At 32.0% G+C, this 71,085-nt stretch overlaps 5 protein-coding genes, 1 long non-coding RNA gene and 1 other non-coding gene across 9 annotated transcripts; 5 read left to right on the top strand and 2 right to left on the bottom strand.

The window, feature by feature from the left end:
* Nucleotides 1–6,217: 6,217 nt before the first annotated feature.
* Nucleotides 6,218–13,487, top strand: LOC107859658. Of its 3 annotated transcripts, none has more exons than XM_016704735.2 (9): nt 6,218–6,375; nt 6,808–6,930; nt 7,642–8,202; nt 8,377–9,771; nt 9,852–10,176; nt 10,273–10,534; nt 10,621–10,837; nt 11,849–12,216; nt 12,927–13,487. In XM_016704735.2, the coding sequence occupies exons 2-8, from the start codon at nt 6,811–6,813 to the stop codon at nt 12,191–12,193; spliced, it is 3,225 nt and encodes a 1,074-aa protein (XP_016560221.1). In that variant the 5' UTR covers nt 6,218–6,375; nt 6,808–6,810; the 3' UTR covers nt 12,194–12,216; nt 12,927–13,487. The 3 variants fall into 3 exon arrangements, with proteins under 3 accessions (XP_016560221.1, XP_016560220.1, XP_016560219.1); XM_016704734.2 differs by lacking the exon at nt 12,927–13,487 and adding an exon at nt 12,532–12,862; XM_016704733.2 differs by lacking the exon at nt 12,927–13,487 and having other exon boundaries at nt 11,849–12,862.
* A 151-nt stretch (nt 13,488–13,638) lies between these two features.
* LOC107859657 (beta-catenin-like protein 1) lies at nt 13,639–18,772 on the bottom strand. Its single transcript, XM_047407110.1, has 8 exons — nt 17,190–18,772; nt 16,396–16,477; nt 15,257–15,353; nt 15,012–15,075; nt 14,867–14,923; nt 14,712–14,749; nt 14,547–14,628; nt 13,639–13,974 (listed from the first exon to the last, which is right to left on the bottom strand). Exons 1-8 carry the CDS (start codon nt 18,288–18,290, stop codon nt 13,885–13,887), a joined length of 1,611 nt encoding a protein of 536 aa, XP_047263066.1. The 5' UTR covers nt 18,291–18,772; the 3' UTR covers nt 13,639–13,884.
* Nucleotides 18,773–30,937: 12,165 nt separating this feature from the next.
* Nucleotides 30,938–31,019, bottom strand: TRNAS-AGA. Its single transcript has one exon. It is a non-coding gene; the product is annotated as a tRNA-Ser (tRNA).
* Nucleotides 31,020–31,089: 70 nt separating this feature from the next.
* LOC107859656 (protein DJ-1 homolog D) lies at nt 31,090–36,890 on the top strand. Its single transcript, XM_016704731.2, has 5 exons — nt 31,090–31,266; nt 31,388–31,504; nt 32,516–32,956; nt 35,871–36,233; nt 36,544–36,890. Exons 1-5 carry the CDS (start codon nt 31,210–31,212, stop codon nt 36,730–36,732), a joined length of 1,167 nt encoding a protein of 388 aa, XP_016560217.1. The 5' UTR covers nt 31,090–31,209; the 3' UTR covers nt 36,733–36,890.
* On the top strand, nt 32,963–34,125 carry LOC124896038. Its single transcript, XR_007052420.1, has 2 exons — nt 32,963–33,650; nt 33,694–34,125. It is a non-coding gene; the product is annotated as an uncharacterized LOC124896038 (long non-coding RNA).
* Nucleotides 36,891–48,091: 11,201 nt separating the features above from the next.
* LOC107859655 (probable polyamine oxidase 4) lies at nt 48,092–52,938 on the top strand. Its single transcript, XM_016704730.2, has 10 exons — nt 48,092–48,649; nt 49,473–49,588; nt 49,679–49,767; nt 49,873–49,986; nt 50,368–50,455; nt 50,547–50,632; nt 50,732–50,834; nt 51,090–51,187; nt 51,494–51,923; nt 52,428–52,938. Exons 1-10 carry the CDS (start codon nt 48,604–48,606, stop codon nt 52,743–52,745), a joined length of 1,488 nt encoding a protein of 495 aa, XP_016560216.1. The 5' UTR covers nt 48,092–48,603; the 3' UTR covers nt 52,746–52,938.
* A 3,282-nt stretch (nt 52,939–56,220) lies between these two features.
* On the top strand, nt 56,221–62,675 carry LOC107859654 (ras-related protein RHN1). The gene is made up of 7 exons (XM_016704729.2): nt 56,221–56,410; nt 56,501–56,578; nt 56,663–56,830; nt 58,020–58,068; nt 58,317–58,390; nt 59,597–59,690; nt 62,260–62,675. The coding sequence occupies exons 1-7, from the start codon at nt 56,372–56,374 to the stop codon at nt 62,358–62,360; spliced, it is 603 nt and encodes a 200-aa protein (XP_016560215.1). The 5' UTR covers nt 56,221–56,371; the 3' UTR covers nt 62,361–62,675.
* The last annotated feature ends 8,410 nt before the right edge of the window (nt 62,676–71,085 follow it).

The raw sequence follows: 71,085 nt of genomic DNA, 5'->3' as shown, positions 1-71,085 counted from the left end.
CATAAAAGCCCCACTTTTTCTATTTCTTTCACCATTACCACAAGTTTTTTCAATGAATTTTTTTCTTCATCAATTGCAAAATTAACTTGAATTAGCTTGAGCAAATCCATCAATGAACTAAATACAAGTACATGATCACAAAAACACATCAATACACAAAATCTCAGATCCAAATTCTTTCACATTAACCAAAATCCAAAATTTCAAAACTCCAAAATTTTCAATTTCTTACTCAAAAATGTCTACAAAAATGACATAAACAGTTCGAAATTCGAAAATGGCGTAGATGATATTCGCATGACATGAAATTCTTGATCAAGAATCAAACTTGTTCATCAATCTTGAACCCTTTATGATTGTCGAAAAATAAAATTTTAGATTAATTAGGACTTGATAGGAAGGGAATTACGAAGAAACGGGGTGGGGGTATGGAGAAGATGAAGAAATAGTGTTGAGGGTGGGGTGGGGGTGCGCGTGGGGAAGGGGAGTGATGAAGAAGATGAAAATGTCTTCTATGAAGACATTTTCCTTTTAATGTTATATATATATATTTAGAGAGAGAGAGAGAGATGTATGTATGTATTATAATAATAATAATAATAATTAAAAAAAAAAGCAATAAAGTGGTCTTTTAAAAGAAAAAATCACTCGCTTTTTTTTGGCCACGTCAGCTATAGGGGGAATTTAATTCATTTGAAAGTTGTTAAGGGGGGGTAAATAAACGGAAGTTAAGTTTAAGTGCTAAAGTAAGTTGTGACGACAAGTTCAGGGAGGAAAAGATATCTTTTCTCAACTTAAATAGACTACATGAAAAATAGTACCAGGGGTCGTTTGGTTTGGAAACAAGTTATGCTGGGATTAGTTATGTTGTGATAAGTTATAATAGGATTAGTTGTCTTGAGATTAGTTATGCTAGTATTATTTTTTAGTAATTGTTTGGTTGGTGGTACTAAAAATAATATGCATTGCATTCTTTTTAAGAATAGATAGTTTGTTTATAAAAATACCTTTAACCTTATTTAACTTAATTATTTTCCTTCATATTAAACCGTACAAGAGAAATTGAAATTATTTCTTTTTTAATTTTAGTAGTTTTCTTTTCCTAAAAATACATGTTTAAAAATTTGTGTTGATATTTATTAAACATGTATGAAGTTTTAATATTTCATGTTAAATTATTTATTTTGTCCTAAATTCTATAAAATGTTGATAATGTCACTTTTTGTTGAAAACATTCATCATCAAAAAACGTGAAAAGGAATTATTCTCATTTTCCATTGTTAGTATCATTAATATTTGGAGAGGTAAATTATATTTTTTTAAAAAAAATAAAATTTCAAACAGTTTTAGCTATATATAAAAATAATTTTTTATTTAATAATCAAGCATGAACTAAGATAGAAAGGGAATGTCAAAATTCTTTAATTACTTGTTCATAATAAATTTGTTAGGAGAAATAAAGATTTGAAGTAAGATTACAATCCTTGGATTAATTTTGAATTTTATTATATAAATAGTTTTTATGATATCACTGCCATTTTTACATGACTCATCACTTTTATTGCATTTAAGAAACTCATATAATTGTTCAAATTAACCAAAATGAATTAAAATTTATAGAGTAATTAAAATTTAAATTAGAAATAAAATTGACAAAAAAAAATTAATGTGAAGATTATCAAAATTTCACATTTCTCTCTTACATAGTAGTAAAGTAACGGAATATATATATATATACATATGAAAAGTGATAATTGGAGGTTGATTTTGTCATTTATGGATTATGATTTTATCCCAAGTTAAATAATGTTGAGATTATTTATACCACCCAAAAGGTGGGATAACTTATCCCGGTACTATTTGTTAGTCTCGAGATAAGTTATCCCAAACTTGACTACAAAACAAAGCACCAAAAAATTTATCCCAGAATTATCTATCTATATCTAATAATAGAGGCAAAAATATCACATGTTAACACCATAAAAAATATTTTTTATTAAAAATTAAATATTAAAATGATAATTTTAAAACCAATGACCATCACCTCTACGTAAATTGCACATTAAAAAAAGAAAAAAAAATATAAACTGCAACGTAAAGATAAATTCTTCTTTTTTATAGCAACTGCTCCTAAATTTTACCGCAAATAAATGACCTTTTTTACTCTTTTTTTTTTTATAGCAACTACTCCTAAAGTTCAACTACAAGTCAATTTCTCTTTCAAAATCTTCTTATCTGTATACATCTATATGACCAGTTATGAATTCATTTAGTTGCTTATCCAATAGAAAATAAACTGTCCATTCTTTTTCTTCCTTCTTCCATTGCTAATCTCTTATTCTTTCCGTCTTATTCTTTTCCTCACTATGTACTCATCAAGATAAATATCTTCTATCACACCTATTTTAAAATTAATTTTATGATTGATATTTTAGTCACAAAAAAACTATACTATATCATTAAAAGTTTGTCCGATGATTAGATGAAGAAAAAAAAAGATCAATGATGAGATGAAGAGAAAATAGGAGACTTTCAAATTAATGTGATAGTCAATAATTTTATCCTTAACTGAGTACATAGGGGACTAATATATTGTCAGATTGTTTTGATTTTATTTATTTTTACACATCAAATGGTTCCACTTTTTATTGTAAGATTTTGTTTGGAGCCCTTTTTTATTTGGTTCGGTTCTCAAAGTTCATCAGAAAAAATAAATTTCAACTTCAAAAGATAGGTTGTTTTGTAGTGTAATATTAATTGTATTAGTATTGATATTTTTGTTTCATTAATGACTACATTGCAAAATGTTTGATGTGATATTTACTTTAAATACTATAGACAATAATGTATAGTGTTTAATATTTGAGAAAAGACATTTTTTTTTCCCTTAAACCTGTCCTCCAAACTCAACTTAAACTTAACTTTCGTTTATTTACTCCCTTAATATCTTTAAAGTATATTTGTTTGACCCCTAAAGCTGACGTGGCTTTTTTTAAAAAAGGGGGCGCTTTTATTTATTAAAAAAAATAATTTTAGTAATCTTATATTTAAAATATAATTAAAAAATTAAAAATTAAAATTAAAATAAAAAATGGACACTTTTTTCTTCTTTCTTCTTCAAATCATCAACAACAACACTCAAACCTCCATTAACAACCTCAAATTTTTTTCACTTTCCTCCATTAACACCATCACCCAAGAACAACACTTTCCTTTATTTTTTTCACTTTCCTCCATTAACACCACCACCTAAGAACAATACTTTCCTTTAATTTTTTTTCACTTTCCTCCATTAACACCACCACTCAAGAACAATACTTTCCTTTAATTTTTTTTCACTTTCCTCCATTAACACCACCACCCAAAAACAACACTTTCCTTTAATTTTTTTTCACTTTCCTCCATTAACACCACCCAAGAACAAACAGGAAAACACTATTGAATAATTTTCTCCATTGAACACCATCTCAACCTTCAATCCAACTCCCTTAAAATTTAGATAAAAATTAAATTAAATTGATGATTTTATTTTTGAATCACTTATTATCAATGAGATTTCTTTTAATTTTTACTTTTGAATTTTTTTATTAATAAGATAATTTGAAAAAAATAATTTTAACTTGATGAAAATATTTTTGTGTTTGAATAAGAAAGGAGAGGGTGGGGGCAGGGCAGGAAGAGAGAAAGAACGGGGGAGGGGGGCTGGAAGGGTGGGCTGAAAGGGGAGAAAGAATGGGGGAAGGGGGGGGGTGAATTTTTTATTTAATACATACATATATATATATGTATATATAATTTAATATATATATATAATATATGTAAATATATATTTTTTGCTTTTTAAAACAAAAATACATAAAAATAGTACGTGTGCAGGATTTTTTTTTTTAAATCTTAATTTCTTACGTGGCAATGACCTAGCACTGACATGATGCGTGTGTAACTCACTCTTCGTTGTGAGAGTGGTATTCAGTTTTGAGTGGTGAAATAAATACACTTTAATGATGTTAAGGGGTAAACAAACAAAAATTAAGTTTAAGTGCTAAAGTGAGTTTGGAGAACAAGTTCAGAAGGAAAAGATATATTTTATCCTAATATTTCATATCACATTAAATAAACAATATAACTATATATTTTGATATGTACATTTGACTCTCTAACTCTTTCAGAATTTATATTACATAAACTATAAATATTCTAATTTTAAAACGAATTAACTAAAATATTGAATTCAAAGTTGACAAAAGATTGGACATATTTTTTCTAAAAAAAATGAGTGAATATCATTTTAATCTTACTTTAATTTCTGTTCTTGAATTAAAGTAGATCGAATTAATTTTTTTTTTTAAAAAGATACATCTAAAAAAAATTCTTTTCGTAATTGTAGGAGTTCTCAACTTTTTATCTATGACTTTCCACTTATCTTAATTGCAGAAGTTTTTAAATTAAAAATTACTTTTTATAACTGCTTATGATAATGTTTGCTAAAATTTAAAATAAAAAACTTATAAATTAAAAACACAGATTCACAAATCAATTTTAAGGCTATTTTTGTGAAATTTTATTTTCACATAATACTCCTAAGAGACAGTTGCAATTACAAATTATACTATGCCAAAATATAAAACTTAAGAAGTTCTCAAATTTAAAATACAGTTTAAAAACATAAATTAATTTTAGGTAAAAAATTTCTTTGGGTAAAATCATATTTCTATAAAATACTACTAGGTTGACAATTGTCAACACCAAAAAACTACAATTTTTTTTTAAAAATAATTCAACTATTAAAAAAAAGATAATTAAAATGAAAAAATATATACTAATCTGCACATTAGCTATCCTTATATATATTGCACATTAAAAAATAAAAAATAAAAAATAAAAAGAAAATAAAAATCTTCAGAACATGAATATTAACTTCCACGCCCATTTTGAAATGAAAATAAATTTCGCAAAAAGAGTTTCGCTTTATATACTATCTTTAGTTTTATGAATAGGAGCATATACATTTATTTATGCTTTTAAATAATATTGAAAATTTTACTAATTTTATCTTGATTCAATAAGTGGATAATAATTTATGATCTGTATTTATAATAAGACGGACAATTAAAATGAATCGGAAGGAATATAAAAGTGCATACAAAGCTTATTTGGCTTAAAAATACTTTAAATAAGTCAATTTAAATTTTCTCAGAATCTCACATTCTCAATTTCAACGACACCAACCATTAACTCGGCAATATATATAGCCACTATTTGTTATCTTGATTTTCTTAATGATTGAATTGATTTAGCTTCAACTTCATAGATGATGTATTGTTGATTTATATAGGTGTGAGTTTTACATATTCAAAAAGTAGTGATTTCATGAAGTCAATTAAGTTCCTAAGTCGCAAGGACGTTTGCAATTTTATGTAGGTGCAAATGGAAGTAAATAAAATTAGTGCAAGAGACTTCAATTGTAAAATTTAATTCATGGGATGAGACTAAAAATAATTTTATATATAAATCTTTACACCAACGAAGTAAAATAGATTGATATTTTAATGATGTAATGTTTAATAGCTTTTATAATCTGTGGGATTTTAATGTCTATAAGAAACATATACAACTTAAAGAGTTCAAATTGCATGTCCAAATAAAATTGTAACTTCATCTCAAATAATTTCATATCGTGATTTGAAATTGTTATTTCATATCGTATAGTCAAACGGACCCTAAACGCCGAACGACAATAGTGTTGATTGACATTGTAGATAAAGATGGTGAACATACAAAAATTGAAGAAAATTTCTTTCATAAATTTGATAACATAGTCTTAGAAATAGAGAACAAGATCATTGTGAAGGGGGAGATGTGAAAGTTTAAGAGAAAGAATTGAAATGAATAAACCTACAATATCTATTAGGATAACTATATGATTTAATATGAAATCTTCGAAAAAAATATATGCAACTTGGAGTACTCATATCTTCTAATTCAATAATTTATATGATTTTGTTTTTCTTATTGTGTATAAAATGGTTTGAACTTCACAAGTGACAAAATAATTAAAAAAAATTGTAGTATGATCCAAAATACTAATTTATGATTTATTTTCTCTAAAATACCCGCGCAATACGGATATTAATTTGTTTTAATACCCCACACCAAACGAACCTAGTACCATCAAATTATCAAACCAACAAGACAGACATAGTTTGGCGACAAAATCGCAATTGTGGTAAAAGTTAAGGACTAATTTTCACTTAATATAATTTGTGCCTTTGTCACTTTACTGTTAAAGCGCTGCTGACTGTCCTTTCTTCCAAGAAAAACAAGAAGAATCACTGCCTATTATTTGGAAGCAGCAGTTATCCTTCCTGCTTTACAGTTAACTACTTCGTCCCTCCCTCTGCGTGTCTGAATTTTTCTATTTGCTAAAACAAGGAACATTGCTAGTTTGTTTCATATATTGTGAATTTGTGATCATTAAAATGGGGTCTTGCAAGAAAAAGGAGAAAAAAAAAATGAAATGGGGTCTTGGCGTCTTGCAAGAAAAGGAAAAAAATGAAATGGGTTTTTGTTTAATATGTTAGAAATGGTTCGCATATGCGTAGAATGTTTTTCTAGTTTGATTAATCAGTTGTGATCGTGAAATGGGGTCTTGCAACTTGCTAGAATGAAATGAAATGGGGTCTTGCAAGAAAAGGGAGAAAATGAAATGGGTTTTTGAGTTAATATGATGTAGAAGTGCTTGTGTATGCTTACACTGTTTTTGCTAGTTTGATTTATCTGTAGTGATCATGAAATGGGGTTTTGCAGAATATGACAGAAATGGAAACTGATGACGATGGTGAAGCCATTCTTGTTGAAAAGAGCCTTATAGATATTATCTTTTCTTGGTCTTTTAAGGATGTCCTTAACAAAGACCTTTACAAGGACAAGGTTTGTTTTACTGATGTTTTGCCCTTGTCTGATTTTATCACTGTTTGGTTTTATGTTGTAGTTATTAATTCCATCCCTTGAATGTTTCATTTGGTGGCAGTTGTTACAAGGTTTTTTACTTTTTACTTAGTATTTTCCAGATTTCAAGTCAGTAGGTGTGGATTACCATTGCATCCACTATGCTTTGTGGTAGTGAATCTATTTATGTATCTTGTATGTATTTATGGAAATCCCCAGTTTGTGGGACTACACTGGGTATGTTTCTGTTGTATGTATTTATGCAACATGATACTTGTTGTAATTTGGTTGTTTGTTAGACCGGATAGGTGTCTCGTTTAGACAATTTCTTTTTATTTTTTCACAAGCTGGGTTGTGCATTTTTGATGATCGACTTCAATGCATAGGGCAGCTATGGGAATAGGCATATGAAATGTGGATTATCAACATTTTTGGTACTTATGGTACTTCTTAGTCATGAATGTGGACAACGGGCTACATTAAACTTTTGTATCAATATGTGATTGAGGTAGCACTGCTAATATAACTGATGTTTTTAATTTTGCACATTGAATGTAGACGATGAAGATTTCATAATTTTTATGTCAAGGCAAAAGCAAAATTGTGCATTAGCTTCCCTGATGTTTGAGCATATTTGTTTTGGATGTCTATCTTAAGTATATTCTAGTCGAATGATATTGAGTTATCCTATAGGTGGAGAACATCCCTTTGACATTTCAGTCCATCGCGTTGTACATGAAGTCGTTCATCTTCCCTCTTATAGAGGAAACACATGCTGATTTGTCTTCTAGCTTTGATAAAGTGGCAAGTGCATCTATTTGCAAAATATCTTCTATTGAGGAGGTGGAGGGTAAAAAGCCATCTGATAAATGGTTATACGTTATTGAGGTGGAAAAGAAAGATAGCAGTGGTGATGGTAGATCATATGAACCTGAGACGGGGGATCTCTTTGCTATTACAGATGTAAGACCAACATGTGTCGATGATCTGAACAGACCCACGATGTCCTATGTAATTGCTCTTGTTCAACGAGTGACATATGAGAAAGATTATATCAAGATCAAGGTCTTCTCATCGAGACCCTTCTTGATGGACCAGGGCATCAGGGAAAGACATATGAAGGACTCTTTGTTCTTGGTCTCTCTTATAAATACGACAACAAATGCACGCATTTGGAATTCATTGAGATTGGGGCTGGAAAAGCAAAACTCAAAAGTTATTCAGAAAACACTGGAACCTGATTTTTATGTGACTGTAAGCTTCATGCTTTTCTCATTTGTAATTCTGTTCAAACAGTCTTACCAAAATGATACCATGAATTTTGACGTTACCATTAGATGACCTTCCATCACCAAATTTTTCAAGTCATTAATTTTTCATTCTGTATATCATAACATGAAATATTTGACTTCTTCTATTGCTTTTCAGGGTAAGGAAAAGTGTAAGCTATGTTTGCAAGGGGAAGTGTATAGAGTTTGCAGATCAAAAATCCTTGCATCTAATTGGTTAATCAATCTTAATGATTCCCAACAAGAAGCAGTTCTGAACTGTCTCGCAACAAAGTATTGCCATCACGAGAACACGGCTAAGCTAATCTGGGGTCCTCCTGGAACGGGGAAAACGAAGACTGTTAGTGCACTGTTGTTTCTACTTCTGAGCCTCAATTGTAGAACAGTAACTTGTGCTCCAACTAATATTGCAGTCCTAGAAGTTTCTCGACGAGCTTTGAAGCTTGTGCTGGAATCACGTGAATTTTTGACTTATGGTCTTGGAGATTTAGTTTTGTTTGGAAACAGAAAACGAATGGATATTGATAACCAAGATGAGCTATTTCATATTTTTCTTGATTATCGTGCTAAAGTTCTAGCAAGGTGCTTTACTCCTGCCTCCGGCTGGAAATACTCATTGCAGTATCTGATATCACTACTTGAAGACACTGAACTATTGTACCAGCTCTATTCCATAAATGGTCAAGAGGAAGATGCTGATGCCGAACTTTATCAAAAATATGATAATAATGCTAATTATGATAGCGATTCAGGGAATGAACTTCTTCGCAAAGAAAGCCTGAAAAATAAGGAGGACAAATCACAGAGATTTTATGCTCAAGGCGTCAAAGACGAGTGGAAGAAGAGACTTGGGCAAGTAATCGCCAAAACAATAAAATTGAATGATGAAAGTCATCTTGGCAGAGGGTTTCGTCGGAACAAGAAACATTCAAAGTCTGTTCCGAGAAAGGGTAGTAATGATTCTCATCAAACTAAAACAAGGTTAAATTTTGAGGACTTTGTAATAAGCAGATTAAATTGCAAACTGGAGGCTTTTACTTTCTATGTTATTAACTTTGTCATGCACTTGCCAACTTCACTCCTGTCTGTGATGGTGGCAAGAGACATGATCAAAGCTGTAAACTTGCTTCATTCACTTAGTAGTTTATTGCAAAGTGTTACCTTTAATGGTAGAAGTTTAAAAGAAATCTTTGTTAGAAACAAAGAAGTAGAGAGACGAGTGACTGGCAGCTCTTCTGATGTTGAATTGGTTAAGCAAGAGTGCCTTAAGATACTCAAATCCCTTCCTAAAAGCTTTTTCGAACCTGAAGATGAGTCTTCAATTAAAAAACAAATTTTGAAAAATGCCTGCCTGCTTTTCTGTACTGCTTCAAGCTCCTTCAAATTGCATGAGACAGATGCTGAATTGCTGGTTATTGATGAAGCTGCTCAGCTTAAAGAATGCGAGTCAACTATCCCCTTACAGATTCCTGGTCTCCTTCATGCCATACTCATAGGGGACGAGTGGCAACTGCCTGCCATGGTTAAAAGCAAGGTTGGCATGTGCTACTTTAAATGGTACCTAAATTTAAAAATTCTTCATAGTTAGAAAGTAAGATGTCCTTTTCTAATTAGGTTTGCGAGGAAGCTAAGTTTGGGCGGAGCTTGTTTGAGAGGCTGGCACTTCTGCGATTCAAGAAATACCTTCTTAATCTTCAGTATAGGATGCAGCCGTCAATAAGCTCATTTCCGAACAGGGAATTCTACCAGAAACAGATTATAGATGCTCCAAATGTCAGAAGTACAGGATATCAGAAGCATTTCCTTCAAGGTGAAATTTATGGTTCTTATTCTTTTATCAATGTAGCATGTGGAAATGAGGAAGTTATTGATGGGCATAGCATCAAAAACATGGTAGAGGTAGCGGTGGTTTGTGAGGTAGTTGCCAACCTCTTCAAAGGTACACTAAGATTGATTTTGATGGCATTATCAAGTGAAGATGCACATTATATCATTTCCTAAATTACCGATTTTCTGATTTTATTTCCTGTTACAGGATTCATTTACTCAGGAGAAAAGGTAAGTATTGGTATTATATCACCCTATAATGCTCAAATTGCTGCAATTAAAGAGAACCTTGGAACTAAGTATAGCACTGATGATGAGAGTGACTTCTCTGTGGATGTCCGATCTGTCGATGGTTTTCAAGGAGGTGAGAAGGATGTAATAATAATCTCAGCTGTACGCTCCAATGCGAACAGATCAATTGGTTTCCTTTCGAACAGTCAAAGGGTTAATGTAACACTAACTAGAGCAAGGTATTGTTGTTTTTCAAGATTCTGTCTTAACACTCCACTCTCTAGGGGATTGTCTGCGGTTCTGTAAAAAAGCTTGCTTCTTGCAGGCACTGCCTCTGGATATTTGGCAATGAACCAACATTAAAAAGCAGTGGTTCTGTTTGGAAGACACTTGTACATGATGCCAGGGTTAGGGGCTGCTTCCATGATGCCCAGAATGACAAGGACTTGGTGAAAGCTATGGCAGCTGCTTTGGTAGATATTGACATCCTTGACATTAAAATACGCCTTTATTCAGTACTTTTTCAAGGAACGAGGTGGAAGGTATGCTCTTTGAGTTTCTAAAGCAAATTCTCCTAAATCAACTGGCAATGCCTTTCTACTTATTCTAGATCCATCAACTGGCAATGCCTTTCTACTTATTCTAGATCCATTCAAAAAATGTATTTTTACTCATTGTCTTTGGATATGTTAAAACAAGATTTTATAGGGAAGTTCCAACTACTAGGCTGGACACAAAATTTAAGATGTTATTGATTTTCTGTTTCATAAGAGTAGAAGATAATATTATTAAGTAATGTTTGAAATTTGATAGAGAAATATCTCAATGGAAGTTAGTTTTATAGAAAAATATTCAAATCAATTTTAGACTTTGATTAAACAAAAATAGAATTACATTTTTAAAATTTTGTGGAAACTGTATAAAATAAGTTATCACTGGAATAGCATCCAACATTTTTGGATGTAAATTATCACTTGATTATTGGAACTTATACAAAGAATGCAATATAAATTGTGGTGGAGGAAGTAAGCCTTTTACTTTTTGTAGATTCTTTTAACAAACTGTCACTCCTTGGGGACTAGAGCTAAGGTCATAGATAAAGACCAGTGTAAGCAATTGCTTTCTCTACATAAAGAAGAAGAACTAAGTACTTACAGGGAGTCAAGTTTAAATTTATTTTTGTTTGTTATAGCATGAGCATCAACGGTTTTGTGGCATTACTAGAGTTCCTTCCATCCTAATTATGAAGATGCCATTTGATTAGACCAGAGAATGAGCCGGGGGTGGGGGGCTAGAGGAGATTATGCGAAGGTTGGTTGTCAGTGTGAAAGTGAAATAGATTCTTCAAGAACTTTCCTAAAAGTTAAATTGATACATGGCTGTGCTTATGTAAGTTGTGAATACTTGGAGCCAAGATGTTTCATTTTGAGGAAATGAGTCTAGTAATTAGGACAAACAAAGAGGGAGAGGGGAGTTGTTTGATCTCTGTCAGTTGTTCTGTCTCCCTGTTGTGTTGCAGGACTAAATTGAAGATTCGTCTGTTTCATTTACAGGTAAGTGTTGATGATAACTTTTGGAAAGCAATGGAGAAAATTAAAAGCATAGAAATCCGTAAGAAAGCAATTTCCGTATTGATGAAGCTTTCTAGTGATTCGCAATGGCCTCGCACTGAACATATTACCGTCTTAATTGGGGTGTCTAATCAACTCTTTGAGCTCTGTCCTGTCAATGGGATACTTCATATTGTTCTGACTTTTGAGACTATTATGGAAACCTCAAGCCATGTAGATGTCATGAGGGTTTGGGATATTTGGCCACTGACAGAGATACCAAACCTGGATCCAATGTTCATCTTGTGCAAGCAGCTTGATGCTTTTCATTTGAAGGATGAGTTGTAGCCATCTGCTGAAAGTCACATCAGGTAGGTTTATCATGAAGAGTGCATGTCTTCGCGTGTGTTCATGAGACTCCAAATTCCCTCTGAGCCCAAATCTATGTTAATGTACATACAGTTATGTTTATGATGAAATATATAAAATCTTTCGACTCTGGAACACACAATTGCTGAATGACAACACAAGAAAAGTTTAAGAAAGTAGTTATTGAGGAAGTTCATGTAACATCAGATACTCAATCCTAGCATCTGACCGCTCTAAGCATATTGAATCCAGAAATCCAAATTGATTTTTTGATTGCCTTAAAGCGGAATTATCTGCTTAATAACCTTTCTATGCAGGTAGCAAACTTGTGGTTAGAGCATCTGATGGCTTGAAGTGGTTGAAGTGTGCATACATGATATATACAAGATTGATTACAAGGGCATTTTTTGTAGAGATGTGGAAATGATACAACTTTTTGAGACTTGGTCTTCTTGATGTGCATAGATAGGACTAGTTACGTGTAGGTATAGTATGGGGAAACTTCCCTTAATGTGCATAGATAAGATTAGTTTCATGCAATTTTAGAATGGGGAAAGGGGAAATCTTTGATGAGGGGATAGAATATTATGTAGTATACTCAGTTTGCAGCTATCCTATTAATGAAGTTAACCAAACTTTTGGTTTGCAGTTGTCATTAGCCAAAGTTCTCACAATTTGTACTCACTTAAATTTCCCTTTTCTGCCAAAATAGGTCGAGCTTTTTGGCTGTTGAAGCAAAGTTGTTTAGAAGAAACGAAGCACATGAGATTCAAATCCAAACATTTAGGCAATGGGTGACATTACTCGGAGACAGCCCTGCTTCAATAACTTTTCTTTTGAGCTGAGGGTCTATCATCCTAACCCCAGAGTGTTAGGGGTAAGGCCTGCATACACCCTACCATCCCTAGACCCTGCATGTAGGATTACATTGGGGCATGTTGTTGGTGGCGGTGTTAGTTGGAACTAATAAGTGCAGCCCAATTATAGGGCTAGCACAACTTTATTTACCAAAATCTGTAAATAGACCTATTCAACTAAATATAGTCCTCTCGTATTTGATAAATTGCTAAACAAGCACTCAAGTGCAGAGAGCCCTACCTAGTAAATTTTGGCTTCAAGTTTTAAAACTGGTATCTCGGTCATACATTTTATTTGAAAACATCAACCCATAGTTCTGAAGCTTCACTCACATATGCTTTTTTTCAACTGCAATCTTTGTGGTTCACATGAATGATGTACGAGTTAGTAAAATTAGCAACACTTCATGATGGGAAATGAGCATTTTGTTAATAGCTCATTCACCACAAAGCATAGCTCATTCACCTCGAACAAACAGTTAACTAAAAATGAAGGCGTTTTTCTAAAGAGAATAGCATGACCATTAGCAGCAACAGGTTTGGGATGATGAAAGCTCACATATCATATGGACCTTGCACTGGGTAAAACTACTGATTGAAGTAATGCCAATTACAGTGAGTTGCATTCAATACAAACAAATTTTCAGTCAAAAATGTTAACCCTTGGTAACAGGTGGTAGCTCTGAGCTCTTACACATTACATCAATGAATATAGCCACATGACCAAATGTAGACAACTCAGGATACCATCTTAATACACATTTCAAATAGCCAGAATTGACATACAGCCTGTGTTTTTTAACCACATTGTGGTCAAAGGGCCGAAATGAACCTTTGAATTTTTGATTGTCCCCTCTCCTTCTCTTCTGGCCCTTCCAGATCCCCTATGTTGTCATGATATTCCTGCACCGCAAGTATAAACTTCAAATATCATAATAGACTTAAATCGAGTATTCTTTAGAATAAGGGAAGTCTAGGCGAGACGATGGCAAAGTGAACTACGTTATAGGAAAGAAAAAAGCTTCACATAAAACTAGTTTGAATTTCATTAAATAGATCAACACACTATTCATGAAGACGGACAAGGAAAGTTATCAAGGATTTCTTCCTTCTAGACCTATCTTCAGAAATTACCACACCACAAGACCAAAGTTATATTCCAATATCGAAGCATGACAAGGGTTCAACTTAATCCTAAGTGAAAGATAAAAAGACCGATGTGAATAATATGTTGCTAAAAATTGAATTTTGCACTAATTGGCTACGAGTCCTAGAGGGGTTGGTTCTAAAAAGTTAAACCTTTTCTCCAAATGTATCCAAGAATTTTCATTTTTTCTGGAGAAGTAGAAGAATCCAGGATAAGTTGGTGTATAATATAACTATAACTTGAAAGCAAACACAAGCACATTAAAAAGAGGGAATAGCGCTGTAGAAAAAGAAAGTCACGAACAGAAAAGAAAGTCACGAACAGACACCTGGAGTATATCTTTTACATCTTGCTTAGTCAGTTTTTGTTGCTTTAGCAAAAGGTCGATCCTTGCTCTGATTCGAGGATGTCTGCATTAAAAAGAACAATTATGCAGGAGGAACTCGGATATATCCAAACTAATGAGAAAAGTATGCCAGGTTCCTGAACTTACTCAGAGGTCCAAAGATGACCCAGAATAACAGCTATCAACTGCAGGATCAGGAAGAAAAAGAGATGACAATAAGAATGCCAGAGATCTGAAGTGGCAATGTGCTTGTAGAAGAAATGATAAGTTAAAAAGGAAAAAAAGGGCAACAGATCATTGACCTGAAGAGTGTAAAGACCAGCTTCTAACTTCCTATTGTACTTCTCGTCTTCATCCATCTACAAACATGTTAAACATAATGGCAATATAAATAAAATGCTTTAGTGACAGACATAATGATGAGCAGAGTCTAAGAAGTAAACAGACCTCCAAATCATCAAGTTCAAGCCGGTCAAACCGTTCAGCCTCAAGTTTTACTCTATTGGAATATCTGCAATAGCCCCCCAAAATAAAAAGAATTAAAACTAGCGAAGTAACCAAAAAAAAGCTATATTAAAACTAGCGAAGTAACCAAAAAAAAAACTATCAGCTTCAAGAGAACCACTCTTTTCTTTTGAATAGTGGAAGGACATATTGCAGGGTACTTAGATATATGTTGCATGAACATTCACCTCATGTAGAGCTCCATAAGCCTGTCAATTTTTTCGCATTCATTCTCCACGAACTTACTTAACAATCTATCCCTTCTAGAACCTCTTAAGATTCCTCCTGTAACAGCAAACTGAAATTAAGGCAGTCACATCCAAGGTATACGGGAGATTTCCCATTATTAATAAAATTATCTACCTTGTAAAAAATGCAGTCATATGCAACTATAAGGTGTTGCCCCTTAAATGAAAAAAAAAAAAAAAAAAAAGTTTCAACCCCCCCCCACAAAATTGAGGATGTGAGTTTTTCATTTCTACCAAGAAGCAGAGTTCATATTCAGTCCTTTGATGTAAATTGTAATTGAAGTGATTAGTGATGTCACCAAATTAAGAAACATATAACCAGACAAACCCCAAGGTGAAGAAGACTAGGTTAACCTTGCAAATTTCATGTCCATCAAAGAGGGTTTTGTGCCATTATAAGTGGCATTATCAGGACACCTCAAGAGACTTGAGCTCAAAAATGATAAAAATGCCTAGTGAACTATATAATGTTAGAAGCATTGCATTAATGTGAATATTATGATATCAAACCCATTCTCAGGTCTGAATAGTTTAGAAGGATCTTAACTGTGGAAAATGCTTGAAAGTAACACAGATTAATCAGAAAATCTAAGCTTGCGAGAGCAAGAAGTTGTGAGCAAAGGTTTTTGTGTTTGGGTGTTAATGAGAATCAGTTGGAGGCAAACCACAACTTATATATGCTGAGGACACCATGGTGTCATGTGAAGCTGACAAGACACAAATTCTGCATCCGAGAATCATTCTCTCGAGTTCGAAGCTGTCTCTGGATTCCAAATTAATCTCAATTAACAGCAGCATTTTGGTAAATGTCCATGCTCACACTAAAGAATTTGCTTAGCAGTAATGTAAAAAAGTTTCCTACTACATACCTTGGAAAGCCCAAGGTGGTAGAAGAAATGATGTAGGGCAATGGCATGGGGTTTGGGAGAAATTTGAAAGGAAATTGGCATCACGGAGGAAAGAACATCTCTCTTTTACCACAAATGCAAGCACACAAATTCCATATTCAGTATGTCAAGACCAGCAAAATACCTGTGTCTTCTAAGATAAGATTGTTCTCAGTTAACTATCCTACTTACCAAATAAGGAAGCAACTAGTGAAACAAGACGCTCTTCCAGTTCTTCTTTGTAGCGTTTCTTGTTCTTTTTGCTCAGAGGTAGCTGATAACAAAACATTTAAGTATAATAAGCCATATGAGTCAATAATAGAAGAAACTATGAAAACACCAAATACTCCTAAAGAACTCTTTTAATCAAGCAATAGAAACTATTCATCAAAATACTATTGTTTAACTACCATATCTCATTAAAATACTATTGCTTTTACAAACAAAAATGATACTAAAATTGTTGTTATGCAACAACTAGCCAAGTTATTAGCTAAGTAACAACTTGATAGGGGAAGAATACAAACAACAATAAATCCTTATGTAGAAATCAAATATATTACCGTCATATCTGCAAAGAAGAAAGACTAGTACCCTACTCCATTCATCAAGAAGCTTAATCCTACCACAAGAGTTGTTTATAAGAACAATCTTTATCTTCGAGAAAATTATTAAATTAGTCAATCAAACAACTATATCTCAGTTCAAAATAAGTTGGGATCCACTGTATGAATCATATATATCCATTTTGTTCGGAGAGATTAAAAAACTAGCCACTAATCAAAACATATTCAACTATATCTCAAGCATAAACCAGCAGTGGTCTACTATATGAGCTCTCTATATCCATTCAGCCAAAAAAAGCAACATGTTAATCAACTATGTCTCGGCCCAAAATCAATTGTGGGTGACTACAAGAATCAACAATATCATTATCATCAATGTCAAATGTAACAAAAAATAAAGTGCAGGGGAACTTGACTTGCCTTACCCATGAAAGCAGGAAAAGCAGTCTTTAACCCCATTACATCCACAAACCTCTCACATGCTGGAGGATAATTAGTCATTGCAAAATCCAACGCCCTTATAGCTGATCCATAGCACATTTTCTTCTGATTCATTATAATGATCATCAATTCTACTCCTTCAGCTTTCACAAACCTCTCCTTATTCTCCAAAGGCATTAACAAACAGCACAACGCATCAAACAAGTTCTCCACCATCTCCTCCTCATCCGGTGTCTTAGGGTCCTTCGACTTATACATTGCAACAGCTTGTAACAACGCATCCACGCCGTTCAATTGTCCTAATTTCTTCTGATTCACCGAGCTGCTCTGCAGCAAAATTGCCAAAATCTCCGATGCATACTGCTTGTTTCCATCAAATTCTCTAACTTTTATCTTTGTCAACAACCACTTAATCAACTTCGTCCTTTCACAGACAAGTTCAGCCACCGACGGTTTCACTTCAATGAAATTCTCAACAGTCGCGAGTATACTATAAATGGCCGCAGACTCATCCGGATCGGAATCGGACATTTTTCCTAGAAGCTGAACGAGCAACTCTAACGCATTGTTCTCAATTAATGCATCAACTAAAACCTGCGCCGGCTCGTCATTATCCTCGAGAACATCCTCATCAGTTAGGTCTTGCAACAAGCCGACCACATCAACAGCAATATCAGTATTTTCATGGTTAAGGAGGCTGGTGATAGAAGCAATAGTACCGAGATTAACGATTTCCGGGTAAAACTCGGGTCCTCCGGCGAGAATTTTAAGCTTTTCGATTTCTTCATGGAGCTCCACTTCGGAATCGGCGAACTTTTCGGGTTGGTCAGGGTACTTAAGACGTGCAGCAATGTTTTCCTTAAGACGACGTTCGAATGCAAGGACAAGTTTTTTCACTGTTTTGATATCGAGAGCTTCGACGGGGTTTTGTTGAGATTTTTCTAAGGCTTCGAGTAGTGAAAGGTCGATGCCGCCGTTTGCGACGGAAGAGGACGGCGGTGCTGGTGGTGGTGGTTTGGAAGTGTCGTACTCATCGTCGTCGTAGTCGGTAGAGTTTCGCTTGCGTTTTGCTGCTTCCATTGCTTCTGGCAAAACCCTTCTGCTCCTAAGCCTTTGTTTGGAAATGGTTTGTCATGGTTTTGTACGGTATAATATAATATAATACGTATGGTACAGTATAATATGATATAATATAATATAATATTTTATTCTGATGTAGTAATAATTTTTTTGTTTGATTTGATGTATGATACTATATTGTAATAAATAAATTTATTAAAATATTTTTAATTGTTATAAATTTTAAATTTATAAAAAATTATTAATAAAAGAAAACTTGATTGGGCAAAGGAAGAATTGAAATTAAAGATTTTCATATGCAATACAGACCTGAACTTTTCTTTTACTAGTTATATCATGCGTAGAGAGTAGAGACTTTAGACAATGGAACAAACTGATAATCTAGCTAAACAAATTGTTCTATAATGATATGTATTTGCTTATAATTAGTTTACATTGTGATAGCTCCCTCTTGCAAATTACAAGTATTAAGTCCTGTTCTTTTTTTCAATTTTGAGAAACAAGTGGTTTCACTTTGATATTAATAAAATTTTTGTCACCAAACGAAGTTATTTTGACTACAGAATATGTGTGCTTCCTTTCTAACTCAAAATTGAACTTTCCGTGTTCTAGTTCTCTTTTCCTTCGCCTTCTATTTACCCATAACATTTTAGCAGGCTGCTAAAGGGCACAGGAGGAGTTCATCAAAGTTGTATGCAGTTATTACCTTAAAAAAAAAAAAATATCACAGTGAAAAGATGCTTCAAATTACCAAGAAGCCTAATGAATGCCAAAAGAACAAATGATTGACTAGGTAAACATACGAAATACAAGATATTCTATGATGAGAAATTTACAGTTTGAATAAAAATCAGGTGAAAATAAATACATAATAGAGTTAGAAGTAATATTGGGTAAAAGGGCAAATAAGATTAGATAATATTATATAAGGGTATAATTAAAAAAAAATAACTAAACTATGGGATACAATCAAATTGATGGTTCAAAAAAATGAGGATTTTCATGGTACAGACCATACCATATTATGAGAAACCACAATCCAAAGAGAGTGTAACAGTAGCAGTAGAAGGGGTTCTCACACACAAAATTATTTTTGGGTTTCCACCCCCTGAACTTTTTTTGTTTGATACTTCTACACCTCTAATCCGTGAAAATTGCTGGGGGAGTCCCCAGTGGAGACTACTATTTAGTAGGCATTTGGACATCAAAATCGGAATTTCTTTGGAGTTGGATTTGGTCAGGAATATAAATTACAATTGTGTTTTGTATTTTTATAAGAGAAGTATGAGTAAAAAATTGTTAAAACATTCAATCCAATTCAAATTGCATTTGGATTTCTTATTGTCAAACCCCACTTTTTAAAATAAAACAGAAAAAAATCCAAAAGGAATAAAAATTTCTTATGACCAAAACCAAACGGACACTTAGTGGCCGTTTGGCCATAAAAAAAAATTTTGGAGTTGGAGTTGGAGTTGAAGTTGGAGTTGAAGATGAAATTGGAGTTGTGTTTGGTAATGTGTTTTTAAATTTTTTTTTTAGATTTTTGAAAGTCTTTTTAAAATTGATTCTATGCCCATAACTTTTAAAAATTATCAAAATCACTCAACTACTAATTTACCTACTAACATACAACCAAATGTTTGAGAAAATAATTTATATGTATTAAATTGATAAAATAATTAACAACAAACTAATTATTAAGATTGTTATTCTTCTAAAATTTGAATAAAAATATCACAAGCACGAACTAAATAAGTTTATCTAACCATAATCGATTGAATAGAGAAAATATATTTTGATAAATATGATTGATGGATATAAATATATTTTATATATTCTTAAATTTGTTGATGAAGAATTTTTAATTACTTTCACTTGAATTAATTATTTTATTGATTTTTTTTTAATTTACGGATGAATTATTTCTGAATAGAATAGTGCTAATTTTTTGTTTTTTCTTTATTGATGATATTGATTTTCCTTGAATATTATTGTATTGTAAATATGGATGTTACGTTATGTTTGATATGCGACTTTATTGATCATTTTTTAATAATTTATTAAAATCATAATAGTCATTATATGACATATACATAAAATTAGAATGGCAAAAAAAAAAAAAAAATTCTCATTTTTAAATAACATAATGTACTAGGCCTTGTCACACCCCATTTTCCTTTTTCTTTTATTTTTATTTTTATTTTTTGAAAAGATCATCGAACCCGAGAAGGGCGCCTACGTATCTCACTCCCGAGAGAGGAGAATCAGGTGTGCGTAGTTCGTGAAGTCTTGCCAAAATGGCCAATTAAACTCTCTTTTTTTTCATTTTTTTTCTTAAAACTTCGAAGAGAAGAAAATAACAAATTGTCAAAAAAATTGACAAAAATCTTTTTGTATTTTTCAAGTTTAAATCCTTATACAAAATGAAATCTATAATTACCAAAGAAAATCTTTTTGGGTTTTTGATTTTGAATTTTCTATGAAAATGAAACTTGAACCTATTAAAGAAAAATCTTTTTGTAGTTTTCTTTTAAAGATGTATATGAAACACTTACTCTAAATAAAGAATAAAGAAAATCTTTTTGAATTTTACAAATAAGATCCCCGAACCAACAATAGGTTGTCTACGTATCTCACTCCCGAGAGAGGAGAATCAGGGGTGCTTAGTTCGTCCGGATAGGACAATTAAGAATTAAATAACCGACTGAACCCTGACTTGAGAGAGGCGACCACAAACAGAAGATGCAAAACAATAAAATCTTTTTGAGTTTTTAGTTTGACACTTCACATAAGACTGACACCAACAACTATGAAAGAAAAATCTTTTTGATATTTTCATTATATGAAATGTACAAAACTTCTACCATTTTTCATTTTCTTTTTTAAAAATTTCTAAAATCTTTTTTTTTGAAAATTTTGAATTCTGAATGCATGATAAAGGAGACAATGAGAAATCTTTTTGATGTTTTGGTTTTTGATCAAATGAGCGCAGAAAATAAAGAAATCTTTTTGAATTTTCGAATTGTGAAAAACAAAAGTCATAAAGAATACTAAAAGCTACGAAACTCTTTTTTTTTTTACTCTTTTTTTTCTTTTTCCCTCTTTTTTTTCGATGTTTCCCTGCCACGCACTTTACTTCTAACACATGTTTTCCCCAAATCAGTCTGTCAAATGATCACGTTACCCTCAAGATGCAACATTTAGCACGTAGATATGCTTTAGAGGCGAGTCTCCTACAAAAGGCCAAGTGGGTCCTGCTAGTTCTTCAATATGATGCACACAAGCATGACCTAAAGGCTGACCTATGTTGAGGTTTACTAACAAGACTGTTCGGGGGAGCGTATGGTTGATAGTGGCTGCTTTGCTTTCTACCTACTCCCCACCAGCCAACGACTCCCCCTTAAGATAAGGGTGACTCAACTAGAGGTCATGTACACAGTGTGTACTACGGACTTGTTACAGAAAAAATGACTCGGGTTATGCACATGATGCCAGATATAAAAATGGTAACACATATGATAAATATTGTAAACAAAGAGCACGAAAACACACAAAAGTGATAACAATAACACAAACAAAAATCACAAACAATGCTTATACATTCGTAATGCCAAACAAAGCCAATACGACTCCAAAAATAAGCTCGAATTATGAAATTATCATCCCCAGCAGAGTCACCAGAGCTGTTACACCCCTTTTTCACAAATCCAAAAGATTTGATTTTATAGTTCGAAAGGGTTTTCATTATTAAAGTGACAAAAAATGAAAATTTTGTTTCGAAAAGGATTATTTACATTTAAACTCAGAGTCGCCACTTGGCATAAATCAGGTGTGCCAAGTCACCCGTGGATATCCTTTTTCAAAACGGTTTTGACTCTATAAAATTGATCCGCGAATAGAGATTTCGGCTAAGGAATTCTGTTGACAGACGGGGAGGTGTTAGGCACCCCTCGATCCCATGGTTCGACCACGGTCTCTTGGTGGAGTATATCGGCTAATTTGAACACTATGAATGTATAAACCACACCAAACATAAATAAAACGATCAATCAAGCAAACAAATCAAAAAAAAAATGTTCAGTTCAATCATACAGTCCAAAATAGAAAAAGAATGCGAAAATGTAAATCTTATTGTACCCTACACTAATTTTATACTACGCTCCCATGCTACCCGATGTCTCGGACCTTCATCACGGACGTCCTCCAAATACAAAATACTTCGAGGCATTTTCCGGCGAATAAATACAAGTGATCACGGGGCATTCCCCGATTAAATGGATACAGTTTCAAATGCTAGAACTAAAATCAAACCGGTCAACACAAATTCCACGTTCAAACATTCCACAAGAAAACTTATTCCTAATTTTTGTCTACCCGAACCAACACTCGCCTATCCATTTCAACATATCATAATTTTATCACATTCCAACAATATTCATGCTCGTTACGAATTAAACAAAACAACAATAAACCAAAGCTAATCTAAATTTAACTTTTTTATCAATTTCTCAATTTCATCCCCCAAATTATTTTTAACCACATTATTAAACCAGTTCGACTATCAAATCACTTTTCAAAATCCGAAACCAACAACACATACCCCAATGAAGATTCAAATATTTAAGCATACCAATCATTCATATCCACAACAACAATTAACATTTTGCTCGAAATATTCAAAACCGCACCACAAAATCACGATATTAACCAACTTCAATATAATAAAAAGTAAAGTTGAGAGATGGACCTTTGAAGAATCGATTTCGTTGATAATAAAATCAAGAAAGCCCGGACTATAGAATTCCTAACAGAACCTCAACAATGACGAACTCCAACTCCGTATTAAAAAATTTAAGACCCAAAACTGAAATTCCGTAAATCCAATCGGACCCAAAAATCGACATTGTTCACGACTTTTCACAACACTGTTCACGATACTGTTTCTCTCTCGATTTTTTTTTCTCTCTTGCGCGATTCTCTTTTCTCTCCCTCGATTTTTTTTTTGTTCTTCTTGTGAGGAAGATGATTTTGTGATTGTTGTTGTTGTGGAGAAGATGATAATGAAAGAATGAACCTCCCTTTTTCCTTTTTTAGAATTTTCCTTTTGTATTTTTTATTTGTTTTTTTTCCTTTATTTATTATCCTATGTGGAAGCATATAATTGGTGGCTTGTAGGAATAAGTGTGTGGCATGTGGAAAAGTTAGTGTGACATGTGGAAAGATGAGGGTGGCGTGTGAAAAAATGAGTAGGGCGTGTGTCTTTTGTATGTTTCCAATGAAAAATAGAAAATGAGGTATTAAGGTGGCATAGTGAGGTGGCAAAGATGCTATGTATTTAATTATTTTCAATTCTTTCTTTTTTGGGGGAGAAATTATCAATTAAACAAAAGTATGGTAAGGTGAATAAAATAAAAATAAAAAATTTAAAAACTAACATAAAATAAAATAAAAATGATTAAAATATTTTCGAAAAAGGATAAAATTACGTGTCTACAGGCCTTATATTTTTATAATATAGTTCATTCAAAACAAAAGTTGATGTATTTCCGTCATAGATTGCCATTTATTATTTTTTACTTTACGTTAGTAAATTTTGGTTAAAAGAAGAAAAAGAGATTAGAATATCTGTAACAATTAAAAATGATGTTGTACCATAGAAAATAAATAATAATTTTTTTCTTGATGGTTGTTTGTAGTTATGAGAGGGGTTTGTGTAAAAATTTAAAGTTTGGGGTTATATGTAATAATACTGAAAGTTGAAAATGGAAGTGGAAAATTGTGAAAACAACAAAAAATTATTTTCACTTTTTGGAATCTAACTCCGGAATAATTTTCTGAATTTTCATGGCCAAACACCACCATTTCCGGAAAAGTGAAAAAAGTGAAAAAAAAGATCGAAAAAAGGTAAAAAAATTCAATGCCCAAACGGGCCTAAAGATTTTGGCTTCATATGTAGACATCTTAAACCCATCAATAAGCTTCATTTGCATATTAGAATTAAAATTTGTTTCAATTAAGTAGAGCTGTCAATATAGGTTGGCCCAGCCCATCTAGGCTATTTCGTACGGGTTTTGAGTTTGACGGGACAGGTCGGACTGACCCATTTAAATGACGGGCCAAAAAACATCAAACCCACGCTATTAAAAAACATTGTTAATAAATATAAATATTTATCACACAATAACACATAGTATTAATGTTTGTTAATCAAAAGGGAGCTAGAGCTCGAATCACCCAAAGTAAGAAGAAAACGAAGAGGTGGCACTACTCAATCAAAAACATCACGGTTGAAAGTTGATGGCGCGTTGAGGGAGATATAGTAAAGAAGAGACGGCTAGCTGAACTAAGAAAATTAGGAAAGTGGAGAGTACAATGTACTCTTTATGTTTTAGTGGTAGATATTTAATTATTTATTAGATAGGAAAGTAGGAAAGTTTCCGATTTCCATTTTCTATCATCATTAGACTTGATTGTTTTTTAACTCTTTTATTATTTTTCAGTATTTTATTTTATTTTTAAATTATTTATTATTTGACTGACGGACCAGTCCACGGGCTAGCCCAACCCACATTCCTCAAGCCCTACGGGTCATGGGCTTATTCGAGCCGGACTAAAAAGCCTTGTTCTTAAATGAGCTGCAAAAATTGAAACTCATCCCATCAAATTACAGGTCGGATTGGGCTGATCCACCGGGCCTTGGCCCATATTAACAGCTCTACAATTGAGCAACTAAAAATGTAATAAGATATTTCTATTATACATGTTTGATTCAAATTATGAAAAATAAAGATATATTTTCTCAAACATTTAGTGCTTAAATAAGTTAAATATGTCAACTTCGTACTTGCCTCATAAGCTGCAAAAGACCCACTCCAATTGAGGTTGATATGTTCAGTATAAGCAAATATTTTTTTTAATATTTAAAGCTGCATGTGCTCTAGGAAAACAGAGTAAATCTAAAAAAAAAATAGATTCAAATTAAAATAAGTTTTAAATTTTAGTCTCAAATAAAAAAAATTCTTAAAATAGTCTTTACCTATTAATTAATATTTCTTTCAACGAAATTATCCCTGACCAATGGAAGAAATTACATAAATAATCCTCATAATGGCCAACAACTTCATATTTATATCTTTCAACTTTCATTTTTTTTTCTCTTTTTAATTTTACTTTAATTTTTATTTTTTTATTTTTGATTTTTTTCTTACTTTTTTCTTTTTTCCTCTCAACTTTTTTTTTTCTTTTTTATTTTACTTTAATTTTTTATTTTTTCTTTCTCTTTTTTTTTTGTTCTTTTTAATTTTTCTCAATCCTAACCTTTTTTTTTACACCTCTCAACATCAATTTTTACAAATATATATATATATATATATATTTTTTTATTTTTTTTTCCTTAAAAAAAAAAAGTTCTCTATCTTTATTTTTAATTAATCTTTTATTTTTATTTTTATCAACCTTTATTTTTTAACTCATTTTCTCAACTTCTACATTTTCTTTAATTTTTTTAATATTTTTTTTCATTTTCTTCTTTTTCCGCAATTTTTATTATTATTTTTTTTTTTTCGATTTCTTTCATTCAAGTTATATCTCATGAGCAAGAGTTGACACTATCACCAGAGGCGGATCCACGTGGTTCCTCAAGGGTGCACGTGCACCCGGAAACTTTTTAAAAAAATCGTATACATATGTATAGATATCCTACTAAATTGTTAATATACTTAATTGTGCACCCTTAATAACCAAACATGTTTGGGTCCACTGGTTCGGAATTTGAATGCTAGCATCCTTTGGCTCTCAATGTCGCGGTTTCGATTCATGATGGATGCCATTTTTTTTTCATTTACATTTAATTGCCATCAGCCAGGCAGACATGTATTTGTATTTGAAAAATACAGTACTACTCCCATGCCAAATGAGATCTTGTGGAGTAGTGGCAAAACAGAGAGTGGAAAGTCTAACTATCCTCTTGTTCATGGGTTCAAGCCTAGATGCGTGTAAACATTTTTTGGGTATAGAAATTTTAATTCTACATCAGGAAAATCTCTCTTTCTTCTATCTTTTTTCTAAAAGTGAATTTTATCCTATAGGAGAAAACAGAAGTTTAACAATTTAAAAAAAAATAAAATTATTTGCAATATATATTTTTTTCTCCCTGCTACATATGTAGATTATCAAAAAGAAGAATTATTTTTTGAAAATAAAAACATAAAATTTACCAGAAAAAGCAATATATATATATATATATATATATATATATATATATATATATATATATATATATATATATATATCGTTCAAGTGTTTCGTTTCCTTTTTGAATACATATTGAGTATTGTTACTCATTTGATAATTTACCAATTATAATATTTGTTTGAAGTCGTCGTTGTCCTGTATAAATATTCAGAAACTCCAAACCTTAAATTTTGGCTTTGCTCTGCTCCCTGGAAAGTGAAAACTAGAATTTAGAAGTAGGGGTGGGCATAAATACCGAAAAAAATAAAATACGAAACCGAACTAAATTATTTCGATTTTTCGATTTCGGTTTTTTGATTTTTCGGTTCGATTTTGATATTTTTTTTATAAATTTGGTATTTTGATTTGGTTTTCGATTTTTAGATTGACACCATTCGATTTTCGATTTAAACCGAAATAAACCAAAATTTTTAATATACTTTTTAAATTAAAATATATGTATATTAATATATATAATATATACTATATATTTATTATTTAATATTTATAATATATAAGCCCATAAGCTATTAGGTTTTAGCTACAACCCACTACTGCCTCGAACGATTATGTTATGATGAAAATGCAACCGCACTCTTCAAATCCTGGGTTCGTCTCTGACTATCACATTATAAAGGCAAGACTTATGACTTTTAAACAAAAAGCTACACTTCATGGACAAGAGTTGACACCACCACATTGTAGATGCTAGACTTATGACTTTCAAACAACAAATTATGTTTCATGGACAAGAGTTGACACTACCACGTTGTATTTTGATTTATGAGATATTTTATAACTCTTACCTTAGAGGCAAGACTTAGCTCAGAGACTTTCAAACAATAAATTATGCTCTACGGGCAAGAGTAGACTCTACCACGTTATGTTTTAATTTATGAGATGTTCTAAAATTATTGCCTTAGAGGCAAGACTTAGCTCAAGAACATTCAAACTACAAATTATGTCCCACGGGCAAAAGTTGACTCTACCATGTTATGTTTTTATTTATGAGATGTTCTACAACTATTATCTTAGAGGCAAGACTTAGCTCAAAGACTTTCCAACAATAAATTATGCCCCACAGACAAGAGTTGACTCTAACACGTTATGTATTCATTTATGAGATGTTCTACAACTATTGTCTTAGAGGTAAGACTTAGCTCAAAGATTTTCAAACTACAAATTATGCCCCACGGGCAAGAGTTGACTCTATCACATTATATTTTCATTTATGGGATGTTCTACAACTATTGCCTTGGAGGCAAGACTTAGCTCAATGACTTTTAAACTACAAATTATGCCCCATGAAAAAGAGTTGACACTATCATGTTATGTCTTTATTTATGAAATGTTCTATAACTCCCGCCTTAGAGGCACGACTTATTCCAAGAATTTTCAAACAAGCTACTTATATTGGGCAAGAGTCAACACTAATACATTGTATTTTTTACTTATGAAATGATCTATAACTCTTGTCTTGGAGGTAAGACTCAGCCTAAGGACCATCAAACAATAAGTTATGCCCCACGGGCAAGAGTTGACACCACCACATTGTGTATTGATTTATGAGATTCTTTATAACTCTTCCCCTAGAGGCAGACTTAGACCAAAGACTTTCAAGTAACAAGTTGTGCCCCATGGGCAAGAGTTGACATTACCACATTGTGTTTTAATTTATGAAATATTCTATAACTCTTACTTTAGAGGCAAGACTTAACCCAGGGACTTTCAAATAACAAGTTATGTCCCATGGGTAAGAGTTGACATTATCATATTATGTTTTGATTTATGAGATTTTTTATAACTCTTGCTTTAGAGATAAGACTTAGCCCAAAGACTTTTAAACAACAAGTTACGCTCTACAGACAAGATTTGACATTACTATGTTGTGTCTTGATTTATAAGATGTTTATAAATCAAGGACTTTGAAACAATAAGTTATGCCCCATGAATAAGATTTGACACTACCACATTATGTCTTGATTTGTGAGATGCTCTATAACTCTTGCATTAGAGGCTTGAATTGGTCCAAGGACTTTCAAACAACAAGTTAAGCCCCATGGGTTAGAGTTGAAACTACCACATCTTGTCTTGATTTACGAGATATTCTATAACTTTTGCCTTAAAAGCAAGACTTAACCGACAAGTTACGTCCGATGGATAAGAGTTGACACTATCATATTGTGTCTTGATTTATGTGATGCTCTATTAGTCTTGCTTTTAAGACAAAACTTAGTCCAAAAACCTCCCAAAAGAACTAGTTACGCTCAATGAACAAGTGTTGACACTACTACATTATTTTTTGATTTATGAGATATTCTATAACTCTTGTCTTAGAAATAAGACTTAAGTAAGGATTTTCAAACAACAAGTTATGCTCTCCTAGTAAGACTTGACATTACCACATCGTGCCTTGATTTGTGAGTTGTTGTATAATTTTTGTCTCAGAGGCAACACTTATCCCAAAGAACTTTCTAACAACAATTCATGCCCTTAAATTTGCTTTAATGTTAAAAAAAGAAGATCCTTTTGCGGATTATTCAATTTTTTTATTAGCAAAATATAATAGAAGTTGAGAAAAAAAAAACGATCAAATAAAATAAAGAAATAAGAAAAAGAGACTGAGAAAAAAAAAAGGCAACAAAAAATAAAGATTAAGAAAAAGCGAAGAATTTTAAAAATTGAGAAAAATAAAAAATGAGAGGAAAAATAAAAATAAAGTTTGAGAAAATAAGGAAAAAAAAGAGAAATGATAGGAACTAAAAATAAAGAAAAAAAAAAGATTGAGACAAATGATTTTTTTATTTTTTTTTTGAAGAAATAGATAATGTTTGAGAAAAAAAAAAGAGAAAAAAATGAAGGTTGAGACAAATGAATTACAACAACAACAACAACAAATTCAGTGTATTCCCACAAAGTGAGGTCTGAGGAGGGTAAAATGTACGCAGTCTATACCGCTACCTCCAAATAAGTAAAGAGGTTGTTTCTGATAGACCCTCGACTCAGGATAGAGAATAGTACACAAGGTCGTAGTGAAACATGAAGCACGATGGATGACATAACAAAAATAAGGAATAAGAAATAATAAAATAGATATCAGAGAAATACGAAATAAGAGAAATACGAACAATTCGAAATAAGAAATAAGAAATAGGACATCCACCTTGTAGTAACATACACTCACAGACCAAAGACACCCATCATGCCCAAACTCTCCTGACTAGAGGCTCCTACTAATGGACACAGTCCTAAGATTACTAATCCGACTACACAAGAGCTCTCCTAACATTATGGGTGTACATAGGTCGGGTTGGTTTGGTTTATTATTGAATAAAAATCAAACCAACTATGTCGATTTATTAAAACTATAAATCAAATCAAACCAACATAAAATCATTTTTTTCGGTTTAGATTTTAGTCGGTTCTTTCATTTTTTTGGGGGGTTTTCTCATTTTTTTTATAATCTTTATTTTTTACAATTATATTGCTATTGAAGACTAGATCAAGTATGTTTTCACTCATGTGCTAGTGAAAAGACTCAATTATGAGAAATTGAGGAGCGAAATTCTCTCTTGAAACTAAAAGTAAGATGAAGAGTGAAAAATTTAGGTTTTAATTTTATATTGGATTTTGGATCATTTTATTAGCATATATATATATATATACACACACACACACACACACACACATCTACTTTCTAAATATTGAAAATTAATAAAACTAATTGAAAAAGTAGATTATAATTAATATTTTATGTATAAAAAGTTAAATTATATATATGCATACTTACACACACACACATATATATGTATATATATTATGTCAGTTTGATTTGGGTTCGCTTTGATTCTTTTTTAGTTAACATGAAATCAAATCAAGAATGATTGTTTTTTTTTTTCAAACGCCAAACCAACCAAACAAAACCATAAGTCGGATTTTTTTCTCGATTTGGTTTGGTTCTTCGGTTTGGTTTGATGGTTTGGTCTGTACAACCCTATGTAACACCTTGCTATAACCCTCACACTCACACCAGCCTTCTACTCTTATCCGCGACCTCCACACCTTCCTATCTAGGGTCATGTTCCCAGTAAGCTGCAGCTGCTCCATGTCATGTCTAATCAATTCCCTCCACTATTTCTTCGGCCTACCTTTTCTCCTCCTAAAGCCATCCAAATATAAAAATAAAATTAAAGAAAAAAAAGTGAAAATAATAAAAATAAAAATAGAATTTGAGAGACAAATAAGTATGGAAAGTTTTAAAATATTTGAGGTGTAGAGAGGCAAACTTGTACTTGTATTATATTTAAAAAGGAAGAAAAACTAGTTTTTAAAGACTTATTTTATTGGGATCAAAAATTCAAAGCCACGAGCCATAAGGAATAAATTCTTAAAAATAGAGCAAAATATTTTATAGGCGTGGACGGCAGGATTCGAACCTGCGCGGGCAAAGCCCACATGATTTCTAGTCATGCCCGATAACCACTCCGGCACGTCCACCTTGTTTGCAATAAAATCCTTTTTTTACTATTATATCAAAAAACTTCTCCAGTTGCACTACTCCACCACTTCTTTCGAGAGCAACATTTCGTCAGCTTCTTCTTCTTCGAGTACATACGGATCAATTCCTTAACCTCTTCCACACACAAAGAGAGAGAGAGATAAACCTCAGCTCCTAACTGCTTGAAAAATGGCTAATCAGAAAAGGGTTCTCTTACTATGTGGAGATTACGTTGAAGACTATGAGGTATTACAACATTTTTTTTTCTCACATTCTTGATTTTCTATCCTCACTGTGTATACATGTTAAGAATGACTAATTGGTTCACTGATTTTATTTTCTTCTTGTTTACTATAATATTGTTCAGGTGATGGTACCATTTCAAGCTCTGCTAGCCTATGGAGTAGCCGTTGATGCTGTTTGTCCTGGAAAGAAAGCCGGTGATGTTTGCCGTACTTCTGTTCATCAGCTTTCTCATCACCAGGTACTTTCTTTTGCTCCATCTTACCAGTTAATTTTGAATCTGCATAGTTCTCCTTCTTCTAAGCAGTATGTAATGTGATTATTTACTAGTGTTTTTAATTGGTGAATCTGGAGTTGGTCAACGGATACCCTAAATATAGTGGATCTCATCTTATTTGGAATTGAGGTGGATTGAGTTGACTTCAAAAAAATTGATTATAATTTGCCATTCTGTGTATTCCTACGATCTACTTAATTATATCTTGTACTTCCAGTACAGTCTTTTTCTAGACTCTTTTTGTCTTGAGCCGAGGGTCTATCTATAAGGTAGAGGTAAGGTCTGCGGTTCGGGCTTTATGAATTATTGGAGTATGATTTTGAATCTGCATGGTTCTTATCCATGGTGTATTTCTTTAGTAGTTTTTGGGTGGACTTTTAGATGTCCAATGATTAGAACTAACCCTTCTGTGCGTCCCTCATCGACTTGTACTTGATTGCGGTTAAAGGTTGAAACTTGCTGTGTGACTATGTTCTTTTATTTTTCTGAGCTTTACTTGGTATTTTCTGTTTAAGGATATTAATCCAGATTTCAAAAGGTTCATGTTTTATGAATAATGAGTTTGAATTCAATGAAATAAATGAGCTTTCATTGCTGATGGGCGAAGAACTTACGATACTGGAATCTTCAAGTGCAGTTTTTAGCTTCAAGGAATTGGATGATGCGTCTCTATATGCAGATCACTTAACTCAGGATAATTTACAACTGAGGACAAGAGATGTAGTGGATGAATTCTTAGTCAAGGAGAGTGATTCTTAAACAATTTGGCTAGATATAGGCTGGTCAATTGGAATACTAGGTTTTATACAATTTCCAACAATTCCTTAACCAAATTATATGTCTATGCTCACTTGTGCACATGTCTTTAAGAAATGCACTAGTACTCTCCTGCTGATTTGTTATAGCATTTGAACTGGTGATAGTCTTAATAATTTTGTGCCAGCAGAGTTTTATTTAGTTCCAAAATTGTTTCAGACATATACAGAGTCCCGCGGACACAATTTTGCTCTTAATGCAACCTTTGATGAAATCGAGGCTACAAAGTATGATGGCTTGGTCATACCAGGAGGACGTGCTCCAGAATACCTGGCCATGAATGGATCTGTGTTGGACTTGGTGAAAAGTTTTGCCAACACTAAAAAGCCAATTGCTTCTATCTGTCATGGACAATTGATCCTGGCTGCTGCAGATGTGGTCAAAGGTCTAAAGTGCACAGCTTTTCCTGCTGTGAAGCCGGTGCTTCTTGCTGCTGGTGCCCATTGGGAAGAACCAGAAACTATGGCCTCATGTACTGTTGACGGTAATCTCATCACTGTACCTACTTATGACGGACACCCTGAATTCATCAGACTCTTTGTCAAGGCACTTGGTGGCAGCATAGTTGGTTCTGGTAAAAGGATCCTATTTCTATGTGGGGTAAGTTAATGATCATGTAGCATTATCTTTCTTAGCTGGGAGAATTTGAAATGCTGAGTTTCAAATTGCAGTTTACAGGTAAATGCTAGTATATGAATTAGTTGTTCAGCTGTGGTGTGACTTATGACTTTTGAAACAATTTCTCATCCCAATTATTGTAGAAGAACAGGCATATGTAACCCTCCTAAATATAGCTGGTTCTGTTGATATCTAGGTGGCAGAAATCCCTCTCCCTATCGAACTTCCAATACGTGACATAAAAATATCTCTTGTGATGTTTATTTGCTTAGGTTGTGTCATATTTTGCTCACCGCATGCTGGTGAGCCATCAGATAATCACTTGATATTGTTTGGAATATCATTCCTGTGTACAGTTTAACCTCTCATTTTAAGTTTGACGGTATAGATTGATTATTATCAAGCTGTTACTTAGTTCTGGAGGATTTGTTGAAGAAGAGGAGATTTAGACTATCATAGATTCTAGAGATTGAATAAGAGTTTTTCATCATGTATGATTGTGTAACAGTCTAACAGATACATGTAGTTGTCTTGTTTTCAAAATTAGAGACACATGTAGCCATCAGAGTATTGTAAGAAGTGGAATCGTCCACGTTTCTGGTGCAATCAACATTTCAGGACTGTAAGAATGAAGGTAAGTAGGTGCGCCTAGGGGTCTGGTGAATGAAGTTGGAATGTACCATGTGAGACGAGTTTCAAATATCAGTAGAGACAAGAAGGTAGCTAATTTCTTACCACATGTATAAGCCTTGGTGAACAAAGTCACATATCTACCCCTGGGAGGTAGCGGCTATGCACAATCTGACTTAATTGGTACTGCTATGTGTGTGTGTGTGCTTGAAGGGTGAACATAGATAGAATGATGCAGCCAATGGGTCCCTTCGTTTCCTGGTTAGACTGTGTGTATTACTTCTCCACAATTTACCCAATGTTAAGTCCTAAGGATAAAATGCACACAAGGGTGTGGCCTAGTGGTTCAATGAAGTTGGGTTGAGCACCATGAGATCTTAGGTTCAATTCCCAACAAAGACAAACTTCTAGCCTTGGTGGACAGAGTTACCTGTTAGCTGGTACCTGTTGGTGGTGGGAGGTAACAGGTATCCCGTGGAATTAGTCGAGGTGCGCGCAAGCTGGCCCGAACCCACAGTTATCAAAAAAAAAAAAAAAAGAAAAGGTCCTAAGGATTAGATGTTCTTGGTTTGGTTACTTAGCTTGAAAAAAAATGGTAAAGAAGAAGAAGAAGTTCTCGGTTTGGTCACCTACGGATTAGTCATGATGTAGAAAGGAGGATGGTAGAGGCTGTGCTTGGTATTCTTTGTTGTACTGGTTTGAACAGAAGCGACACTGAATTTCCTGGGGATTATATTTTATTTCATGTCCCTGTTTTGGTCCCGAGGACATGACCCTAGATAGGAAGGTCTGGAGGACGCGAATTACGGCAGAGGATTAGGGCCAGTTTGGGTCGCTAGTGTAGGGAATTACTTGGTGAGGGTTTTATTCTTGCTATGATTCCGTGTTTCGTGTTCCATGTTTTACTACGAATCTGTGTGCTTTCCTCTGCTTTCCTCTGTTTTATATTACTTATGGGTGCCGTATTTATGTTATGTAATCTGCTTCTGTGCTTTACTATGTGTTTGTGTGGTATCTCGTGCCTTGAGCCGGGGGTCTATCGGAAACAGCCTTTCTACTTCATCAGAGGTAGAGGTATGGACTGCTTACATCTTACCCCCCCCAGACCCCACTAGGTGGGAATACACTGGGTTTGTTGTTGTTGTTGTTCCCTGTTTTGGTCCACGTTACCTTTGATTGGGATGAAGGTTAGCAAAGGTACAGGAAAATGTCTCTTGTTCCTAACTCCTTGCTCTTTCAAAGCGCTACACACACTCCATAATAGGACGTGCTTAAGTGGTGCATCTCTTTGTTGTTTAGGCAAACAGTATTGCATCTTAAAAGTTCACCCAGGGGCTTGTAGCAACTTTCATAGCATATCTTGTGGGTTAAGCCCTTCACGGCCATATGCTAATGTATATTTTCCTTTTCAAGCCATTGCAGAGCTCCATTTACCTTGATAAATAAACGTTTAACAATTTGTATTGCTTATCGTATAGTATTACCTAACTCATTTTTTTAAGTAACATGGTATTGGAGTTGTCTCTTGAATATGATTTCTGGCTACTCTTCCTCCATGTTCTGTATGGTCATAGGACATAGGTGGCAGTTCTTCTCATTCTCTCGGAGGATTGTGTTTTTGGATAATGAGTTGCATCAGTAGCACATTTTGGTAAATGCTTCTCCAAATAGGAAAGAAAGAAGAAAGGAAAGCGTCGACTCTTCCCACTTTCTTTCCCCTCCTATGTGAATCTATGCAATCTGCATAAATCACTGATAGTTGGTCCCTTGATTCCTTGAGGTTATTTATCTGAAATGCAAATTCCATATAGTATTTGGGAAGTTCACCTTGAATGGATATACAGTAAAAGACGTGTGTTTTCAATTCTTGAACAACCTTGTCTTACCTGTACTCCTCTGTAAAACTATTTACCCAATCGGATTAGATGCACTGCTTGCTTGATTTCTATTTTCTTATCTTCCTTGCGTCACTGTTTTCCACTTGGCTGACCATGTTTCATGCTTCCTGTTACTTTATGTGATTGAATTTATTGGTCCGTGGTCTGGGGATTGGATTTCCTGAAAGATGTTCCACAAACTAGAAGGCTTGAAACTATCACAGGGGATGCTTTATTTTTTCATTTGAGTAAGCTGGCCAATATCATGGATGTGTGCGGATTTCATATTTGGAGTTCTTTTCTCTCCTGGTCTCAGGCCTGTTAAACTTTTATTTGGTGACATCTTATTTAGCTAAAAAATTTTACGCTCTACTTTCTTTTGGGTGTAGGATTTCATGGAAGACTATGAAGTGATGGTTCCTTTTCAGTCCCTCCAAGCTCTTGAATGCCATGTTGATGCTGTTTGCCCAAAGAAGAAAGCCGGTGAGAAATGCCCCACGGCTGTGCATGACTTTGAAGGTGATCAGACTTATAGTGAGAAGCCAGGTCACGATTTTACCTTAAATGCCAATTTTGATAGCGTGGATGCTTCAAGCTATGATGGACTTGTAATTCCTGGAGGCCGAGCTCCAGAATATCTTGCCCTGGATGATGCTGTTATTAAGTTGGTCAAGGAATTCATGGACTCCAAAAAACCAGTTGCATCAATCTGCCATGGGCAGCAGATTCTATCTGCTGCTGGTGTTCTCAAGGTAACTCTCTAAACTTCATTTAGCATTGAGGTTTAAAAACCTGGTCTTTGCATGATGTTTCAGCTCATTTTCCCCCTTTCTACCGAAGGCCGAAAAGTTAACAATGGGATAAGAAGAAAATCAGGAAATTTGTATACTATCGAGTATCCACATGTAACTGCAAGGATAATAATGTCATGCAGAAAATTGATCTCACTGATCTAATGCAGTAGTTAGAACATGTTAAGAAATGACATAAAATGGGAACATGTGGTGTTCACGGGTGTATGCTATGCGCACACTAATTTGTATTCTCACTAAACAACTACAGGGTAAGAAGTGTACTGCGTACCCTGCTGTGAAACTTAACGTGGTGCTAGGAGGGGGGACATGGCTAGAACCAGAACCAATAGACCGTTGCTTCACAGACGGGCATCTTGTGACGGGGGCAGCTTGGCCAGGTCATCCTGAGTTCATTTCTCAGTTTATGGTATTGCTTGGAGTACATGTAAAATTCTAGGCTACATGCTTGTTTGATATGTTTAGCACGTTATGTTTTGTGAGTTCAGAACAGATGTATCCAAGTATAACAGAATAAGAAGTGTTTTTGTAATGTACCTCAACGTTTGCCTGTAAGAAAATCAATAAAACTAATGGTTCTCTGCTTTGAAGCACCAACGGTAAGGAACTTTTGACGTGGTGTAAAATCCACTACTTAGAGCAACTCCAACCACTCTCTAAATTTTACTTTTTCATTATTATTTAGAATTATATAACAGTTTTAATTTAACCTATTATAAATTATAGAACATCATCAATTAAGACTCTAATATTCTAATGTAATATTTTTATTTAAGATATATATGAAAATAAAAAGATATTATCTTAGTTCTATTAAGGAATGCATCAATTCAAGATACTTCGAAAGCTCCAACTTCAATGGTAGAAATGGTGGTAGATGAAAATTATCGATTGAAATAATTTTTAGCTAGACATAAAAAAAAAAAAAATTAAGGACAAAAGTGCTCATTGTGAACTTTGCAATGCATTAATAGAGTAGTATTTACCGGGGCAACATATTAATCTTGAGATTGAATACTTACGTAGAAATTATTAATATATAAATTCTAGAGTAAAGTATCTTGTATTCTCTGCTGAACTATGATAAAATTGTTATGACATGCTTCAACTTCACGGCGATTTTATTAATCCCTGAATTAAATTTCAGCATATTTTTGTCAACCTTTTTAGCAGGTACCACATCAGCACAAAAAAAAATGTTAAAAATGGTAATAAGATCCATGTGAAGTTTGAAGTGTGTCATAACAACTTTGGTCATAGTTCGATGGATAATGAATGCTTATCTCTAAATTTTATCATGATGTTATATTTATTTAATTGTATTTTATCAATAATTTCACTTATATTTGAATTGTCCATTAATATGAATAATATATACTATTTGCTTGTGATTTATGTTATTTAAAAATTTTGGGGTAGAAAATAATTATGTATTACATGAAGAACTCAAAAAGAATATGAATTTTATAGGATGATTACATATATATATATATATATATATATATATATATATATATATATATATAAAAGAATTTGTTTTATGAAATAAGCAAATGCAAATAAAATAAAGATAATAAAGTAATATTAAAGAGATAGAAGATGATTTTTTTTAAGAGTGTAAAAAAAGGTTGCGTTGAAATTGGTGTTTGTCAAATATAGAGAAACTCTATATTTGGAGAAAAAAAAAATAAAGTGTGGATGGAACGGTCTTATTTTCAAAAATAAATAGTTTGATTTCTTTCATTTAGCACTATTTCCTTATTAATTCGTCTAAAAACATAATACATTTATATATTTGGAAATAGTTAAATAAGTTTGATGTGGAGGAAAATATTTTTTCCCTGTTTTCTTATTATTTTTCAATCCTTGATAAACAAAAGAATATATTGTACTGAGAGTATTTATATATATTTTTCCCAAACACAATAAGTTGGAAAGAGGGGGTGGGGTGGGGTGGGGTTGAAGGATGATGGTCGGGAGGGGGCTTTGGAGATATATATTTAGTTTTTTAGCTTTTGAATTTTAAAGTGACGATTTCAACTAATAATAACTAAATTCTAATCTAATATTTATAAATATTTATTGAATTTCTTAGTATAAATATATTAATTATTTTATTTAAATAAAAGCTATAGGGTTCAACTAGATCCGTATTTATCCATTTAATTTCACGCCTGAGTGTGGCAAAAACATGAGGATGTGTATGAAATTTGATTTTTCAATTTCGACCTAGGTGATTGTCTTCTTGATTTTTAAGGAATTAATTTACTATAATAAAATATTATTTAAAATATTTTGACCAATTAATTATTAAAAAAAAAAATCTTCTTACCAAACACACCCTAGAATTGTAAATGAACAAGTTTTTATAGCAACAAAAATACGAATGGTTATTACGTGTTGAAGAGAGCGATGCAAATCTCAAAAGTTGGAATGAATACATCAGGATACATGACCTTAAAATTAAAAAAAAAAGCTATTTATAAGTTGATAACATTCATTCCAAGTTAGCTACTGGGGAGAAGCTTCTTTGCGATTTCCAAACAAATATTTATTCACGCACTAAATTAGAGAAAATGATAAAGTGGATTATTAGGTAGTCCTTAATTTTTATATTACCGAAACCCAGGAGCAATTTTAAACTATTCTTTTTTTTAAAAAAAAAAATTCACACTTAAAGTATTAGGAATTTGAGAAGCACATCTAAAGAAAATTTTCTCATTTAAAAAAAAAAAAGGAGCTAGTACTTCTTCTACAATTCAAAGGATTAATACAATAAAAGGCACATGTTCAAACTTCTCAAATTCATCAAAAGGGATTAATACAACAAAATTTTCAAATTTAAAGATATCTCAAATTCATTTGAAGGCACATGTTAAGACACATGTTCAAGATAATAAAAAAGTTTCTTAAATCAACTTCACCATTGGATATTAGATATTAGATATTAGATGAGCTCTTAAAAGAGATAATAGAGGAATGTTTACTTCTAAGGCAATCCAAAAGGAAACTATTTAATTAATTAAAGGAAAACGTTAGCCTGTTAGGTCAAGAAGGAGTCAGCCAAAAGTACTTTGACCACACGTAATTACAAGTTAGCCTTTAAATTTTTTGGCCCCGCTATGTTATTAGTCTTACTTTTGCTCTGACAATTCAGCATCAACTGCTTGTCTTCTTCTATACAAGTCTTCAAAAGTGACTCAATTTGGCACAGCTCATAATGACTATTTTGGTTTTCTACTAGGAGTTCAATATTCGTGTATTGGAGCTTGATTAATTAAATTTGATTTTAAGCATTGTAAGCAGCTTCACTTCAGAGAAAAACTCTCTCAATAAAAATTATTTTCATTTCATGAATTGAAATCAAAATAAATAGCTGATTAAAAATAAAGGAATCTCAATTATTTCAGCACAATCCATATTAGTATTAAGAATAAAACTTCGTACACAGTTTAACCCTTTGATCTATTAATTTGATATTGCTACAAAGATTATTATCTACACATATCAAAGAATTTCAATGTACTAGTCCACATAAAATGACATCAAATGATTCTTGAAATTCTTTTGTATAAGAAGAGGACGACTCATCATCTAAATACATCAATTTCTTACTCATGCAAATGAATTATTTCTTCATAACTTAGTAATATATTTGAAGGGAAGTTAGAAAAGCAGTGATATCGACTTTCGTTTTATTTTTTTATATCTTATTTGTTTAGATTGTATAAAAGAGAAAGGAGGATTCATTAAAAGGTAGAGGAATATACCATTATTCTCAAATGCATCTTTTGATTCTTTAAATAAAATCGAAAAAGAAAAAAGTACTGTCTTTTTCTCTAAATGAAGTCTCTTTTTTCTTTTTCCTTCTCAAAACTTTCAATCTTTTTGCTTTTTTAATGGCTCAAATTTATAATCTTCAAATTAAAAATGAGAGGTTAATAAAGACTCGAAAAAGAAAAGGCATATATGCTTATCTCTAGGCAAATCAAAATAGAGGTGGAGCCAACTTAGTAATAGGAGATTCGTTCGAACCCTCTTTGATAAAAAATTATGCTATTAATATATAATTAAAATAAATTTTATGTATATATCATAAATATTAATTTTTTATTTTTTTTTAATAAATTTTTCTTCAGATTTTGAACTTCCTCAATAGAAATTCTGAGTCTGCCTAGGAACCAAAATGGATTAGAAGAAAGGGTGTGAGTACGTTGGAAATGCATTTATGTTGAATAGGCGGCTCATGTATATTGGCCCCAGTAGACATTTCAATCCGAAAGTGTGTTGTCTACTTTTTAGTTTGCTATTTATTTTTCTTATAAACTATACTTTTCTATGATGTAATAATAAGTGATCGTTTGGGAGAGTGTATAAGATTAAAATTGAATATAGTGTATTAATAATTTTTGCATTAGTAATGTAAGTATTAGTAAAATTGGTATTAGTTATTCAAACATTATTTCTTATACAGTGTTTGATTTGATGTATTAAAAATAATATATATTTATATAATTTTTATAAAAAAATATTTTTTTACCAAAATGCCCTTCTTTCCATTGAAACTCCCAACTTCAATTCTTCATAGCGATCCTCCAAAGCTTCTTCTTTTTCCTCAAAAAATTCTCAAGTATAAACAATTTTCAGAACTTCATCAAAAGTAGACATTCAGAATTCGTCAATAAATGCGATAATTCGCTCTTCCACCGAAAATGATGAAGATAAGTTGAAAGAGAAGGAATATTTTGATGCTAATTGGAGACGTTTAGGAAGTGATGTTGTTGAGGATCTTTGATGGAACAAAATAATAGAACAAAAGAGTAAAGCACAACTGATGGAAAAAAACAACTATTGTTTGATTAATTGAACGGAAGAAGGAGAACTTAAGAAAATTATTGTTGCTTTTCCATGGCAATCTGCAGAAAAGAGAAAGAGGGACAATGACTTGAGGGTAATTTTGTAATTTACTAAGTTAATGCATGTGTTGAAGACTTTGTATTACTAATACATGGAAAATGATGTGCATTGGTAATACATACTTTAATATACAAAAATGCGTACAATTAATGCAAGTATTACTTATGCATAGTCTAAAAAAGAATATCAAACATGGTACTATTAATACACAAATCATAATATATGTATTATATTTTTAATTCACTCTACCAAATCACCCCTAAGAGTATTAAACTAATCCCACTACTAAATGTCTGCACATATACAGGATTAATAAGTACTAGTTGGATCAAATTATCATCGACCTAATTTGACCAATAACTTTTCCATTTACATGAAGATATATTATACTTTATGGTGACTAATATAATTTAAAATTGAGAATTTTATGTTTTGCGTCACTCGGCCCAAGCTTATAAATAAAACTAGTTTAGGTGTGCGTATCTCGCGCGTATATCTTACTTTAATGAGTTTAAACGTTACACTAAATAAAAAGTTTATTTAAATAATAAAGATAAATATAATAATTAAATTCAATATTTTTTGAATATGTAAAGAAGGAGAATTTATTTAATTAAACCTAACCTTTACCGCAAACGATTCCCAAAACTGATCGACATTCATCTACCACTTGTAAACTGCAATAAAACAATACGATAATAGAGATATCAAATGATACAATTAAATTTAACTTTTACACTAAAATTTCCTCAAAGCGTCTGACACTCATCTACCACCTGTTAACTATAACAAAATAATACGATAATAGAGATATTAAAATAATATAACTATACCTAATCTTTACACAAAAAAATTTCTCAAGTCGGAGATATCAAAGCAATACAGTTAAACTTAACCCTTACCAAAAAAATTCTTCAAAGTCGATCGACATTTATCAACCATCTGCAAACTACAACAAAACAATACGATAAAAAATATATTAAAATAACACAATTAAATTTAAATTTTACACACAAAAATTCCTTAAATCCGATCAATATTCATCTACAACATGTAAACTACCACAAAATAATAAACTAATAGAGATATCAAGACAATACAATTATTATCCAAACTAATAATAAAAACATTTATTGAATTTCTTATACAAAGCCTGATGGCTTGTATGTATTTATCCATACATTGATAAAAAAAAAAAATGAAGAGGTAATACTTTACAAAGTAAAAAAAATCAACTACCTAACATCTAATAAATACAAGTGAATCAATAACTAACTTAAAAAGACAAAGAAAGAAGAACAGAGAGTCAAAAAAACAGTTAAAGAAAAACTTAAAAAATAGCACGCATACATGTTATTCAAAGACCTAAGCATGCTGTGTGCATAAATTAGTATAAATAATTATTCTCTAGATTTCAATATTTACAGAAGCATTTCCTTAATTGAGTTTTATTTTAAGAGTATTTTTCTAGTTGACCAGTACAAATAAAAATATTAATTGATTCTCCTTTCGTATATTTTAGAGTCCCATATATTTTAGGAATTTAGTGTAACAAAAAATAATTAAATAATAAATTGAATAAAATAGTGAAAAAATAGTTTTGTCTAAAGAAGAATCTTTTAATGAAGGATAAAAAGTTAAAATTACTTTTTTAAGGCACTTCACATTTTTAAATATATTATAGATTATAGATATAAAGAAGTCGAGTTTATAAGATCTTATCCTATTTACTTCATTTTATATATATGAGATTCAAAAAAGGACAATAATTTATTGATTTATGATTATGACTTTTATTATTGATGTTTAAAGAAAGTTAAAAGTGATATTGATGTTTATCACCACAGCTTCAATGTAATTGAGTGAATTAAAGTAAAAAATTGAAAACTCCATTTTTCGGGTTTCTAAAAGCTTGAAACTCACAAATGGATTTTGTGCTTTCTTGATTTATTTATTTTTTATTTACAAATTGATGATTGAGATTTATTGAGATGCCACTTTAAAGTTCTAGTTAAAATTTGAAGTTATTCGATGAAAATTTGACACAGTCAAAAGGAATTTTGTGGTTGAAGTTTTTACGAGACGAGATTTAGTTTTTGCATAATTTTATATGATGATGTAAACGTGTGTATAAATAACACTTCTTTTACATTTTTATACAAAGCTGAGACATTAAAGCTCACAGTAAGTACATACCATTATATAACGTTACCTATCAGGTGTAAAATATTAAAAATATGACTACATCAATGCAATGCACGTCGTGGAACTGTATATTTAAAAATATCCTGATGTAAAAATCATGTCTCTTTAGTCAAGAATTATTCAAAAGCCACCACCTCTTTAAAAAAAAAAACACACAAAAAGAGAAAAGAGATGTTTGCTATATAGAACAAAATCAGACCTAATTTCCAATCAATCACTAAAGTAACCGACTTTATTTGGACACTTTATTGGACTAATGCAACATTCTTTGGTAGAGGGGACTGAATATTCATAGAACCCACATTTGAATTACGTCTAAGATAGAAAATCTATGAAGTTGACAATGAAATACTTTCAGTTTCATATATAGTGTACTACCATTTAATCTTTGGCAATTTATGTAATTATGGCATGCCCATGTAATTAATCTAACAAAGTATCATATCCTGTGACTTTAGCACAACTTCTTAATTTACACTGCCACAACTACTTAAACCTTAACCTGTTATAATGAGTACTATTGCTAATCTCGTTAGATCTTTCTTCGTTCCATACGAAATTTGTCAAACGTACTTCAAGATTAGAATGAGCTTGTTGACAACAAAATATTACTTCGTCTATTCTAATTTATGTAAAGGTATTTGATCAGATATAAAATTTAAGAATAAAAAAAAGATATTTTTTAAAATTATGGTCTAATAAACAAGTCATATATATTTATTAAGGATATATATATATATATATATATATATATAAAATCAAACTGTGAACCAAAATTACAAAATTGTACCACATCCGTAACTAGAACATGGCTCCACCGGTGTGCTGGACCATAATCATCACAAGTGGGGAAGCATTGTCGGTCAAGTTGGTCTGACACTTGTACTGTTGCGTCCATCGCGAAGGTGACTCATGGAGCCACCTTTTATTCGGGGATTATTCCAACCTTCTTCGATAAAAAATTATAATCAAAAATATTTTTACTTTTTTGATTAGTTCGAATGTTTGCTTTTAATTCCTTCAATGAAAATTCCGAATTTACCATCAGTTTATATAAGCAATTTGTTTTATTAATATATGACATATTTTAGTGAAGAAGAGAATGATTCGACTTCCCGAAGAATAACAATAGTATCAATATATTGTGGAGTCGAAATTCAATAATTCTGATTCCATTCCATGTGCTTCACTCCAATTCCAGCCCAACTGATAGGACTATATGCATTTTCGCACTAGTAGTTGTTTCTAAGTCCAAATTCCAATCCCACCTTCCACGTGTTGTCCTTGTCAATTGTCATCCATGAATGAGATTATTCTTTTATTATTGTTTTAAGCCTGGGAAACAAAAAAGAAGTCAGAGAACAAAAACATTAATTTAGGGAACTTGTTAGATTATGGGAAACTAGATTTAGAATCTGTCTGATTAAGATATAAAAAAGCTGCTTATCTTGGAGTTGAGTAGTTTTGTCATATTACGGGAAAAAATCAAGTATCGTGGCATATTTTACTCTTAGAATTGTTTAAACGGATAAATTACTTATTTAAGTATTATTATTAAAGACTTTGAAGTTATGTGACAAAATTAATTCGTATTTTTTCCGGCAATACTTTATTCTAGAGAGGGCCACTAATTTTTATTGGTGTTTCACTCGATATTTAATATTTGTATTGAATCAAAATTCAACTAAATTCTGAATCGCGCAGGAAAATCTCAAAGTAAAGTAAAATGTTCCCTAACAAAGGTCACACCGCACCTAAAATGACTCGAACCTAAAACCTATAGTTAAGAATGACGGTATAATTATCACTCTACCACGACCTTTGTAAATGAGCTCATTGTTTGAGGGAAACATAACTTTGGGTTATAGTTGACCAAGTATTCTAAAGATAGAAAACGAGAAGAAAAAGAGAGAGGAAAAAAAAAATACTTCCTCCTTCCATCTTATTAAAAAAGATATTCAATAATAAGTGTCCAAATTGAAAAACTATTTATTTTTGTCCATTTTATCAACAACAACAAATTCAGTATATTCCCACATAATAGGATCTGAAGAGGGTAGGATGTATCCAGTCCATACCACTATCTCCGAAGAAGTAGAAAGGTTGTTCCCGATATTATAATTATTACTCGGTATATTTTTAATTAAACATTGAATTTATTATATTCAAAAGATAATATGATAATTTTATTATTATTTATTATGTTTTAAGGAGCATGCTAAGTCAATAATATACAAGTCAATGATTAATAATTTTTTGTTCACATTCATTGCTCAATTAAAGAGAAAGTGAAAGGTGAGATAAACTCTTCAAAGATAGGATTTTTTTTTTTTCATTTATTTGCATTTTTTTCTATTATATTTGTTACTTCTCTTTCTCAATTGTTGAATTTAGAATGGGGTTTTCTTTGCTTTTATTGTCAATTGATGATGTTAGTTTCAAAGTGTAAAGTTGGATTTTTATTTTACTCCTACATTAAATTAAAATATTATAACATACTAATTAAATATAGATAGTAATCATATCATATTAGACTAAATACTAGATAAAGTATTTACTAAAACTAATATAAATTTGGATGAAAAATTATAAATATTGATCTATTCAAATGGTCATATGTGCCTTTAGACTTCTACAAAAGTGGTTATATTTTCTGGTACATTTATTTCTTTTATATTTAAAGCCATAAAGTTGTAAAACATAATGAATATTAATATGAAACAATTGTTATTTATCATGAAAAGGTTTGTTTACTCTTTCAATTTTTTAATACAAGTTCAATGTGTGCTAAGTCTCTTAACTGCTCGACCCCTTTATCTTTTTTTGGTTCCTTTTATGTTATTTTCTTTTGTTTTTTTCTCATTAAACTTCTTTAATTTAAGTTTTTATAAATTTTTAATTGTAGTAAATCTATATTTTCATTTAGGCTCAAATTAGTCATTTTTTACTTTATTGAAGGTTTGCTAATAACTAAATAAATTTCATAATTTACATTTGTCGGTTAAAATTATGAATTAATTTTAAACATTCAAATACACCCCTTATTTGGTGCTTTTTATCATGCTTATAAAGATTTATTTATAATTATTGCATTGCATTTCTCATTGCACACATATTTTTATAGAATTTTAATCGTTTTTATGAATCTATAAAAATTTACTACGTGAAACACACGTACAATGTACGTGTCTAAAGACTAGTTAAATATAATCTAAAAGAGTTATCTATTATATGCAATAAAGTTTAATTATATCATTGTTTCATCCACATAGTATTAATACTCATTTATATAGTATGCCTAAATAGGTTTTTTTTTAATATAATTACTCACTCATAATTAAGTGTACAATTCATTTGTCCTGCCTATTTATATTTCAGTATATCTTCATATAATTTTGGGATCTCATGGTGTGTTATTTCTTTTTTCTCTTTTGTTTACTTTATTTCTTTTTATTTTATTTTATATCCTTAATTTCTAAGTGTATTCTCATCATCTTATAAAAGGATTGATGTACGCGTGCTACAATCAATAATGAAAGGTTGAAGGATAACAATATTTGTTATTTATAACTCCTTTCTTAGTGAAATAGAACTTGCAATCTTTCTTGCTGAGAAAAAACTTTCAAACTCGAAGCAATGCCAATTTTTATTATATCAAATTCTTTAAACTATGGATAACTAGAACTAACACTAAAACATAATTATGAAATAATAGTTGACATAACTAATTACGAAGTACAAAACAATAACTAAAATTTTTGCTTTTAATTTGTATGCATTGATCATAATTTTTTTAAATTCGTATCTCATCTTTATTTCATTTAAATATAAAAAAGAAAATTATAGAGAAACAAAAATTCTATTATCCAACAAAATACATAAATACAAGGAAGAGTTTGTAATTTAATTAACTATATATAATTAATTATCACAGGTGTAAGATAAAAACAAATAATTTTCTTTATAATAATCTGCGACAATATGTATTATTCATATAAATTTACTAATGTTATTTCTAACCACGCGAAGCGTGACCATTATCACTAGTTAGATAATAACTCATACGTGACATCCTCTGCGATATTTTTTTTTTCATATTTAGTATTTAACGAAAGATTTGGTTAATTTAAAATGTAAAAATTATTAAAAAAATTTGAGAAAATAGATAAATCTATTTCTTGATCATTGAGGCATGCCACGTCAGCAGTGCCATGTTTCTCTTTTCTATATTTATATAAATTACAGATATAGATATAAAATACTCCCTTCGTTTGGTTTTAGTTGATCCTTATTGTAAAAATATTTGTTTCAATTTAGTTGTCTCTTTGATGAAATCAAGAGAATTTTATTATGTTTGTTCAATATTATTCTTAACATTAAATGACTAAACAAAGTGTATTACTCAAATTTATATTTTTAAAATATAATTAATAATGCTAATTTAGTAAAATAAATCTTCTAATTAATATTTTATTAATAAGTGTGTCAAGTGTAAAGGGATAAATTAATATGAAACGGAGGGAATATAGACGGTAAAAATTGAGCTCACGTGAAGCGGGTTAATTAGGAGTTATTGACTGGTTAAGAGAGGGGGAAGTCGAGAAGGACACGACTCTATATTTAAAATGACAGTACTACCCTTATTTCGAAATAAATATCATGCATTACGCGTTGCCTCCCAGTTGTATGCTCCCATAGCTCCGTTCATCCCGATAAATAGACCACCCTATTACACCATCTTTCCGTTGCTCCATCACAATTTCCCAAAAGAGAGGCTCATCATTGCAGAGAGAGAGAGAAGAAGAAGAAGTTGGTGTATTGAAATCTAGAGAGAGAGAGAGAGACGTAGTAGTATTAAGAGAGAAAAATTTGTGGTTGATCTATGCAAACGAAGCAAAAATCGTTGATAAAATTAGGAGGATTTGTTGAGTTGATAATTGATCCAGGTTATGATTATGAGCTGGCTTGATAAGTTATTGGGTTCTTCCAATCTCAGCCGCTTTATTGCCGGCCTTCTTATTTTCATGCTTTATCATTCCGCACAATTAATTTCTAATTTCTTGATTCCTATACACCCGTAATTTCTCCTTCCCAATCCATTCTTCCTTCTCTGTTTTTGTACGACAAAAACAACATTCTCTCATCTCTTTCGGTTCTAAGAACGTCGGCGTTTTTCTTCACGGATTTCATGGAAATCAAGGATGATGATTCTGGCTCCAGTAGTTCATTTGACGGTGAGTTCCCTATTTTTCTCCAATTTTATGTCGCTTTTTTTAAGTTTTATTTCGTTGCCTTTTGAGGAAATAATTAGTCATATGTGTTAATTTTATGATTACTGTGTTAGATGTTATCTATGCGAAATATCTAGGACTTGATTATATATTTAAATGAGCATGATATTTTAACCCTTGCGGCATTGCCGTGTTTGATGAATTATTGCTAAGTAAGACAAGCAAACAACCAAAAAGCAAAAGAACATTGCTGATTAGAGATACAATGGTTTGCTATCTTTTAGGAGGAGGATTAGATATACCATTTTAGGCCAGTTTTATGTCATCTTGCTGATCCATTTACATAGTGTACTGAATAGATGCGACTTTCTTGTCCTGAGCCTTGTTGTCATATCTCTACTTGATCAATTTCTAATTATAAACCAATTGTTTATGTACAGTTTCTGATTGTGGTTTGCTATCCAAGTGGATTACACTCTTAATAGAAGTTGGTAATGTAGCATATATAGAGATGTGAAAACATGAAGTTGATAGACTTCTAAACCTGCATTACATTCTACTTTGGAGCGATTGATTCAGTTTGTAGCATTGTCTTTCTCTCTACTGAGTTACATGGATTTGATGGCCTCCTCGTGAGGAATTTTTTCCTAATTCATTATCTTAATTCTTCATTTTAAGTAATTTGCTTCTACTTTGTTGGAATGTTGAAGTATAAACGAAGAACTTCATATTTATGTCCATCGTAAAGGGTGTTCATATGTTTTGTTGCTTATTCTTATGATTTCATCAGTGGAACTTAATTTGCTCCTCTATTTTGTTTGACTAGGCATTTTACCACCCCGCTTAGGTAGGCCACGCAGTTCATCTCCATCTGTAATTGTGATTGGTGGAGGTATCTCGGGGATAGCTGCTGCACGTTTCCTTCAGAATGCATCTTTTAAGGTGCGCATACCCAGGATTTAGAACTCTTTCACATGCAACAATCTTTTATTTCTTCATCCTTAAAAGAAATGCTTTTTATATTCGTCTCAGGTTCTCTTGTTGGAGTCACGGGATAGACTTGGTGGGCGTATACATACTGACTACTCATTTGGTTGCCCAGTTGACATGGGAGCATCATGGTGAGAGAATTTAATGCTTCTCCCCCAAATTGTCTTTCCAGACCTGGATGTTAATGCCTTTTAGTTAGCAATTAATTGGCTCTGATCATTAATCATTCTTTTCAGGCTCCATGGGGTGTGTGATGAGAATCCATTGGCTCCATTGATTCGCCGGTTAGGGCTCACTATGTATCGCACTAGCGGTGATAACTCGGTGCTGTATGACCATGACCTAGAAAGGTAACCTGGATGACATTTACATTGAATAAATAATTTTTATCATGAATTAGCCTGCACTTCCACCTTTTGTTTGTTCTCTCGGCAAATCTTGGTATTAAATTTTTACTTGCTTTATCTTCTTCCTGATTCAACCAATCAGAATCAACAAATTTGTTAGTTTGTCTTTGAGTTATAATCAAAGGGACTTACGATTGGCCTGGGTGGAACGGATTTTAGTTGCCTCTCCAGAGTTTACGTGTGGTCTGGTTTCAAAGCTTCCTGCATTTCCTGAATTTTAGCCTGTGCTGTTTTTCTGTTCCCTTCGTATTTCTTTGTGCAAATTACCTAGAGATGCTATTAACTCTGTCAAGAGCTTAATTATGTTTTCCTTTCCTTTGACAGCTTCATGCTGTTTGACATGGATGGTCATCAAGTTCCTCAAAATACAGTTGTTCAAGTTGGAGATGTATTCAAGAAAATCCTCAGTGAGGTTGGTCTTTAATTTTGAACTGCTCAACAATGCTGTGCCTCTTAAGATTTTTAAAAGAGACCAGTGATGATAAATTGTATTGCTTATGCAGACTGAAAAAGTGAGGAATGAGCATAGTCATGACTTGTCAGTCCTTCAGGCAATATCTATTGTACTGGACAGGCATCCAGAGTTGAGGTATGCAGACAAAAATGCTTCTCATTTTACATGCTATTGTCTGTTGAATGTGGAACCTGGTTATACATGCACATACATATTGAGTTATTTGTTCTGTAGGCAAGAAGGGCTTTCCCATGAGGTGTTGCAGTGGTACATATGCAGAATGGAGGCATGGTTTGCTGCAGATGCAGACACGATCTCTCTGAAAACCTGGGATCAGGTAAGCGTGTTTTCATTTGCTGTTACTTTAAGCAGTTTATTAGGTGGTTGATGCAGTTTCCAAGTTCATTATCTTGCTCAGTTAAGGTCTTATTGCGAAGTAAGAAATTTTTGAAGCAATAAAAAGGGCTTTGCAAGATGTTGTTATAGCTACCAGTCACTTATTTCAACCTACTCCCACATTGCCAATTGGGCACAACGATTTGATATATATATATATATCCTTGTGATATAGATGGTTATATTTTGCGTACAGGAACAAGTTCTCACTGGTGGCCATGGACTTATGGTGCAAGGTTACCACCCAGTTATAAAGGCATTATCCAAAGACATTGATATCCGTCTAAATCACAGGTGCAGATTTTTCTTTGTTTCTCAATACATTTGCAATGACTGTTAAACCATCAGAATTTCTACAATACTATTTCTTTTTTTAGATATGAGGTCAACTTTCTGAAACTTCTGGTTACCCGATTTCCTGAGATATTAAAACCAAATGTTGTTTGTTTCCTCGATAGAGTTCTTTTCTAGTTACACAACAGCCAAACATGAATATTTCCTGTTTCTTCCTCTATGGTATTTTTCAAACCATTGTTTAGAAAGTACTTTCCAATTATTTTACAAGAAACTAATTATTTTGTATGGATCTAATTTTACTAGGGTCAAGAGGATTATGAATGGGTATAATAAGGTGATGGTTACAGTTGAGGACGGGAGAAATTTTATTGCGGATGCTGCTATTGTAACTGTGCCTCTTGGTGTTCTGAAAGCCAACTTGATTGAGTTTGAACCGAAATTGCCAGAATGGAAGCAATCTGCAATAGCAGATCTTGGTGTAGGCAATGAAAACAAGATTGCATTACGATTTGATAACGTATTTTGGCCAAACGTGGAATTGTTAGGTGTTGTTGCACCCACTTCATATGCTTGTGGCTATTTTCTTAACCTGCACAAGGCAACAGGACATCAGGTCCTTGTTTATATGGCTGCTGGAAGACTTGCTTGCGACCTCGAGAAATTATCAGATGAATCCGCTGTTGAGTTTGCAATGCTGCAGTTGAAGAAGATATTCCCAGATGCCACTAAGCCTGTAAGTAATCTCTGCTCTTTTATACTGGGGGAGTTATAACTCTTAGGTACATGGATGACAAAGGACAGAATTTCTTAAGTGTTGCACACATGATAATTTTTGGTCTATTTTTAGTTCAATTGGTGAGTGCACATTTCATGTTGATAATTAAAGTTTGATACTTGTGTTCCTTCAAACTTTTCCTTCAAAACAATTGGATAGAAAAGAGCGAAATATAAAAATAGAAGGAAAAATGAGGAAGAACATCCATCTTCTATCACTTACTTTTAGTTTCTTATTTTACTTCAAAGATTTTCTTTCTACATTGATTAAAGGCGGGAATGCATGTTCTCTTTCACTGATTACAAGCAAAGACTACATGCAATCCTGCATCTGATTAGATACACACTCCTACATCGTAAACTAGTTAAAACACTGTGTTCTGTTTAGAATGCTAGCACAGAAGCAATCGTAAGCAACAGATAGCTGTTGCGCTGGTAGTTAATCATCTGGTACATTGTACAGGTTCAGTATCTAGTATCTCGCTGGGGTACGGATCCGGACACCCTTGGGTGTTATTCTTATGACTTGGTTGGAAAACCATCTGATGCTTACGATAGGCTTCGGGCACCAATTGGTAATCTATTCTTTGGAGGGGAAGCTGTGAGCAGTGATGATCATCAGGGGTCGGTTCATGGTGCGTATGAAGCTGGAATTATGGCTGGTGAAACGTGCCGCCGACATCTCATCAAAAGACATGGAGGTCTGGAAATGGTTCAGGCTGTTTCCTATAGGGACGAGGCCCTCGAAGCTGCATTTCCTCTCCAGATTTCAAGAATGTGATTATGATTTCTCTGAATTTGCTAGTTTAATTTGAAAGAACTTTTTTTGCTTAAGTAGTATCTTCTAGAATAACAGCGATTAAAGACAAATAATCGCTTAGTATTTGCAAGTTTCATTTCAAGTTAATTAAGTGATGTGTTCCAGTTTGTACTATTACTTTATATAAATAATTAAATTAACGCTTATGTCTCCAGGCAAAAATCTCAAACTATAAATATCGAGTTTTCTGATCGACTGACCATGCAAAATCTCAAAGTATACAACCCAAGGTTTCTTGAACAGGAAATTGGTTCTGCATTGCATTTAGCGGTATATACCAAATTAATATTCTAAAACACCTTAAACGACGTGAAATGAGTTACTGTAACAAATTTACCTGCTAAAAGAGAGAACCAAAAGCATAAGGGTCTGCAGCGAGGTCTCCTGCAGGCTCACAAGGTGCCGACGTTGGGCATGTATGACCACTGATAATTACTGGCCCCAATTAGGTTGGCTAGCTTAGGAAAAAAAATCAAAAACAATACTCTTAGATTACATTAATGGCAACTTTTAAAAAAAATAAAAAATTCTTTTAAAATCAAAAAACTAAAAGTTACATAGATACAAAGTTAACTATTACTTATTACATAAAATTCCTATTTTGAAAAGTAATTACAAAAGTCCCCTATTAATTATATAAAATCCCTTCCTTTTAGTCTTTCTCTCTCTTCCGTCTCATACATACTAAAACATCCATATATTACTCCATATTTATCCGTCTTTTGCTCCTTAATTGTATTCCCTTTTATATGTCTAAAATCAAGCTTGTTTCAAATTTTTCAGTTACATTATTGCTCCACCGTAATTGTATTTATTGATTTTTTTATAAAATATCAGAGTGTGAATAATTCTTTTTGAGGGAAAGAAGATCTGAAGAAGGCATGATTGGTGCAACTTGTTTATTTAACAAGATTGTGATTTGTTGTCAAAGAAAGGAAATATTTTCGAGGCTAATTGAAGCCCATACCTCTGGCTACCCTTTCAGTAACTGCTTCGCCGTCTTCATATTTTGCTCCACCATCTCCAGCTAACCTTCCTGCAACAGCTTCGCCACTTCGCCATCAAATACAACGACATGGTTGTGGTAGAAGCCGAAAATGGCCATTCATTCACTGTCGAAGTTGGCGCCCCTACACTCCAAACTGATTCCCGAGGATACGCTCTTCCCCGCAGTGACCTAAACTATAGAATCTCCCAAATTCTCAAATCACCTCCTCCAGCTTCTTCCTATCCTTTTAGATTAGTTACATTATACATTAGATTGATTACATTATACATTAGAATGACAATATAACCTTGACTGTCTTAACCCCATACATAACAAAACTTATCTTAACGATGTTAACCTAATACATTAAATTGATTGCATTATACATTAGATTGGTTACATTATACATTAGAATGTTAATATCACTTACGTTGATTGTGTTAACCCTATACATAAAATTTTTACATTATATATTAAAATTGTAACCTCATATATTAGAATGGAGAAATAACTTTTTACATTATATATTAAAATTGTAACTTGATACATTAGAGTATGAAAAAATAACTTAATTTGACTGACTTAACCTCATACATTATAATGATAATATTATATATTAAAAATAGTAGCATAACTTACCTTGATTATGTTAACCTCATACATTAGAAATGTTAATATCATATATTATCAAATATTTTTTCAATTTGATTTAATGTTACTGATTTTAAGGATCCACCAAATCAGTAAATTAATGAGTTTCGTTAATTAAGTTAAAGAATAATGATGGCTGATTTAATTTCCTTAATTATTGGAAAAACAGTTTACCTTATCTAATTTTATCTCCTTAATTTTAGACAAAACGATTACCTCGCACTAATGTATAAGATACCGAGACATGTATATATATTTTTTAAAATCTGGAAAAGAGAAACTAAATTTGGGATCCTATGTAATTACTTTCATTATATGTGGGATTTCTGTTGTTTATAGTTTTTCTTTTTTTTTCGATACCATTTTATTCTATACTTTTTTCATAAATATATTTTCTCAAAATTATTTGAAATCTTCCATAGAAAAAAAATGCAGTAATTAATATGTTATAGTCTCCTCTCCACAATTTTTTTTCTCATAAATTTCTTTCAGTTCAAAATTAATTTCTTCATCATACAAATTATGAAACCTTATTTTTTAATTGTTTTTGAAAACAACGATTAAGAAATTTTTTATAGATTCAAAATCTTGATTCAAAGAGATAAGGAATGAGCATATAAATTGGTATAGCTAAATTGAGTATCACAATCCATAGTTTATATATTTATTTCATACAAATGTGACATTTTGTATATGATATTGATATAACATGGTTTAAACTAAGTTGAAAAAAACTAAATGAAACGTTATACACATAAGGAGTTTGTGTATGTAATGGGTCTAAACCTAGTTTTCAAATAAATTCATATAAAAATCACAATATTTTTATTGTAATTTTTTATATCCTAGGCTGCAACTTATAATTAAAAATATAATTCAATAATTAAAAAGTTACAATAAACAATCTGATAACTGGATATAATATATTCTCACTTTTAACATCATTCAAAAGAAAGAAAATAAATTTTTTACATAGGATAGCCTTTTTTTAAAAGTTGATATTTAATTTTTGATCCCTTTATATATATATATATATATATATATATATATATATATATATATTCTTCACGGGTGCCATAGTAAATTGAAGATTTTTCTAAATTTATTTGTGATTCTTATAAATTGATTTTAATTGAAGAACACTATGAGTTTTTATAGATCTTGTTAGTAAAAGAACACAAAATGGGTCTATTAATTTTTAAATGTTTGAGTCGAGTCAAATAAACTTAAAATTATTGAAATTACTATTAAAATGTTGGATATCAAATTGAAAGTCGAATAACAATAATTTGGATCGATTTTGAAAAAAAAATAATCTACTAAAATTTTTGTACATACATATTAGTCACAAATATTAAAAATATCTTAGCAATTCGCTAAATTTATAGCTAAATTTTATCGATTATTCTAACTTAACTAAGAAAAATTTTGCAACTAAAATCGCCTATAAAAAATAATTTGCTCTTAGCACAAATTCTATTTAAAATCAAATAAGAAATCATGACAACTCCCAAAATTTCACTTAAAATTATGGATTTTTTTTTAAAAAAAATTTTGCACTACTTTTTCTTTTTTAAAGGAGGTCAAAATTTAAAATGGTTAAATTTATTTCTGCATTATTTATTTATTTATTTTTAAAAAGACGTCAAAATTCCAACAATTTTTAAAAATAAAAAAATTATATTTTCTATTTTGTGCAAGTTAGAAAAAAATAAAATAAAGAGAATTAAAAAAGTCCGGTCGGTGGATGAGATGATGCGAAGAAAAGTCCAAAAAGAAACAGTGGAATATTATAATTAGGTGTCCATTTCTCTTGCTTTCTAAACAAATTTTGTTATTTCTTCTTCACTTTCTTCATTAACAAAAAAACAAATCCTTCTCCCTCTCTAAATTCTCCAATTTCGCTTATTGCTTTTTAATTTTTACCAATCTTTAATTCGTTTTATTCATGGCATCCACTGCTCACACCAACCTCAATGCAAAATTGGTATTTTTTTTTTTTTTTTTTGATAATGAATTTAATTTTATGATTTTAATTCTATAACCATAAAATTCTATTTGATTTTTTTTTTTAAAGGTGTTGTTAGGAGATATGGGAGCTGGTAAATCAAGCTTGGTTATACGATTCGTAAAGGGTCAATTCCTTGAATTCCAAGTATTCTTTTGATCCTTCAATTTTGACAATTTTAGGGTTTTGTAATTTCGGAGTTTATGATGATGTTGATTATTGATAATACAGGAATCGACGATCGGAGCGGCGTTCTTTTCGTCAACAGTGGCTGTTAATAATGCTACGGTGAAGTTTGAGATATGGGATACTGCCGGGCAGGAAAGGTACCATAGTTTAGCGCCTATGTACTATAGAGGAGCTGCTGCTGCGATTATTGTATATGATATCACTAGCTCGGTAAGAAACAATTTCCAATTCAGAGAACTTACTATTCAAATGGGTAATATAAGTGTTTTCAATGATGGTTTATTAGATTATTTTACGGTTGATCGCATTAGGACAAATGTTTGCTTCACTTCATGCATTTGTAAGGTTGAAAAGGGCAGATTTTAGAGCCAATTAGGGGGAAAAAATCTAATGCTGGTTTGCAAACGGAGGCGAATCTAGGATTTCAAGACGATGTATGCACCATTGCTTTTTAAGATAAAGATATAAACTTTTATAGTAACAACAACTTGGCGAGCAAGAGATAATTAATTATATGATCACAGAAGAATATCATCAATTTAGGTAAAATGAAGGGGTTAGCTTTATAAAGAAGGTTGCTTTAGAAAAAAGCTAAAAAAAAAAAAAATAGCAGTAAATGGATTCGATCCCTTGACCTAAAGGAGTTTAAACCGGCTTTCAACCAGTACACCAATCAATCTCTTTTGACCGTGAGTACCTTCAGATAATACTAGATTGTTTTAAGAATTATAAAATAGTATGTCGAATTTAGTTGGATGACCACGGGTTCACGTGACTCGTTTTCAACACATAAATTCGCCACTGTTTGCAAATGACTTTCGCTGTCTATAAATAGAGGCGGAGCCAGGATTTCAAGTAAGGGGGTTCAATATTAAAAGAAAACTAAGTCGAAGGGGGTTCAACACCTACTATAACCACCTAAAAAATAATTTTAATCATGTATAAATAGTATATTTTTCCGTCGAAGAGGGTTCGGACGAACCCCTAAAGAGGGCTGGCTCCGCCCCTGTCTATAAATTAATGCAGTTACGAGGGGGTCCCCATTTTTTTCACAAAATTAGATGGTTAAGGTATTTAATACCCACTTTAGAAGTGTCAAACAAAAAGTGCAGAAAATGCAGTTTACTATTTTCGAATATCTGATTTCGTGGAAAAGTTTGTTCCTTAGTGGTGGGAGGACTTCTCATGAAATGAGAGAAGCATTGGATGAAGTTTTTTTGTTTTCATTGAATTAGGACTGATGAGGGAGAGTTCTTACTCATGTTCTCTTTGACGTTTGCTTTACTGATCTTGCTTCGGCTTTGCATGATTATGATTCTGTAATTTGGATGTCTGCATGTTTATGCATATGTCTGCGCATCTAAATTGAGATGTTCTCATTTGTTTTCTGCTAATTCAGGATTCATTTTCAAGGGCAAAGAAATGGGTGCAAGAATTGCAGAAGCAAGGTGCTCATCCTTTCAACCTACTTACTTTATATAGATATAAAAATTGAAAATTGTAATCTTCTTGTATTTCGAGTAACTTATCCAAACAGTTCTCTTTACGATGTCTAGAAAAGTCTGGAAAAATCAGTCTTTTATTTTTCTGCTTAGTCTCAACTTTGCTTTTAATGATCTACATTTTGTTTTAAAATAACCATGACCCCGTTTAGATGGGGTTTCAGTAAATAAGCAATTTTCTGAAAATGTGGCAGGTAATCCTAACTTGATCATGGCTCTTGCTGGCAACAAGGCTGATCTAGAAGATAAAAGGAATGTTCCTGCAGAAGTAAGTTGTACTTTTTGGTAATCCTATGTTCATGCCCATCATCTTCTTATTGAGGTTCCTTCAATTGGTCCTTGCCACGCCTTCTTTGTGATATCACAGTTCTTAGATGCACATTTTGATGTATTGGTAGTAGTCTTAGCCAAACACATCTCCAATCTTTTGTGAAGTTGGAGACATCTCCAATCTGTAAGGTTGGCATTTTACATTGGTGCTTGTTATTGCGTAAGCTTTCTTAAACAGATCATGTACTGGACTAGGCAGAAACATACGGTCACCCTCTTAAGATCTTCACCTTCAAAGAATGATATAATACTGAGATACTCATTTAGGGGGGAATCAATTTGAATCTAGTATATGTCTTTATCCTAAACAAGTTGGTGTCGGCAGTGACCGTATACAGAGGTTTCATGATAATCAGCCTATTTTTGTATTGGATGTTAACCAACACAGCTTTCCTTTATCTGAATTTGAACTGGACTATGCTTTCCTAAGTTCTCATAGGCAGAGTTTTCTGCGGCAGTCACTTTAGGTAAAATCAATCCGCTACAATTAGTACTCTAGGAGAAGTCTACTGCCTTCATTTTTTGGGAATGGTTTTTCGTAGTTGAGTTTGTTGCAATTATAAGAAGACCATATGAATTCGTAGGCTCTAAGGTGATACATAGATCTCTTCAGTTAAGGAGAATAATTTTTTTTAAGGTTCTGAAAGTGCATTGACATTGATCTAAAAAAAGCTTGACCTTAGCAAATAACATCGGAAACATCTCTACCCCACAAAGGCAGGGGTAGTTCTATGTACATCTCACCCTCCCTAGACCCCACTTATCGGACTACGAATATGTTGTTATTGTAGTTGAAGAATATGAGATACTTAAATATTGAAATTTTTTAGAGAAAATAACTAAAACTCGGTGTTCTTATGAGTTGGATTTAGAGACCAAAGTCAACACTAAGTTGTAGAAGGGCAAGATAAATAATCGGATCACTAAATTTTAGCTCTCCCATGGATACTGTAACATTTTTGGATTGGAAGATGGACATCTGCCAGTTCCAAGGGAATTCAGTATTCTTTGTCACTCCACTTAATCATTTTGTATGTTAAATAACTTATTTAGGTTTATTTCTTATTGAATATTTGAGGTAGTTCAATCTGTTCAATGTTTTGGGACGTCGGTTCTTTTAATAGTGTTCTTGGTGACTTTATAGGAGGCACGCTTGTATGCAGATGAAAATGGCCTCTTTTTCATGGAGACTTCTGCCAAAACTGCTGTGAATGTCAATGATATTTTCTATGAAATAGGTATATTGCTTTGCTTTTCTTGTTTATATATTTCCTTTGTTGCTTCATATTTTTTCATTTATTTCCAATGGTAAAATAAATAGCAGGCAATAATATTATGCATTCAAGTTTTTGAATCTTATTGGTATAAGTCAAACGTAGTTTTACCTTCAGAAGTTGTCATCTTGTGGTTATCCTATTATATCTGGTTCTTTTTTTTTTTCGATCCGAGTTATTTTTTTTCCGCATTAGCAACATTGGATCACTCTACTTCTTTAGAGGTAGAGGTATGGACTGCGTACATCTTACCCCCCCAGACCTCACTATGTGGGAATACACTGGGTTTGTTGTTGTTGTTGTAGCAACATTGGATCACTATTAAATCTGAAATCAGTAAATAGCTTATTACTCAACCTATACCCAAAAGGTTAAAGAGAGATCATGCATCAACCTTGTCTTGGATTTTGCAGTAAAGTGCTGCCCAAGCGAGGTAAGGCGACGCGAAGCTCTCAGCTCTCGTTAAACCTAGCTTTGAAGCTTAAGAAGCTCGTGCTGGCGTTTGCACTAAAGTGCTGCCTAAGTGAGGCAGGGCGAAGCACTCAGCTCTCGCTACACCTAACTTTAACGCTCAAGCACACCTATTTGCTTGAGCCTTGTTTACCCATGCTAAAATTTTTGAGGCATTTCTAGTACCTTGGTGCGTAGATTGAAACTTCGTAGGATTCAACTTGTCTGCAAGCAGTGTCCTCCTCTTCATGTTGTTTGGAGGTGATAAAGGCTGATTGAAGTGCTCTCTCTTATTTGTTGAGAAAGTGAATTTTCTTGTATACCTTTTTCACGATAAATCACCTTCAACTTCACTCAAATATTTTATGAGATCTTACTAATTTCTAGCATGGAAATTTACCCAATGTTTATTATGGTTTGTGATATTTGTTTCAGTCTTATATCACGTGTGTGATTGTTATCCTAAAGGAAAATATGTCAATATTGAATTGGAAAAATCAACTTAAATCTTTCAGAACTGTAAGTTGTTTTTCTAAAAATAGTTAAACTCTTGCCCATACTACAACTATTATTGAAGTGCTGGCCCATTCCGTTTTCCCCATCACACTGATGCCATATCACTTCCTTTCATGCCCTAGGAAAACACAAGTGTCTTTTTTTGGGTAATCACTAAGGTGGATCCTCCCCAAATTCTTAAATATGAACTGTTGAGCAAGTACATACACCACAACCAAGTATGCAGGGCTCATTCCAATTTTATTGTCATTGAGCTTAAACTATGTTGCTCAACAGTTTGTGCAATCATTTTTTCTAGTGCAAGAGCAGACAAGTAGTTGCATAATCGATTTTGTTAGGCATATTTTGGTCTTTCTAGAGTCCTGTAGTTTAGTTTCTTCTTGATACCTTTATTCATAATACGTTTACCAATTCTTTTTTAAAAATCTAGGTTGCTCAAGAGATTAGCCTAATTATATGATGTCAAGAGATTGAACTAGTTTTAGTCATTATTATAATTGGATCTATGTTTGTTTCCCGGTAATATGGTTTACATTAGATTAGCTTCCAGGGAAGCAACTGGTAGCAGACATTTTTGCTATATGACAAGTGGGTAGTTGATAATTCTTGTTTGTTTCACTAGCACCTCAAATAGGAACTGAGGCTTCTCTTGGAATTGCCATCACATCTACTGTACAGGGGGAGCTTGGAATTGCCATGCCTGCGCTCAAGAAAAGGATGGAGCGGGGTTCAGTTGATTACCACGTTAATGTTACTAAATTTTACCACCTTGGACAGTGGATACAGTCAGCTCTACAAATCCCATATATAATTTAATTTTAGTGTGGTTGATCAGTTTAACCTAATTAATAAGCAAGAAAAAACTAAATAGGACATTATCTCACTTGTGCTTTAGTTGGAAGTTGGAACACTCTAATTTAGAGTCTCCTGAATGAAAAAATATTGGTGGAACTGTCAATTAGCGAATTAACATAGCACAATTGTTAGCAGATATTTCATTCCAGACTAGAGATATGGTTAATACTCTCTCTATTCAACATTAAAGATTACTCTTTTTTTTTTTTTTTGTATTTTTACCGTAGCTTCAACTTTCACTTGAATGTTTTTTCTACTATTAGAAATGTTAAGCTGTTCGACGTATATTAATATTATTCCAGGTTATCTATTTTATAGTCCTGTTACAATATCAGGAGATATCTTAGGGTGTAACTGCTATACGGGTACACCAATGCTCTAAGAAGAGGTTGTAACCTCTAGGTACCTTGGGTTGAGGTGTAAGGGGTTGGCAGTTGGGGAGCAACTGCTGTAAAAGATACTACTAAGTTTTTTTAACCTTGTTGAACTCTGGAAGAACAGTTTAGTGTATTTTATTGAATTGCTAAACTTCTCCGTGAATGCTTTTTAATGTTTAAGCTCAACGTGGGACTAGCAGTATGGAATTCTGAAATTGTTTGTCTAGGTCTTGAACTTTTGTAGGTCTTTTACTTTTGTTGTGTCAGAACAGTTGAATATGTCTTTTTTTAACTCACGTCAATGCCCTTAATCCTTGGAGTTTGCCGTTTTGCAGCTAAACGATTGCCTACAGCTCAACCCACTCAAAATCCAGCAGGGATGGTTCTTGTAGACAGACCAGCACAAGGCTCCCAAGCTGCATCCTGTTGTACTTGAAAATCATTGCGGTTCATAAATTCATTGAACCTTTCCTACATGTTCGTTTCATATGTTCTTGTACTGAACATGAAGTCGGGAAGTGGGAGTGACATGGTTCATAGGGAGTCAATAGAATAGAATATGTAAACTATATATTTAGAAGTTCCCCTTCATAGAGGCAAACTATTTGGAAAGAAGCGCCAGAATTAATGCGCATTGCCTTCTTCCTTTGCTCCTTTCTTTTTCTATATTGTAAATGACTCTAATTTCCATGGACCTCTTCATTTCCACCTGATGATTGATATGGATGAATGGACCCTGTTATTCCTTAAATCATGTGTAGCTTTGGTTTGTTTTTCCCATATGGCGTGAAGCTTTTAGTTTGCTTCAATATAGGTAGAAATGAAGAAAAATGACCGTTTCAGACTTGTAGTTTGGTTGATATGTACTTGTCTTATGCACTGGTTATTTCTTTGAAAAAAAACGTGTAAAACTATAGATGGAAACTAAAGAAGCTTGCACAATTATTAATCCTAATGCTTTAGTTTATATAAATTCAACTCGAGATATCTGGAGGTTGTACTAAAATAAAAGCATGGTGGAATAGAGCTTTGGAAATCAGATACTTTATTATAGTGATACGTCTTGAAACATTACTTACATCAGTTGATAATTACAAATCTATTTGCCCTTAACTATAGTACTTTAATATTTTTCGTCACTTCTAATAAGCAAACATTTGATTGCATCAGTTCCCAAATGAACATGTAATAAGGGCAAAGGACATTATTTCAAACAAGTCCGTGTCCTGCTCTAATCAAAACGCAATTCAAACAAGACGCATATCGTTTGTCAAATGTTTAAAATACTACTAGTATTAGTATCTACGCGATCCCAAGGGTCAAGTCTAGGTAATAGCTCATAATGTCAAGGTATTTATAAAGAATAAGTTGGTAAAAACACTCTTTATTTTCTAGGATTCTTAAGGTGTGTGTTTAAGCTAAAACAACTACTACTAGTTGGAATATACAGTATATAGTTGGATCCCACTTTTATGCAGCAGCATATGGAAAATGAATTGACCCACACTTCTCTACAGCCTCTAAAAATAAAGTAGCCAAAAGTGATCTTTATGTATTTGTTCTGACAGGACACAACTATATATATCTCAAATACCATTTCCAAACCAGAAATAATTTTGTCTCCAATAATTTACGTAATTTGGTTGATGACGTTTTATATCCCAAAATGGAAAAAAAAAAAAGTTTGTGTGCTCACAAAAATGAGCAATTATCAACCATTTTAATTGGCTAGTAAAACAATATGATTAGACATCACATTTTTAAACAAAATAATGATATATACTCTACCAAACCTTTAACCGAATACAGGTCATTGAGTACTTACCAAACTATTTTAATTTGCTAGTAAAACGATATGATTAGATATCTTAAGGTCTCTTTTTTATACGTAGCGTTTTGGCTAATTGTATAAATTTTTAACTGTAATGGCTACGTAGTTTTGTCACTCCACTGTTTGCAACGACACTTGTAACGATGCATATTACTTATATATGAGTAACAAATTACTATATTTTTAGCTGGGAAAAAATATACCGTCAATCATCTAAAAAATTTCAATTTGTAACTCTCCATAAAACAATGTTTTAATCCTGAAATAATGCAAGTTACCTGCTATAACTTTTAAAAAATTATCTAGCTACACAGTAAATTGGTTTGGAGATATTTATCGAAACGGATTGAAGATATTTCATGTATCTATATCTATAATTTATAATCTATAATCTATATTTATAATCTATAATTTATATCTATAATAATATATTAAAAGTTAGAAAAGTGATTTAAACTTTTTGCCGTAGATTAATTAATTAATATTTTTCTTTCTACTAGACTTTCTAATAAATATGGGACTTTAAAATATATGGTAGGAGAATTAATTAATATTTTTCTTTTTACTATTCAATTAGAAAAATACTCCCTATTTCTATTAAGGAAATACTTCTATAAATAGAGATGTATATCTGAACATTTTTGCAAAGTTTAGGAGAATATTTGACTCTTTTTTTCTTTTTTTTTTTCACCAAATTGATGATGTTATGCAGTTGAAACTCTTCCTGATATTTAGCAACCATAAGTAAGAGTTTTTCTTTTTTTTTTTTTGGTAAAATTCTTAATAATTACTTAAAAATAAAAGGCCACAAAGCATTTAAAAAAAAAAAAATTAAGTAAAAAGACAAAGTTGAGCCAAAAAAGAAAAACATAAGCGTATGGTAAAAAAATCTCAAATTTCTATTTGTATAATTTTAGTTTGTTTGGAACACATATTATTTTAATATTGATAATTATTTTAATTTATGGATGCTAGATGAATGTGAGTCGGTTTTGAATTTTTTTTTAGGTAAAGGTTAGGTTTAATTGTAGTTTCGTAATATCTTTATTAGTTTGTTATTTTGTGGTAGTTTACAATTTGTAGATGAATCTTGATCGACTTTAACAAATTTTTGTGTGTAAAATTTAAGTTTAATTGTATTATTATGATACTACTTTTATCATATTATTTTGTTGCAATTTACCTTTTCGTAATATAGTTGCATGCTATTTCTGTATCTTTGATAATATCTAATCAAAATTTTCATTAATAAATCGGAGGGAAAAACAATTGGCATTGATATGGAAATTACAAAGTATCATCATTGTGCATAAATGAATAAAGTTACATTAGTTAAAGGAAGGTTCAAAGTTATTATATTTAAAAACTATATAACTTCAACCTGTTAATCTTTTAAAGAAAGTTTATGTATGTATAACATTTAAAATTTCTATTACGAGATATATCAATTATTTTAAGATAAACACGCAATTAAAATTATAAATATTAAAATTTTTCATATATGAAATATGTAGGAACTCTTTAATTTAGAGCTTTGAATTTTATTTTGTTTGGCTAATTGTCTCAACTCTCACGTTGCTTTTTCTTTTTGTTTCTCAGGTACTGCTTCTTCTAGCAACGAATAAATTATTTTTGCTTATTTTTTTTTTAAAAAAAAATTATTTTCATTCTTCTTCTAATACAATGAAGGAAAAAGTGCGTAATGTCTGTAGTTTATTTCTTTTGTTTTTTTTCTAACGCCATTAAACTTTATATACCAAATGGGATAAATAAAGATATTTCATGAGTTGAGATATTTCATACCGTCCTTCATAAGGTATAATACCATAATTTTAGAATAAGGAATGAGATAAATATTTTCTGAATTAGTTAATAATATTTTATATCAAATATGAGATAAAATTAATTAATCCTAACTTTATTTATAGACTATTTTTGAGTACTAGAAGACCTTGGAAGGTAGCAGCAGCTGCCAGCAAATCTCTGCTTTTTCATTATTTCCATTAGTTTGTTTTGAAGCAAATTTAATGTTATTAATTTTTTATTTTTTTTTAAACAGAAGTCCACCATTGTGGATTATGGGGTTAAGGCAATGACCCCAACCTGTATATTATCAAATAACATAAGTACGAGGACATAAACCATAGCTTTCAGAACAAAATGAGAGAAGTAAAGTGTTATTCTAGAGGACATCTTCTTCTCCGAAGAGATCTGACAGTAAGGTCGAAAATATGCTATAAACTTGGTTAGCATAATTATATAACAATATATACTAAGCACCATTAATAACAAAATGATTACTCTTTGACTTGAATCTGAAATTTGGTATACCGAACTTTTCAAGATTCAAAAAGGCTTTGGCAGAATTCGGTAGTAGGTTGACAGAATTCATGATAATATTGGCGGGAATAGATTCACCATAGTTAGTCAAGAGATCAACAAGTTTGTTTCCCTCACTGTAAGTATGAACAAAAATAAAATTGATTTTGCTAGAGCGTTGGATAATATGACCAATGATGTAGTAAATCTGCCACTGGGGTTTCATTTTGTTGTTAATCAAATCGATAATTTGTGAATCAGCCTTGATGATAACATTAGATAATCTCATGCTGATGCAGATCTTGATGCCTTGGAGAGTGACTTTGGCCTCTACTACGTTATTACTGCACATCCCATAGTTCTCAGCAAAAGTCAAACCAAAACAACCCTCACTATTTCTGATAATCCCTCCACCATTTGCGCTGCCCGGGTTGCCTTTACTGCTTCCGTCTGTATTGAGTTTGAGCCATCCACTGATTGGTTTTTGCCACCTGATTAATTTACTGATAACAACTTGTTTGGCCAACTCAACATATAAATTTAATGTTATTGATCTACTCTATAACACCCTCTTCTTGATTCTTTTAAGTTTGATCAAACAAGGCATATATAATAAATAAAAAATATATATTGAAGTCATTAATTTGGATTGAGGTCACTTAACGTGTATTAGAGTTTAAATATATCAAAAAGCATGAAATTTGAATCTTCTATTCGTGAAATAACATTTATCATGTAATAAAAAGTTTCACTTTATAAATTGATTTTGTTTATAGTGATGCTACTAATTAATGAGAGCAGTATTGCTATTCTAATCTTCTATTTTATATAATTTCGATCCCGTGATTTATATAAAGTAACGTGTGCATACTTTATATAAACAATTATTTTATTTTTAACGTTAGCAGACGTATACTGCTTATGATTTGAGATTATTTTTTAAAAATCTTAAAACAACTTTTATTTATAAAAATAAATACAATGGCTAATTGAGAAGATTTTTTTGGTGAGTTTTGCCTGTAATGGCTATTTTATATCTTGGTACCTTGGACATTTGATTATTTTCAAATGGATGTATTACGACTTGGTGATTAACCAGAACCGTGGAAACATTATTTTTGTGAAGTGTAAGAAAATCAGAAATTGACTGACATTTAGGATATATGTCAAATACATCAAAAAGTAGTAGCAATATACAATTGTTTTATGGTATGTTGTAAATCAATGTTGTTGATTTTACTTTTTTTTTTTTTATTATTATGTATTTAAAAAAGAAATCTAAAAGATATGACGAGTAAAAAGAAAAATATGGTGTACCCGTTGAATGTACGGTTCTAAGTTGAGTAGTTAAGTATCATGCTCTAAGATTTAACATAATTGCAATTTGCAGCAGCTCACTTAAATTAATTTCCGATTTCATTTGCAAAGCTAGCAAAGCAAATGACAAAAGGTCTTCCTAAGAACACTAGAAATAATGGGAAAAACTAAAGATGAATAAGAATTAGTTGCCACGATTAGGTGGTGGGATTATATTACTCAATTTGGAGAGTCAAAAGTATTTTGTGGTTTAGATTGAGGATGCATCTGGACATGACATGAGTCCTAAAGTATTGATATGTTGTCCTATTTGATTTTCTCATTAAAAAATATCACTCCTTTCGTCTCATTTATGCGCCATCTTTTGACCGGACATGTAATTTAAGAAATAAATTTATCAAATTGATTTTTTAAGAAAAGTATTATCTTTAATATTAGATGGGATCAATAAAGGTAAAAAATAAATATTATCTTTAAATAGTTATCAAATAAGAAAAGTTGACGTTCCTATTAGGATGGACCAAAAAATAGACGTGCAACATAAAATAGAGCGAAAGGAATAGGAGATTTGACTAGCATTTGGCGACAGATTTCTAAAAAAAAATTGAAATGTCATGTATACGTGCTCCTAAACTAGTACATATAAATAGGATTGCAGATGTTTTATGTTTACATATATATAGTAATAGTGCATATCATACTATACCCAACGAAGAAAGTTGGACATTGTCACTAACGTGGGGGTCATTTTAGATGCATGTTTCATGGTTGTTACTTGTTAGATCTGATGAAAATAATTACCTTCCACTTCTTGAGAAAACAACTTTTCAAGGATAACGAATGATTGTCTAAATAATGAAAAGGATTTTTGAAAATAATAACGAACTGTTCTAAATCTCTTAAAGCAGGATAAAAATAATTTTTGAAAGAAGTTGACGAGATGACACGGAATAAGATTTCAAAATGAGCATGAGAAAATAATAACTGACAAAATAGGAAATATCCAAGTCTTCTCAAACACTCTGGAGTAGAGACAATAATTTGAGGACGTTTGAACCAGACAGATTAAATTATTAAAATAACATAGTGGACCAAATTACTTGAAATGTTTGACAAAATGTGCTCTATGATATTCCTGAGAAAGATTTTAAAACCAAAAAAACAGACATAACGAGACCATAACGTTAGAACGCCATAATCTCTAAAAAAGGTTCTATGTAAAATCTTATATATATATATATATATATATTTTTTTTTTAAAATAAATTCTTAAAAATTTTTATTTAACCCCTTTTTCAGATTAATTAATTCACTTGAAAGCCGGTCAACATTCGATATGGTGTTTCCTATAATGCAACAAGTAGCACACAAAATGTATATGATGGTCCCAAAAGGTGAAATTTGACCTAGACGCACCCGACCTCAGGGTCGAGCCCCACTAAGTCAAAAATACACATGATACAAATAGATCGCAGTCTATTAGGGATAGCCATGTTCAAGTCCAGTTATGTTAGGTTTAATCTGGTGGAATCGGGTATCTAGACTGTCAATTAAAACGAGCGGACAACTCGAGTTGGCAAGGGACAGCTTTACCGGTAGCAGGGCTTTCCGGCCTCACTGTTGGTCCCTTTCCGTCCTAAGTCATGGGTGACTACAGAATCCTTCCCAGGAGCGTTGCCGCATCTCTGGTATCTCAAGCTCGGGAGCGTATACCGCATCTCCGAATATATAGTATCTCAGAAGACTCAGATGGGTGTGCGAGAGAAGACAATTTATATTGCAATTCAAATAATATCAAAGCGATAAACATGTAGGCAAAGAGCACATTTAGGCCAACGATATCAAAATTAAATAAAGCCGATTAAGTCAATATAAATATAAAAGCTCGAATTCTAATGGTTTCCCCAGCAGAGTCGCCATCTGTCACACCCCTCCTTTTCACCGCATCCGACCCCCGCTAGGGGGTTGATTTTGGAGAAAAATGGGTCTTTCCAATTAAAGTGACGTTTTGAAAAGGGATTATTTTATTTACAGAGTCGCCACTTGGAATTGAGTTTGGGTGTTCCAAGTCACCTTATTGAATCCCTATTCAAAAAGAAAATGACTCTTTAATTTTTATTTTTCGATCTGCGAACTAGAAATCCGGATAAGGAATTCTGTTGACCGAGGGGAAGGTGTTAGGCACCCCTCGAGTCCCGTGGTTCTAGCACGGTCGCTTTAATGACTTACGTCCGGCTTAAATTATTTTGATAAATTATGTTTGGGTCTAAGCTCGCTCTCTTTTGATATTTAAAATCTATCTACGTCTCCTATATTAAATAAATCGATGAAAGTTAATTTTTAGAAAAATATTTATCAAAGTGCGTTATTGCATTCTTGAATTTTAAAATTATCTCAGAAATATGCGTACGCCGCATTCTTACTTGAGACGAATATTTTAAATGTGCTTAAAATTTAAACAAACAACAAATTGAGAATACAAAGTAAAATGATTTAAATTTTTTTGCTACTTCATACATAAATATACTACTACAACCGTTTAATGGACAAGATATATAGAATCAAAATAAACCAATTGAAATAATAATTAATTATACATACAACATTGAGACAACAACTGAATCATGATGATAAAGAAATATTAACAAAAAAAGTAAAAGAAAAGAAAAATAAATAAATAAATTAAACCCTTATACTCTGCTCTAGTGTAATTTATGTAAGGGAAAATCACTGTGTCATTTATCATGAATATAATAACAACTATTAGTTAAGATATAATTGTTATATTAAAAGATTTTTCTCTTTCTTAACATTACCTTTCTAAAAGAGAACAAGGCAAACAAAGGATTGCCTTTTTTTTTTTTAGTATATATGTACTTCCTATAATACTTATTACTACTATCTAATAAAAAAAAAGTTTCTGTCTCTTCCTTTTTTTTTTTTTTTTTTTTTTAGTCATCCTTACTTTATTTTCTAGTTAATTACCCATGTAATTAAAATGCATGCTGAAACACTCAGTCTGAATCATGCGGGTGGCATATTGTTAAATCAAATAGACAAATATAATACTATTCTAACAATAATTAAACAATGACTAAGCGAATTCCTTACAATTATTTTACGTTAATTCACTCTAAATTTAACAATAGTAAATTTCAACATTCTTTTGATAGCATCATAAAAATAATAACAATGGAAATCATTCAAACACATATAAAAGTTGAGCAATTTTATATTATTGGAATCAAGTCCCACATGATTGTGATGTTATTCTATACAAAGAAAAATTAAAAATTACCTCTTGACGAAAGTAATATCCAATCAAAAGAAAGAAAAAGCTATGAACTCGGAATCGCGAACGAAACCTCAAACTCTTTCCCTTCTTTCTCAATTCTCTTCTTTCTCTCTTCCTGTGTTGTGTGTGTGTTTGTAGTATAGTGGTGTAGTGGTTTTTTTCTTTTTTTTTTCCGTGTGTAGTGTGTGCAGTATATATAATCTATATCTAGTGTTTGTGTGTTTTGTGCATATATCTAATATATAATATGTGGTCGTAGTGCCTGTGTGTTTTGTGCATATATATAATATATAATATGTAGTAGTAGTGTATGTAGTGTGGTAATGTGGGAGGGATAGTGGGGGAGGTTGATTAGGAGTGGGGGATTGTGGGTGGTTTGGGTAGATTTAGGATTTGACT

The sequence above is a fragment of the Capsicum annuum genome, chromosome 2 (genome assembly GCF_002878395.1).
Source record: "Capsicum annuum cultivar UCD-10X-F1 chromosome 2, UCD10Xv1.1, whole genome shotgun sequence".
Taxonomy (NCBI): domain Eukaryota; kingdom Viridiplantae; phylum Streptophyta; class Magnoliopsida; order Solanales; family Solanaceae; genus Capsicum; species Capsicum annuum.
Note: the sequence above shows the minus strand (reverse complement) of the source record. Positions and strands in the feature narration are given on the sequence as shown.

Bases quoted from the DNA above. Each gene is read 5' to 3' on its own strand.
- LOC107859655 (XM_016704730.2), top strand. From the start codon at position 48,604: ATGGAAATCAAGGATGATGATTCTGGCTCCAGTAGTTCATTTGACG. The intron at 49,987-50,367 runs GTAACCTGGATG...TTCCTTTGACAG, and splicing joins TATGACCATGACCTAGAAAG to CTTCATGCTGTTTGACATGG. The intron at 50,633-50,731 runs GTATGCAGACAA...TTTGTTCTGTAG, and splicing joins GACAGGCATCCAGAGTTGAG to GCAAGAAGGGCTTTCCCATG.
- LOC107859657 (XM_047407110.1), bottom strand. From the start codon at position 18,290: ATGGAAGCAGCAAAACGCAAGCGAAACTCTACCGACTACGACGACGAT. The intron at 15,076-15,256 runs GTGAATGTTCAT...GGGCTATTGCAG, and splicing joins CTTATGGAGCTCTACATGAG to ATATTCCAATAGAGTAAAAC. The intron at 14,750-14,866 runs GTCAATGATCTG...CTGATCCTGCAG, and splicing joins CTGGTCTTTACACTCTTCAG to TTGATAGCTGTTATTCTGGG.
- LOC107859658 (XM_016704735.2), top strand. From the start codon at position 6,811: ATGACAGAAATGGAAACTGATGACGATGGTGAAGCCATTCTTGTTGAA. The intron at 9,772-9,851 runs GTTGGCATGTGC...TTTTCTAATTAG, and splicing joins CTGCCATGGTTAAAAGCAAG to GTTTGCGAGGAAGCTAAGTT. The intron at 10,535-10,620 runs GTATTGTTGTTT...TGCTTCTTGCAG, and splicing joins GTAACACTAACTAGAGCAAG to GCACTGCCTCTGGATATTTG.
- LOC107859654 (XM_016704729.2), top strand. From the start codon at position 56,372: ATGGCATCCACTGCTCACACCAACCTCAATGCAAAATTG. The intron at 56,579-56,662 runs GTATTCTTTTGA...TTGATAATACAG, and splicing joins GTCAATTCCTTGAATTCCAA to GAATCGACGATCGGAGCGGC. The intron at 56,831-58,019 runs GTAAGAAACAAT...CTGCTAATTCAG, and splicing joins TATATGATATCACTAGCTCG to GATTCATTTTCAAGGGCAAA.
- LOC107859656 (XM_016704731.2), top strand. From the start codon at position 31,210: ATGGCTAATCAGAAAAGGGTTCTCTTACTATGTGGAGATTACGTTGAA. The intron at 31,267-31,387 runs GTATTACAACAT...AATATTGTTCAG, and splicing joins ATTACGTTGAAGACTATGAG to GTGATGGTACCATTTCAAGC. The intron at 36,234-36,543 runs GTAACTCTCTAA...AAACAACTACAG, and splicing joins CTGCTGCTGGTGTTCTCAAG to GGTAAGAAGTGTACTGCGTA.